Raw genomic sequence first — 72,089 nt, forward strand, 5'->3', positions numbered from 1 at the left:
AAACATTGATAAGTGTGAGATTGTTTATTAAGATCTGACAAGCCACACCTAAGTGAACTAAGTTGTCACCATTTTCAATGTAGGCAAATACAATGAATTTACCTGGGAAAGTTAAGCATGAATGGTTAGAATTGTAAGAAACCAGAGAAATCACCAGGTTTAAAATTCTATTCTTTAGTAAGGAAATCTCCACACCCTTGACACTTCAGTCTTGTATCCTTTCTCTTCTCACCTTGAATATTTTTTCCACTAAATGTAATTGTTCGAGGTCACCATGCAGTTTTCTGACAATTTCATGCTGCTTTATGACTCCATATCTCTAACAAACTAATTCTTTAGAATATAGTAGTAACATGGAGGCAGAGGCTCTCAGGAAAAATCATAAAATTTTACTGGGCATATTTTGAGCATCATACCCATAAATGTCACCCAATGGACTAAATTTGTCACAGAGAGTATGATTGTCTTCCGTAACTTCCTGTTAAATACTGTTCTCACCCATCATGGCAAACCTTTATGAAAAGCGGGGGGAAATTTCTTTTACTGACCACTATATTAAATAGTATAGAGCTTTGTTTATTTTATTTATTTACTTTTTTCCAGGAACCATTCCAGGAAAGTAATGTCCCCTTCTCCTCCCTAGAGAAGATTTGTTTTCCTTCCAGCATAAATATAAGGCCTCTTTTTCTCATTTGCGGGGAGAACAGATAAGTCACCAGGAGGTCTAGGTAAGACCAGCATTGCCTAATTCCTGAGTACTTCTGTGATGCACCCCACTTCATGTGCAGGTACCATCAGTGTGTCATCATGTTTCTGTGTGGAGATCCAGGCTTTAAAAAACAATGTCAGATATTGCTCTGGCTACTGCTTTTATCAGAGTTATAACTGGTCTTTGTCTCTGACACAGGGTTCCCATATTTTTTCAGTACAGTTGACCCTTAAACAACACAGGTTTGAACTGTGCATGTCCACCTATATGCAGATTTTTTTTTCAGTAAATATATTGGAAACTTTTTTAGAGATTTCCTTACTACCGTGAAGCAATCGCATCAATTACACTAGGCAATCATTAAGCAATCATATTGCTGCTTTTTTGTTATCGGTTCATGAATTGCTATACTTGTAAATAAATATGAATTTCTTTTTCACAATTGTTTTTACTTTTCATGTCTAGTGTTTGTAATAGTTATAACATATATAGTGTTTTGTATCATGTAAATAAATATGAATTTCTTTTTCACAATTGTTTTTATTTTTCATATCTAGTGTTTGTAATAGTTATAACATATATAGTGTTTTGTGTCATATAAGACAATATTGATGTAGGTATTGGCAGACAATTCCTCCTCTAAACAGGTGATATAAACCTGTAGTATCAATAAATATATATTATACATAAATGTATTTTCTCTTCCTTATGATTTTCTTAACATTTTCTTTTTTGGAGGGGTCATATTGGGGAACAGAGTGTTTTTCCAGGATGTCAAGTCATTGTTTTGTGTTTGTTTTTTTTCAATCTAGTTGTGGAGGGCACAGCTCACTGGCCCATGTGGGAATCAAACTGGAGAACTTGGTGTTAGGAGCACCGCACTCTAATCACTGAGCCAACCAGCCGCCCAGCATTTTATTTTCTCCAGCTTACTTTATTGTAATACAGTGTATAATACATGTAACAAATAAAATATGTGTTAATTGACTGTTTATGCTATCAGTAAAGCTACTAGTTAACAGGAGGCTATAAGTGGTAAACTTCTAGGAGAGTCAACAGTTATACATGGATTTTTGGCTGCACAGGTGATCGGCACCCCGAATCCCCACATTGGTCGAAAGTCAATTGTATACATATATATCATTCAGACAGGCTCACATGTTAACTTGCAAGTAAGCCAAAATCTCAGACCCTTCAGTGTTTTACTTAGTACCTACCTTCAGGATGGTTTCCAGATCCTTCCAGGTGTGATCTTTAAACCCTCTGGGATTTTCTCTCTTCATTCGCTAATGTATTTTTGTTGCTGTTAGTATACTCACACTGAACCTCTTTCCCAATAGTAAGCTGCTGGAAGACAGAATTATATTGATGATGAGAAATACATCCTTTCTCTTGTCCTGTACACATTTTCTGCCCCTTAGGAAACATTCAATAAATGTTGAGTTTTCTTAATATAAATTGAACTTGACTTCAAAGTGTTTTTAGAAGTCTGAAATTTTCTCCTACTATGTTTTTTCCTTATTTTCACTTTTCTTTGAGTTTTAAGCATTTCAATGTTATATTCAATGTTATATTTCTTTATATCGAGTACTTTTTCCCCAATTAAAAAGTTAAAAACTGGAAGGAGCAAGGAGTTTTGCATTTAGTAACATTTGTTTCGGAAGATTAATGTCTGGCACATGTGTTCTTGTTTTAAATAAAAGTTAATGGTTTTTCATCCTAATCAATGTTTTCTGATGTAGCTGTAATGTGGACCTGACTTTTATCATTTTTTAAATTATCTAAACAGGTTATATTTTCTAATTTTTGTATTGTTTGCATTGTTTACATAGTTTTTAAACAATCTGAATAAAAATCCTCTTATAAAGCAATCTGTTTGTATGAAAGGGATTGAATTCAATCATTTATGACAATTCTTACTGACTTCAAATGCTTTGTCATAACATTTGACCAGAATAATTGGCTTTATGTAAAAGATTACATGATCAAATACATCATTATGCAAAAAGCCTCTGAAAAATAAATAAATGTCCTTAAAAGTATTAAAATTCCCTCTCAAGATACTTTTTATTGTTTAGGTTTTAAAGGAACCATTCTTTATATCATCAAAAATTTAAACCACTATATGTATGCAGGTCTAGCAAATCCAGGTCTGCTGAAGTTGTTTTTTTTTTTATTTTCACTGCCCAAGGATGTTTAATTTGCTTGAAGGTATTTAAGTAGCCCCTCACTTAATGTAACAAGTAAGCATATGTCCCTATTTAAACAATGCCATCATGTTCTAATCCACTTTTGTAATTGTTCTCAAAAACAGAAAAATTTCTAAGTCTCATAAGGTAGTCTCAATTTTGAACTTGTTCCCCAAGATGAGAAAGTAATTCTTTAAAGCCAATTCCAAAAGTTCCTCAAGTTCCTCTGCCATTTTGAACTTGCTCCCAAACAAAAGTTATCTTCTATCTCCCCTTATTCCTGCCTCCCTCCAGTTCAGTTTTTCAGTTTAAGCCATTCGTTTCAGTCTAGTTGTTGCAGTCTAGTTGTTGTAGGACAAGCTCTCCCTGGCCCATTACGAGCCCAGTTGGCCTATTTGCTCTCACAGAGCTGCCCACGCTGCCGCCGCCCAATGGCCGCCCAGGGTAGCACAGCAGCCGCCCAGCACCTGCACAAGATGGCTTACTGGGCCGGCTGCCGGCCGGCCGGCCACTCACACTCAGGGCAGCACACGGCAGCCCCGGAAACACACAGTAGCACAATGATGGCTGCGGCCGCACGGGTTGCCGGCCACTCATGGCTAGCGCACGGTAGCACTCAGCAGCCGCTCAGCTGCATACGCAGCGACACACACTGGCTGCTGGGACTCTCGTGGCAGCACACGCTAGCTCACAGCTCCCCGGCAGCTCACGCAGCTCACTGGCCCTGTGGGAATCGAACCGGCGGCCTCGGCATTAGGAGCCCGAGCTCCAACCACTTGAGCCACAGGCCCGCCCGGATACCTGGGCCCTTTTTTTTTTAACTTTTATCATGAAAGAACAAGTAGATAATGAGTACATAGGGCACATATTTAAATGTACGACCTCTGTTGTCTTTATATCCTCCGCTGTTGTGAATCTAATGATAAAATAGGATCACTGAGACATGATTGTGAAAGCATTCTGTAAACGTAAATTATTATGGAAATATGTTTACTGAGAGCAACAATAAGCTACTCCAAACGGCGTGGGAATCGAACCTGCAACCTCGGTATTAGGAGCAGGAGCTCCAACCACTGAGCCACCGGCCCGCTCAGATACTTGGGCCCTTTTTTTTTTAACTTTTATCATGAAAGAACAAGTAGATAATGAGTACATAGGGCACATATTTAAGTGTGTGATCTCTGTTGTCTTTATATCCTCTACTGTTGTGAATCTAATGATAAAATAGGATCACTGAGACATGATTGTGAAAGCATTCTGTAAATGGTAAATTATGGAAATAATGTTTACTGAGAGCAACAATAATAAATTGGTGCAAACTCACACAGCTTACTGGCCCCTGTGGGAATCGAACCAGCAACCTCAACATTAGGAGCACAGAGCTCCAACCACCTGAGCCACCGGCCAACCCTGACAGTTGGGCTCTTTTTTTTTTAACTTTTATCAGGAAAGAACAAGTAGAAAATGAGTACATAAGGTGCCTATTTAAGTGTGGAACCTCTGCTGTCTTTATATCCTCTACTGTTATGAATCTAATGATAAAATAGGATCACTGAGAAATGATCACTTGGTACGTTTCCAAACAAACAGTCAAGCTGTCCATCAAATTAGGGATGGAAGGCAATTCCCCATAGTCCATGGTCATTCACCAGGGCTGTCCTGGGGGTGAGGGATGACCTTCGCCTCACACCTATCTCCCATGGAGGACTCAGCATGCGTTTCCTCCTGGGACAAGTCCCGCATCCGGGCTGCCTCAGCAAGCACTTCCCAGCCCACAGGGCCGCAAGGACCTTCGCTTTCTCCGGCGTATGCTGATTGGGGAACCGTCCACATCTTTCCACCCCTCCACGGGGTCCAGCTCTCCAGCAGCTGCTCCTCCTGGTCTTCCTGAGACTGAGTGTTCATACGCACAAACTGCTCCACCGTCCTCCGGAGAGCTTTGGCCGGCACCGCACCTGCTCACTACACCATGTGTCACGCGGAGTGTCATACGGTTCTCTAGTCCCGCCCCCCACACAAGAACGCAGGATATGGTGAGGCCAAAAAGGAACACCCACGGAGCCATAGGTAGGGGAGTCACACCACTATATTCTCGCTGGCGGCTGGGTTGGAGGCACAGGAGGCAGGAGCCACACTATCCGCAACCTGCTGTCCACCTCTCTGTAATCCGCAACCCTCACTCTGCCCTGCTAACTGCAGTTGGCGCTTGCCAGCCACCATCTTCTTGCTAGCCCCCATTTTCTGTTAGCGTAGCCACGGCAGTTATATTAGTGGCCAATAGCTCACTGCTTACAGTTGACGGTCAACTAGCCACAGCTGATGGCCATCCAATCACAGCTGATAGCCATTTACTATCTGAGCCAGCACCTTTCCACGTGAGGCCAAGAGCCTGGAAACTGCACTCCTGGCTCTGTCCCCACAGAGGGTCTCTTTCATTTCTCCAGGTTGGAAGGGATGAAGGGTTACATCTGTGGGAGCTGGTAGTACCTGATTTCCATAGGCCATAAAGGCCTTCATGGCCTTTATTTGGAGGACATATTTAACTTGCTCTAGCTCATGGAGGTTGAGTGGTCCCTGTTCCAGGGTCTAGGAAATTGGCAATCTATACATTAACTTGAATGCACTCAATTTTAACTTTTCTTTTGGACCTAGGCATATACACAGTAAGGCTACTGGAAGGAGCCTTACCCAATACTTTTGTGTTTCCTGGCATTAATTGGATAAAGTTCTCTGAAGGGTCTGATTAACCCTTTCCACCTTCCCTGATGGTTGAAATCTCCAAGCTGAGTGCAATACCCATTTGACTCTTGAGGCTTTGGTAACACCTTTTGTAATCTGAGAGAGAAATGCTGGGCCACTGTCACTCTGTAAAGATTTTGGGAGCCCAAACCTAGGAATCATTTCCTTCAATAGGGCCTTTGTCACTTCTATTGGTGTCTCATTCCTGGTGAGGAAGGCTTCTACACAACCAGAGAGGTGTCAACTAGTGCTAGGAGGTATCTGAAGTTACCTGGTGCTCTAGGCATGACAGTGAAGTTCACTTGCCAGTCATCCCCAGGTTCTGTTCCCCTCATTTGATTGTGCCTCATCCCTGAAATTGTGGGGGCCAAGTGTTGGGCTATTGGCATTATAGGTTGGGCAAGCTTTTATAACCTGGTCAATTAGAGCTCATAAACCTGCAATTGCCATGGTGTGTATTAGCCAATTACATAAAGCTTCCTTCCCCTAATGGGGTCTTGGTGGGCCTCCCTGATTGCATATAGAGCTGTAGCTTTAGCAAAGAAGTGTTGCCCATATTGGTTGGTTAGCCACCCACAACTGATAGGGTCCCATTTGAAGCCCCATCTTTCTACCTTATTGAATTCCACCTCTGTATGTATTGGGGAATAATTTGATGGGTTAGGCTTTCCAGCTACAAGGGGCAATTACTGAATAACTTGGTTTTGAGCAGCTCTTTTGACCACCTTATTATTTCCTTTTATTACTTTAGCATTTCTCTTTTGGTGTCCCTTACAGTGGCTAACAGTGACCTGTTGGGGAAGCTGAACAGCTTGTAAGAGTTTGAGTATGATAAGGCCATGTCTAACCTGTCCCACACCTCCCCCCCCCACCCCGCAGTTAACATGCCTTTCTCCTTCCAGATGGTCCCATGGGCATGTGGAATGGAGAAAAGCATACCGGGATGTTCGGGGTCTTTCCTTTTCCCAATTCTAGGGCCTAGTGAGGGCTATTAACTCAGCCTTTTGAGTGGCGGTCCCAGGGGGCAGGGCCTCTACTTCTATCATTTCATTTAGGGTGACAGTTGCTAGTCTTTCATCTGTTTAGTTTGGCAAACCATTCTTCTTCCATATTTGGGAGGGGTTCACTTTCTAGGTCTGCCCAGATGATGTTGTATTTGTATTTTCTATGCAGTTATGTTCCAGATCCCCCAGCTCAATTTGGAATAGAGTGGCTGCGTTTAAAATGTGGCATGTTTTTATGGTGACAACTGGGTTGTTTAGGAGCATGGCCTGGATTGATCTCCCAGGCGACAACCATTCTGTCCCCTTGGAGTTTATCAGAGATTGAACCTGGTGTGAGGTCCAGATGGTTACAGGTTGTCCAAAAGTCAAATTTTCTCTCTCTTCGAAGAGAGTGACTGTAGTAGCAACCACTCTAAGGCTAGGAGGCCATCCTTTGGCTGTCTGATCTAATTGTTTAGAAAAATAAGCAATTACCCAGGTCAGAAGTCTAAGCTTCAGAATTAAGACCCCAAGTGCTATTTCCTGTCTCTCATGTACATACAATAGAAATCAAGTCTTTGTTAAATCCAGGAGACCCAAGGCTGGGACTTGAGTCAGCTGTCACTTGAGTTCCCAAAAAGCCCTTTCACATTCTGAGCTCCATTCAAATGATTCATCATTCTTCCCTTTCAGGCCTTCATCAAGAGACTTGGCTATGAACCCAAAATTAGGGATCCAAATAGAATCTGACCATCCCCACGAACCGTCTAAGTTACCTTCTTGGGGCGGGGGGTAGAATCGCGGCTTGCAGATAGCTTCCCTCCTGTCTTCTCAAGATTCTTTTTATTCTGTTTCATTTTTAAAGGAACCATTCTTTATATGTCATCAAAAATTTAAACCACTATATGTATTTTTTAAACCACTATTTAAAGGGAACTGGACTTTATTGGGGAACAGTATTTCCAGGACTTTTTTATTGGGGAACAGTGGTGTGATTTTCCCAGGACTCATCAGCTCCACCCAAGTCAAGTTGTTGTCCTTTCAATCTTAGTTGTGGAGGGCACAGCTCAGCTACAGGTCCAGTCACTGGGAGTGGAACCCGACAACCTGGTGGCTGAGAGCCCGAGCTCCAACCAACGGAGCCATCCGGGAACTCAGCGGCAACTCAGCTCAAAAATGTAAGTCTTTGGTTTATATATCCATGAAACTTAAAATCTAGCTAAGAAGAGGATACTGACATCTAAGAAACAATTTGCAAACAACAAAAGACATAATTGTATATAAATAAGGGGTAAATGAGAGAAAGTGATGGAAGAATGTACGTACTGTATGTTTGACATTCCTCCTTTGGTGTTTGTCTGTCAAATTATCCCTCCTTTGCCAAGCATAAAGATGTGGGCAGGAAATGATCCAGAATGGACTATCCACGTTCTCATTGTATTCATTTTGAATGATGTCAGCTGAAGCAGTCATTCTCTGGATCTGTGTATTGACGAGCCATAACACCAAGTTTATCTGTTGAGGTTTGGTTCAGAAATAGCTATTGTGCTCTCACTAGAAGAACTGTTCAGTAACATCTCTGATCCCAGTCAATCTCTGTGGAAGCCACTTAGTCATAGAAGGGATCCTCTGTTCCTATATGTATCAGCAAAGCACACTCAAGGTAAAATAATTTAAGGAGGACTCAATAGAGAGACTGTTTTCAAATGGTGTAGGGACATCACAAAGAATAGTGAAATCCCCTGCAGCTGTTATCTGCTCTTGGGCCAACAGGACGAGAGGAAAGTAACGACCAAACACTGAAAGTCACAGAGCAAGAGCCACCTAAGAGGAACTGTGACCTTGAATCAAGAGAGTCAGCCTTCCCTAGAAAACCCTGCTAAAAGAGAACCTGGAAAATAAACATCGTGATTTCACTGTTCTCCCTAATTCCTTGAAGAAGCCTAATGAGAAGCCAGAGAGCAAGAAAGGCTGATGGCATCGTCCATTTCAGATCAGCCTCCAAAGGCAGAGGGCAGGGTAGAGAAAGGTGAGGAATTAATTAGGAGGGGAAAAGAAACATTATCTAGGACACTACAAAACAGTGGTTTTCAAAGTGGAAGAACTTTACCTAAATTAGGGGACACAAGAAGATTTCCGAGAGGTATGTAGAAAGGACAGCTTCAAGACAATCAAGTTCTAGATCCTGGAGTTATGTTTGTGTTCTTCCCTAACATTGATCTGCCTGAGAATGTGCCTTTGGTTGAGGCTACTTCTTTAGGACCTCCCCTTTCACAAATGCCCTATGAACCATTTAAAAAACAGGGAGGAGAGGGACATATCTTACCCATCTTGAAAGATATACCTCTTATCCATATTGATGCATTATCATGAACTATGAAAACCTTTAAAGAGAAAAACAAAGGTATGACTTGAAATGTTGATGTCTGTGAACCCTCATCAAAATTTACAGTGTATTTAATTTATTGTGATCAATTCTGTATTAGTAAATTTGCAATGGTTACTCAATCCAGAGGCTTTTTTTAAAATTAACATTTAGAGCAATAGTTGCCAAGAGTGGCTGCACATCATAACTGCTTGGAGAGATTTTAAAATATCTTAATGCCAATGCTTCACCCAAAACTAATTAAGAAAGACTCTCTAGGGGTAGGACCTATACATAAGCAACCTTTAAAGCTCTCTGGGTGATTCAACATGCAGAAAAAAAGTGAGAACCATTGAATTAGAGACTTACGCATAGAGAACTAGAAACCATTGATCACAGGAAATTAAATTTTTAAAAAGTTATGTGCCCATTTCATTTAAGGAAAATATTGCATGGTGTTCAATAGACACTTAAATCTAAAAGTATATTGCACAGGAATCCTCTATTACATAGGATACCTATAGAGAAAGTAGAATGAAAAAATCTAAATAAACAAGTTCAAGGAACAATGTAAAATTTCCAACATTACAGAACTTTTTAAAAAATGGATAATGGCATTTATGAAACCTTTGTTGTGTTGGGCTAAGGTGGACTTACTTTCAGCAGACTATGCTTCTGATGAAGCCAACAGGAAAGCTGGATAAAACACAAATGAAAATTCTCTTGAGTGTCATCAGAAAACTGAGGTAACACCTAAATGTGCGTGCTAAACCAATAAAGCTCTAGAACAAAATTTGCAAGAATATTTTCATGATGTTGGTGGGCAAAACTTCCTTATGCAAGATACAAAAGGTACTAATCATAAAGGGAAATAATTAGAAGTTGGCTACATTCAAATGAATAACTTTTATATAAAAAGATACCACTAGTAGAGTAAAATGAAAGCCAAAGAGTGAAAGAGGATATTTGGGGTATGCATATCAAACAAAGCACTTAAACAGAGAACATATTAAGAACACCTCCAAATCAGTCAGAAAAAGACAAACTCAATAGAAAAATGGGTAGAAACTTAAATACACACTTCACAAAAAAAGGATATCTAAATGACCAAAATATTTGAAAAAGTGCTCAAACTTCATACCCATCAGAATAGGTAAAATGAAAAAGACAGACTACCAAATGATGTGAAGCAACAAAAATCATCATACACTTCTAGTAATAATATAATTTGATACAAACACCATGGAAAAATGTTTAGCAATACCCAATAAATCTGACTACATGATCCTATGACCCAATGATTCCAGTGTTAGGTATATACCCAACATAAATGTTTACATACTTCACAAAAAGGCATGCACAAAAATAGTTATAGCACCACTGCTCATAGTAGCCAAAAACTGGAAAGAATCCAAACGTTCATCAAGAGCATCATAAATAAATAAATTGTGGTATATTTCTGCCATGGAATAAAATTCAAGAATGAAGTTTTGCTACACCCAACATTAAGTATCACAAAGATAATGCTGAGTGAAAGAAGCCATACTTAGAAAGAATACCTACTGAATAACTCCATTTATATAAAGTTCTAAAATAAGAAAACTAATCTACGATGCTAAAATCCCAGTAATGGTTAACTTTGGGGCGGGGCAATGACTTTGGAAGGAGCAAAGGAGAACTTCTTGATCTGTTTGTCTTTTTGCTCGTTACACGGGTGGCTTAACTCTGAAAACCAGTGAGATGTACACTTAAAATTTGTGTACATTTTTGAATGATGCAGATTCTTCACTAAAAAGTGGCTTTAAAAAAAAATAAGTATGATATTTTGATGTCATTAGTATCTTTAAAAGAGAAAATAATTGCTTTATTTTAAATGTTATTGCAGCTTTGTTTACAGTGGCCAAGAAATGGAAACAACCAAAATGTCCTTTGATAGATGAATGGATAAAGAAGTTGTGGTATATATACACAATGGAATACTATTCGGCTGTAAGAAAAGATGATATAGGAACATTTGTGACAACATGGATGGATCTTGAGAGAGTAATGCTGAGCGAAATAAGTCAGACAGAAAAAGCAGAGAACCATGTAATTTCACTGATATGTGGTATATAAACCAAAAACAACAAAAGAACAAGACAAACAAATGAGAAACAGAAACTCATAGACACAGACAATAGTTTAGTGGTTGCCAGAGGGTAAGGGGGGTGGGGGTGGGGGGTGGGAGATGAGGGTAAGGGAGATCGAATATATGGTGATGGAAGGAGAACTGACTCTGGGTGATGAACACACAATGGGATTTATAGATGATGTAATACAGAATTGTACACCTGAAATCTATGTAATTTTACTAACAATTGTCACCCCAATAAATTTAATAAAAAAAAATTTAAAAAAATATCACTTAATCTTATATTAGCAAAGTCGTAGATTCAGCCGAGAGAGACAGTATTTTTCTGTTCAAAGAAGGCCCCTAAGTTAGTTCCCCATTTCCAAGCATATCATGCATATGGAAACTTTCTGAAGAAATGAAAGGATCCCATATTGGAAAAGGAGATTCTTATCACAAAATTCCTTTTCTATGCCCCAAAACAATGCTTGGAGGCATTCCAGAAACTTCACTTTTAAAAAGTGTTTTGATTGTAACCTCTGTAGCTTCTAACACTTGTGTTATACTAGAACTGTAATCCCAGAGATAGAACAATTTCTGTTCTTCCACAGGGATTAATTGCAAGGTAGTTCATATACAGAGTAGATATTAAGGTCTACAGACTGTTGAGCCAAACTATTTGGTTTCAATTCCCATTTTTACTTATTATCTGTGTGGTTTAAGTTAAAATAATCACTCTGTATCTCAATTCCTAAGGTGTTCTATGGGGATAACAATAATATCTATATCACAGAGTTATTGTTAGTATTAAATGAGTTAACACAGAAGGAAAGACAGGGAATTTAGACCAAACTTCCCTGGGTTGGAACTGGAAGAAACCTAAAAAAGCAACAAAAAATTTTATTTTTTTAAATTAAGAAACGCAACAAAATAATAAAACATTGTAAGACAAAGATCCATAAGAAAATAAGAATCTAGTGTTCAATCCAGCACTTGGGACTGACTTTGCCCTGAGGGGGGGAACATTTGCCTATTCTAAAGTCATGGCTGAGAGGTTTATCTGTAATTTTGTTTATTTCATTGTGTTATGCTGATAAATTTCAGTGTACCAACCACTCACAATGACTGAAACCCATTAACAAGGGTAAATGTGAATGAAACTAGAGCTCTGACAGACTACAGTTCTGCTCCAATTCATTCAGAAAGCCCAGAAAACACTAAGCCTTAATTTAGGTTCAAATAATACCAGATTTCTCATGACCTAAGAAAGCTATAGAAAAAAATGTTCTTTGCAGGAATATACCATCATCTTAGGCCTCACATTTCTATACATAATTTTTCAAGGACAAAGTCTAGCATAAAATGAAGGAAAAAACAGACACACAAGGAAGCAAGAAACTATGAGCAAAAACCAGGAGAGAAAGTTAACAGAAGCAAATCCACAGGGACTGTAAATGCTGAAACTATCAGACACAGGCTGTAAAACAATTATGCTTAGTATTGTGTTTCCCCAAAAATATGACCTAGCCGGACCATCAGCTCTAATGAGTCTTTTGGAGCAAAAATTAATATAAGACCCAGTATCATATCATATAATTATATTATATTATAAAGACCCGGTCTTATATTATAGTAAAATAAGACCAGGTCTTATATTAATTTTTGCTCCAAAAGATGCATTAGAGCTGATTGTCCAGCTAAATCTTATTTTTGGGGAAACATGGTATGTACAACGAAATAAAAGCCAAGCCAGAAATTTTAAGCAGGGAGATTGAAATGATAATAGAGGACAAAACAATTGGGAAAAGTACTAAATTGAATTTCTAGAAATGAAAAGTACAAAAACCAAATTGAGTATATGGGTTTGACAGTTTATTAGATATATCTGAAATAACATTTGTGAACTAGAAGACTGGCAGGAATAAACAATCCAAATGACATTGAAAAGAGATGGAAAATATTGATGATAAGTAAAAAACAGAAGAATGTCTAAAATGATTTTAAATTGGAGTCTCAGAGGGATAGGCAGAAGAAAATGGAGCAAAAGAAATATTTCAAGAGACGGAGGCTGAGTCTTTCCCAGAACTTATTCCCAAAATGGGTTAATATACATAAAGTTCTGAGGACAGTGCTAGACACATATGAACCACTCAATAAATTCAAGATATTATTTATTCTATTCTCATAATACTCTCATGATTCTTCTTTGATATCACATTTCCCCAAGTTCACAAACACTTCACTTCAGTATTTTTAAGCCTTGTATTATGCTTAAAAATTGGTAAGAGATGCTATGCAAAATGTGAACAAAGTGAGAACACTGGCAAGAATGCTGCTGAAGTGAAAGTCATAAGTTTGGGTGGAAAATGAGTTAAACACAGGAGGTTGATAGATTGGGAGATAAGCACAAATTTGGGGAACTAGAAGTCTCCATGAAGTCACAGAATAGTTTTGGATATGAAGAGGAGACAGAAATAAAATGATAGGAGTTTGGGATCAGAAAGTAAGATCTCTAATCATAAAACTTGGAGGTAGAACAGTATTGATGATTACTAGTTTCATGGTATGACCATTGGTGACATTTGCCAAATAAGAATGGACGTAAAATGTTCAGTTAATATACATCCTTATCTACAGTGACATTGACACTACCCAACATGAAAGCAAGAATAGGGTGGAATGGGTAAATATCAGGTAAATGAATAAGCTCTTGACACAGAAGAATAAATTGGCACTCATTAGAGGATAGACTATGGTGGGTAGCAAGTATAAATAAATTGGTAGCTCTGGGGAAAGTAGGGTTTGGGATGTGATAACAATGGCTGACCAGGAAGAGATGGGAGCACAATCTAGGTCTCCAAAGAAGAAATGTGTGCCTATGTAGCTTGGGGAGCCTGAGACCCTGAGTTATAAAATAGTAGCCATGCAATACCAGAGCTTCCAGGTACTGTATCGCCCCCTTTGTTTCTCTTCCTGCCTACCTTCACTGATACCCTTTCCATCAGGCAAATGAGAGACAACACACATAAAAAGAGAGTCAAACTGCATGTTTAATCCCTGAGCAGAAACATATTGCAGTCAGTCTGATTCAGGGATGGAGGAGGCTAGGTGGCACTTAGCCCTTCATAAAGGAAGGAAAGTGCTGAGATTGGTCTTAAGGTTTTGTAGATGAAGTGCTAGGAGCTTGGGAGGAAGGGCATGATGCCAGTCCTTGTGATGACCCCAGGCACATAGTACATCATCACAGTTATCCTCATCCTCCTTTTCACTTTCTGAGGAGCTTTCACCAAAGGCTCAAGGCTTCTCATCAATGCAGCAGCATTTAGATGAATGATGGCCCAAGAACTCATTGTCTACAGTGTCACTTGACCATTCCACTTTCTTGTTTGACTTCCCCTTCTATGGAGTTGTTGGTAGATTTCCATCTTTTTCCTAGTTTTCCATTGTAACTGTGGTCTCTGAGATGAGTTCCATTAGCTTAGATTTTGACTCTTCCATAGCAGAACTGCAAGGGGAGTAAAGGAGGGAAAGTGATGTACCCAAAGAGTCTGGGAAAATATGGATCAGAGTCAGAGTCAGAATTGGGATGCTGTGTCTCTTTCTTTGCCTTAAGTTCCCCAACTGTGAGATATCCAGGTTACCCTTGCTTCTGACTTGCTGTGTGTGATCAAAATCAGATTGTGGAATCACAGAACAGAGTTTAATTACCAGGAAAATTGAACAGGTGGCAGAAAAGCAAGCTGTGCCAGTCTGGTTAATATCCTGTCAGGTAAAAAAGCTAAAGGTATTTTAGAATATGTGACTTTATGAAAAATGTCTTAGGAAAACTCATCAGTGGACCGTCATTTATAGTTTTCTTTGAACAGTGACACCACACACACACACACACACACACACTACTTCCTTCCTGCATAAATCATATTCTATTTGAGTGTGGCTGTTGTCTACTAAACATTATGATGAGTGTTAAAGATAAAGAAAAATAGAAAATAATTCATGTGCCATGTTATAGGGAGAATTTGGATTTCATGCTGGAGGATTCATAGGATCATTGGATTTTTATCAGCCGAAGAGTGAAATTTTCAGGTCTGTGTTTGAGAATTTTCACTATCATAGCAATGTGAAGGCAGGATAACGATAGTTTAGTTAAAAGATCAGCAGTCCACTTTGTGGGTTGGATAGTAATGACAACAATAATAAAGGATGAACTAATGAACTAGCACTGGTGGTAACAGAAATAAGACAGTTGTCAATAACTCTATCTCTCTGTAAAAAGAAAGAAAGAAAGAAAGGAAGGAAGGAAGAAAGAAAAGAAAGAAAGAAAGAAAGAAAGAAAGAAAGAAAGAAAGAAAGAAAGAAAGAAAGAAAGAAAGCCTTTGATATTATGAGTGGTCATCAGTCAGAATATAGGCAGAATTAGATTTCACAAGGGGCAGGGGAAGAAGTATGAACAAGGACAGTTAATAGACGGCAAAACAATAGCCCAGAAAACAGTTATGCCTGGATTCTAGATGGTCTATTTTATGCACATACCCATATAATGGGAAACTCCCTGTGGTCTTTCTGGTCTCATTTGAGTCTTCTATCAGCAGCCATCCTTAGGAAATCAGTCTTGCTTTTGCCTTTTGCTATGCCTATATCCATGACACCTGTTAGACACAGAAAAGAGGGTGTGCTTCCATCTCCTAGGAGACCATACTATGAGTAGTAGGTAGACTTGAAAAACACTGTTCCCCACAGCTCATTGTCCTATGAGGGATCCATATGTCTAATTAACTAACACTGATGCTAGGTCTTTCAAATTCTTGCCAGTGTGTGGCCAGGCTAGGGGATTTCATTTCCCTTTTGAGAGTGTCTACTAGATTTGTGGTTCTCAAACTTTGGTGTACATAAAAATGCCTTAAAAATTGTTTAAAATATAGATCATCAGATCCAATCCAGAAAGATTTGATTGAAACATGGTGGAGACATCTGAACCTTTACAATCTGTAAATATGGTTTTAAAATGGGTTTTGAAACATTCTGTGGCCCAATATTTTTTTTGGCAAACAGAAACATATCTGTGGCCCAAATTTAGTTCATGGGCCAACAAAGTCCTATCCTAGCTTAAAACATTCAAATCTTATTTAAATCTTAAACAAAAAAAATAAGTGGGAACTACCTTTGTTTTTCTTTTATAAATTACGTTAAATAATTTTACAAATATCTTCACCCATTCAGTTGGCTGCCTCTTTGTTTTTTTGATGTTTTATTTTGCTGTGCAGAAGTTTTTTAGTTCAATATAGTCCCATTCATTAACTTTTGCTTTTACTTCCCTTATCTTTGAGGTCAAATTCATAAAATTCTCTCTAAATCCAAGGTACATAAGTTTAGTAACTATTCCTCCTTCTATGCAATTTATCATTTAAAGTTTTATATTTAGTTCTTTGATCCATTTTGAGTTAACTTTAGTATATGGTGACAGATAGCAGTCTAGTTTTGTTCTTTTCTATGTGGCTTTCCAATTTTCCCAGTACCATTTATTGAAGAGGCTTCTTTTTCTCTATTGTATATTTTTGGCTCCTTTGTTGAAAATTGTCTGCCTATATATATCCAAAATATATAAAGAACTCATACAACTCAAAAAATAAAATAAAAGGGTGGACGGTAGGCTCAGTTGGTTAGAGCGCAAGCTCTGGGCTGCTGGGCTGCTGGTTCGACTTCCACGTGGGCCAGCGAGCAGCGCCCTCCGCAACTAGAATGAAGTAAATGAGGTGCTGCTCAGCTCCCGGGAGGCCAGATGTCTCAGTTGGTTGGAGCAATGGTCTCTCAACCACAAGGTTGCTGGTTTGTCTCCCGCAAGGGATGGTGGGCTGCACCCCCTGCAACTAACAACAGCAACTGGACCTGGAGCTGAGCTGCGCCCTCCACAACTAAGACTGAAAGGACAACAAGTTGACTTGGAAAAGTCCCAGAAATACACACTGTTCCCCAATAAAGTCCTATTCCCCTTCCCCAATAAAATCTTGAAGAAGAAGAAGAAGAAGAAGAAGAAGAAGGAGGAGGAGGAGGAGGAGGAGGAGGAGGAGGAGGAGGAGAAGAAACAGAGGGAAAAATCACAGAATACCACCAAAATGAAATAATAGCAACAAAAAGGCAAAGAAAAAAATGTCCTACCAGAAAACCAGAGATAGAATGATAGGAAATCCTTATATATCAATAATTACCCTAAATATACATGGGCTGAATTCACCAATAAAAAGGCACAAAGTAGAAGATTGGATCAAAAAACTAAATCCAACCATATGCTGCCTCCAAGAGACACACCTTGGCTACAAGGATAAACATAGACTCAAAGTAAAATGGTGGAAACTGACACTCCAAGCAAATGGTATTCAGAGAAAAGCAGGCATAGCTATACTGATATCAGATAAAACAGACTTCAGGGAAAAAAAGGCACCAAGAGACAAACATGGACATTTCATAATGATAAAGGGGACTATACAACAAGCAGACATAACAGTCATCAATATTGATGCCCCCAATCAGGGAGCACCGAAATATATGAGAAACTAGTAACAGAACTAAAGGGAGAAATTGACCAAAACACAACTATAGTAGGGGACCTAAATACATCATTGACAGCTATGGATAGCTCATCCAAAGAGAAAATAAATAACGAAATATCAACCCTAAGTGACACATTAGATAAAATGGACATAATTGACATTTATAGAGCACTTCATCATAGAACATCAGACTATGCATTCTTGTCTAGTGTACATGGACGTTTTCAAGCATAGACGATATATTGGGACATAAAACTAGCCTCAGCAAATTTAAGGAGATTGAAATCATACCAAGCATATTCTATGATCACAAGGCTTTGAAATTGGATATCAACTAGAAAAAGAAAGCAGGAAAAACCACAAATATGTGGAGCTTAAACAACATACTTTTAAAGAACAACTAGGTCAAAGAAGAAATAAGAAGAGAGATTAAAAGATACATAGAAAAAATAAGAATGAAAATACATCCTACCAAAATTTTTGGGATGCAGCGAAAGCACTTTTAAGAGGGAAATTTATGTCATTACAGGCCTAACTCAAGAAAGAAGAAAAATCCCAGAAAAATTACCTCATGTTATATCTTAAAGAACTAGAAAAAGAAGAACAAATGGAACCCAAAGTCATCAGAAGGAAGTAATAAAAATCAGAGCAGGGCTAAATGAAATAGAGAACAAAAAGATGATAGAAAAAATTAATGCAACAAAGGAGCTGGTTCTTTGAAAAGATTAATAAAATTGACAAACCCTTGGCTAGACTCACTAAGATAAAAAGAGAAAAGACACAAATCAACAAAATGAAAAATGGAGGAGGACAAATTACCACGGATGTCGCAAAAATATAAAGGATCATCCAAGAATACTATGAAAGATTCATAGTATTCAATAACTTAGAAGAAATGGACAAGTTCTTAGAAATATATAGCCTTCCTAGGCTAAATCATGAAGAACTGGGAAATCTAAATAGACCGATAATCAGTAAGGAAATTAATCAGTCATCCGAAACCTTCCCAAAGCAAAAATCCAGGTCCAGATGGCTTCACTAGTGAATTCTACCAAACATTCAAAGAGGATCTAATACCTGTCCTACTTAAACTATTCCAAAAAATTGAAGAAGAGACAATACTACCTAACCCATTTTATGAGGCCAACCTTACCTTGATACCAAAACCTGGTAAGGATAACACACACACAAACAAAATTACAGACTAATATCTCTGGTGAATACAGAGGCAAAAATCCTAAACAAAATTCTAGAAAATCGAATGCAACAATGCATTAAAAAGATTGTACATCACGGCCAAGTGGGGTTCATCCCAGGGCGAAAGGATTGCTCGACATATGCAAATCGATCAATGTGATACATCACATAAACAAACTAAAGGACAATAATCATACGATTATAGCAATAGATGCAGAAAAAGCATTTGACAAGATACAACATCCCTTTATGGTTAAAACATTTAATACAATGGGTATAGAAGGAAAATACCTTATTGTAATAAAGGCCATATATGACAAACCCTCAGCTAATATACTTAATGGTGAAAAACTGAAGCCCTTTGCTCTACGTTCTGAAACTTGACAGGGCTGTCCCCTATCACCCCTGCTTTTCAATATAGTTTTGGAAGACCTAGCCAGAGCAATCAGGCAAAAGAAAGAAATGAAAGGCATCCAAATTGGGAATGAAGAAGTTAAATTGTCACTTTTTGCAGATGACTTGATGTTATATATAGAAAACCCTAAAGACTCCAACAAAAAGCTATTAGAAACAATAAATGAACACAGGAAAGTTGCCGGCTACAAAATCAATGTACAAAAGTCCATTGCATTCCTATATACTAATAATGAAATCCCAGAAAAAGAAAAAAATATTTTTGCAATTGCAACAAAATGAATAAAATACCTAGGAATAAACTTAACCAAGGATGTGAAAGACCTATATACTGAAAACTGTAAGACATTTTTAAAAGAAACTGAAGAAGACACAAAGAACTGGAAAGACATTCTGCGTTCATGGATTGGAAGAATCAACATAGTTAAAATGGCCATATTACCCTAAGCAATATACAGGTTTAATGCAATCCCCATCAAAATCCAATGGCATTTTTTTAAGAAATAGAACAAAAAATCATCAGATTTGTATGGAACCACAAAAGACCCCCAATTGCCAAAGATGTCCTAAGAAAAAACAATAATGCTGGCAGTATCACATTCCCTGACTTCCGCTTCTACTACAGGGCTACAATAATCAAAACAGCATGGTATTAGCAGAAAAACAGACACACAGACCAATGAAATAGAATTGAGAACCCATAAATAAACCAACATAAATATGGACAGAAAATTTTCGACAGGGAAGCCATAAACATACAATGGAGAAAGGACAGCCTCTTCAATAAATGGTGCTGCGAGAATTGGAAAGCCACGTGCAAAAGAATGAAATTAGACTGCTCTCTGTCACTGTGTACCAAAATTAACTCAAAATGAATCAAAGACCTAAACATAGGACCTGAAAAAATACACTGCATAGATGAAAACATAGGTACTAAACTTATGGACCTTGGGTTCAAAGAGGATTTTATGAATTTGACCTCAAAGGCAAGGGAAGTAAAAGCTAAAATAAAGGAATGAGACTATATCAAACTAAAAAGCTCTCCACAGCAAAAGAAACTGTCAACAAAGTAAAGAGGCAACCAACTGAATGGGAGAAGAATTTGCAAACAATTCTTCCGATAAAGGGCTAATATCCAAAATGTATAAGGAACACATACAACTCAACAACAACAAAAGAAACAATCCAATTAAAAATTGGGCTGAGGACCTGAAGAGACATTTCTCCAAAGAGGACATATAAATGGCCAATAGACATGTGAAAAAAATGTTCAACATCACCAATAATCAGAGAAATGCAAATAAAACCCACAATGACCTCACACCAGTTAGAATGGCTGTCATCAACAAGACAAATAGTAGCAAGTGTTGGAGAAGCTGTGGAGAAAAAGGAACCCTCATACAGGATTTGTGGAAATGCAGATTGGTGCAGCCACTATGGAAGACAGTATGGAGGCACCTCAAAAAATTACGAATAGAATTAGCATATGAGCCAGCAATCCCTCTCCTGGGTATCTACCCCAAAAATCTGAAAACATTTATCTGTAAAGACATATGTACTCCAATGTTCATTGCAGCTTTAGTTATGGTGGCTAAGACATGGAAACAACCAAAATGTCTTTCAATAGATGATTGGATTCCATTGTATATATACACAATGTAATACTATTCTGCCATAAGATGACAGAGTGTCATTTGTGAAAACATGGATGGAACTTGAGATTATTATGCTAAGCAAAATATGTCAGACAGAAAAAGTAGTGAATCACATGATTTCACTGACATGTGGCATATAAAACTAAAAACAACAAAGCAACAAGACAAACAAATGAAGAAACAAAAACTCATAGACACAGACAATAGTTTAGTGGTTACCAGAGGGTAAGGGGGGAGGGGCGTGGTAGATGAGGGTAAAGGGGATTCAATATATGGTAATGGAAGGAGAACTGACTCTGGGTGGTGAACACACAGTGTGAGATATAGATGATGTATTACAGAATGGTACATGGGAAATCTATGTAACTTTACTAACAAATGTTACCTCAGCAAACTTTAAATTAAAAAAAGGCCTGTCTGAACCCTGCTTCCTTTGAACAGCCAATTAATTTAAACCCTGTACTAACTATTAAATCTATGACAAACTTATTTGGGGTACCTGCAGCCCAGTAATTATGATGATAGCACCTTTCAGTTTTAACCTGGTTCCAAAAGAAAAGTAGGGAAGATTCCAAGGGTGTGAAGCTGACAGTAAGAATTCATACAGATTCTTTTTCATCAGTTTCTCATGCCCTAGTAGGTCACTTCATCAGCATTACATACCCCAAACAAAGGCAGAAAGAGCCCAAATCCTTCATCTGTTATTTCCACAGGGAGATTTTGGGGTTCAAGAGTATTAGAAAACGTACCACTGTCATTGACACCCCCTGTATTTTTCTTCTACCAGATAACTTGTCTAAGGTCAAAACACAGCACTATAATTCAAAATATAGCCAGAATTTTAAAAAATCTCATCAGAATCACTGTCACCAGGATGGTTTAATTCACCATTATCTGTTACCTGGATGACTGGATAGTCCCAAGTTGATCGCCCTTTTCCCATCCTTGTACCTCACACAGACTATGCTCTAGACTCTCCAGAGTGATCCTGTTAAAATATGAAACAAATCACATCAGACCTCTGCTGAAAATACTCAAATGGCTCCCCATCACACTTGGTGTAAAAGCCAAATTCCATTCTCAGACCTCCAATGCTCTAAGCTACGTGCTCCTCCCAGATCCCCATCACCTCTGTGACCTCATCTTGTGATATTATCTGCCTTGCTTACTCAGCTCCAGCCATGCCGCCTCCTCAGTGCTCCTTGAACATGCCACGCCGCCAGCGCTTTGGGGCCTCAGCATTCCCTGTCCCTCTACCTAGAACGGTCCTTCCCCACACAGGCACAGGGCCAATTCTCTCATTGCTTTTACATCTTTACTCAAAGCCACGTTCTCAGCGATGCTATCCCTGGCCTTCCTGTCTGTCCAGTTTCGCCCCTACCTAGAATTTCAACTCCCCGTTTCCTGCTTTTCGTTTTTCTTTTTTCCTTTTCCTCCTTAACACTTGTCACTTTGAAAATACATTACACTTACGTATTGTATCTCACCTACTGTCTGGCACAGTAACATGAAAGCTCCATGAGGCTAAGATGGTTTGATTTTTTTCCCTCTTCATTACCACATCCTAAGTACACGTGCCTAGAAAAGTGCCTGGCAGACAGCCCACCTGAAGTTAAGTACTGGTAGGATGAAGACAAAGCAAAGAAAGAAACAAAAAAAGAGAGAGAAACGGAGTCAAAGGAAGCCAAAGGGGGACTAGTGTGTTTTCCGTGACTCTAACCCCAAAGCTACAGAGGCAAATGCCTCCAGGGGACAACTGGGCATTTTATTAGAATGAAGCAGGCCAGCCGGGGGCGTGGCCAGCTTGAGAGCCTTCGGAGTCTAAAATGGGCTGAGCCCTTCCTCAGATCCAGCTGCTTGTGCCCTAGTGGGAATGTGGCCCCTAATCCTCAGTTTACTGTTTTGTTGTTCTTTTCAGGCGGGGCGGAAATAAGAATTTTTATAATGCTAAATCTCCCAAGTGGCTACAGTAGCTACTTAAACATAGAAAACAAAAGCTGGAAGATCAAACGAACTATGACAGCTGGCTGAAATTGGCACATGGGTGGCCTGCAGGTGTTTGCCAGACTAAATTGTGTGATGTGTGAAGACAATGAATCCCTGCTATGGTGAGGTGGGCTTGCCTTGTGTCCTTGTTGAGGCAAACAACTTCAGGTCACGGTGGGTGGAGAATGAACAGGTATGACCACCTTCTTTCAACTCCTGGAAGCTCCCTGTCTCCACCCCACCCCCACCCCTGCTCTGCATGCGTGGAGTTAAGGAAACCTGGGCAGTGGGGAGTCACCAGAAGTCCTCCTTTAAGGGCAAGGGTATGTTTTAGTGAAGTGTTGGGCAGGGAAACCGGAGACAGAGAGAGAGAGAGAGAGAAGGTTTTGAGGGGAACTTCCATGGCAGGACTGGGAAAGGCAAGGAGAGAAGGACGCATACCCATGAGTCGGGACGCCATGTCTCTGAGGGACTTTATTGGGGTTACCGTACCCTCTCTGTACCAACCACCACCCTCTATCTATGCGGCAATATAGAGTCAAAGGAGTTAGCTATGCAGAGCCACAACTCCCAGCCTGACTGCCCCAGGCCATCTATCTCACCTGGAAACAGAGCTGCACAAACTTGCATCACAGCTCCCTGTGGGCTTAGGCGTGGGCAACATTGGCCAGGAGTACCTGTAAGGGGTCAGTAGCCACCCACTTTGAGGGGGTATAGACAGAATGTGGTTTCTGCGGGGAGCAGACCTCAGTTTGGTGGAGCACTTTGTGGAGCCACCTGTGGTTTGGGGAACTACTGAAAGGAGCGTGGACAGTCAAGAACTCGCCGTGCCCTGGAGATAAAGAGAAGGCTCAGTCCTCTGATGCCCCCCCTCTTTAGGGAGACAAGGTACAGTCCAGTGGGAGAAAGAACATGCTGTACTTGGGTTCAGCGAGGTCCCATTTTTCTGGATAAAATACGTTACAAATGCAAGGTGGCACGTCTCTCAAGTTCTGAGCGCCCCACAGGAATTGTTTGTACAAGCGTACGGAAAAGGAACTAAGACCTTAGGTCCAAGATTGGCTGCCCTTTGGTCCTCTGGAAAACGTGAGGAGGCCGCCCACAGCCCCGTGCTTATGGAGCGCCACGGTAGGGTATCTCGGCTGAGAGTGGGGCTTCTGCTTTGTAGGTGTGGCATGAACTCCCTGAAATAAGAGTTTTAGGTATTAACCTGGCTCCTGCTTAACTCTTGAGCCACCCCTGTCAAAACACCCCTCTAGGGAACCTCCAATCCATCTGGCTTCTTTGACACTTGCCACTTCTTTGGTGCCCAGAGCCAGGGACAGCAATGTGGATACTGTCAGAGGGCCAACTTTTTCCTGGGCCTTCCCATCTCTCACGGGGCCCACTCCCCACAGCTCTTAGACTGTACTCCCACTGCCCCAGTCAGTCTTCCTAGAATCCCTCCTCCCTTAGTGTCCTTGCCCTTCTGGCCCCTCACACAGGCACACCCCCTTGAGTATCCTTTAGTCTGTCCCCACATCCCTGCCAGCTTTGTCTTTCTCCCCCTTGCTCTGAACCTCTTCTAAGCTGCATCGTGTCCCTCTCTGCTCAATTTATTCTGTCCCTTTCCCTCTGAGCCCCAAGATCTCACTCTCCCTCTGTTGTTCTTTACCTCCTCCCAGTTGGGTGCCTTCCCCCTGAGGAGCCTCTCCATTTCTGGCCCCTCCCCACCTCTTCCTAAGCAGTCACCTCCCTGCTCCCTTCCCCCACAGCCCCTCTCTAGTTCCTTCTCCTCCCTCCTAGGCCAGACCAGCTAAGTCCTATTCCATTTTAGATGACTGATTATGATACTAGCTGAACTTTATTCACAGCCTGAATTTACAGCTGTCCCTTCTTTCATGCCCCATCCACGAACACACCCAATCTTTTCAGCATGAGAAAGTCCTTACACAAAATGTCATGTCCACATACATTTGTATTTTTCAGAACAGAACAACAATGATGCCGGCAAAGATGTTGAATTAACAGGGGCCCTTAAGCTCCCAATACACTGAAAAGGAACAATATTTTGCATGTCTACAAAGCACACGTTTGTTTTCACAAATGTGGAAAGTGTCCCCTAACAGTTAGGACTTTTTCACCAAATCATAGACATAGATATGGAAATCGTCATCAAACTTGATGAAATACACAGACGGTTTGGCTTCCACTTGGTGAATGACCATGCCGATCCGTTTGGACCCATCTTCTTTGGTATATTCCACATGTTTCCCTATCAGGCCATCTACGACGCCTCCTGGCTCCCTCTCCGCTGGGGGAGACTCAGTGGACTCTGGCATGATACGCAGGTCTCCTTCTTTATAGTCATCTAGAAGCTGGTACATGTACAAGACAGGATCTTTCTCATAGGTAATGTAAAACCAGGCTTTCATGATTGGTGCTTGGGCTAAGACCATTCCCCTCCATTCATCCTTGGAACCATGCTCACCCTCAAACATATGTTCCACGGCTTTACCAATGATGGTGTTTGCAAGGTTTGCATCACTGACTTGAGGTGATGCCACCCTGTCAGAAAGAATCTTAAGGGACAAAACTCTTTCATCTCTGTGAAGTTCCAGTCCATAGACACAGTCAATTCCATCGTATTTCACCAGATAAAGGGAGGGATTTATAGGCACCTGATCCAGAACGGTTCCTTTCCACTGGGTGATGGGTTCATCACCCTCCTTCCACCCGTGTGAAATTCTGCAGCCCACGATGTTCCTGCGGGGCTGGGACGAAGGTCTGCCCCTCTGTTTCTTTTGAAAGGTTTTTTTCTTCGTCATGTTTGCAGTCCCAGGGGCCCGTCCCGCAGGTGCAGGTGCCCTGGTTTGTTGCCCTTCTGCCTCCTGTGCGTGGGGGGTCTTCATTGAGCCTGCAGCGGGAGGAGAGAAGGGGAGAGGACACTCAGTATGCCTTAAGGTGAAGTTCTCCCGACAGCGATGTCTCTAAGTGCTCTGCGCTGGCACCTAAATTGTCCCCATGAGCCTGGCAGCAATACTGGAAGTCCTGGCCGCCTGCCTGCGAGTGCTCTTCCTCCTGGGTTCCTTTAGGCTGCGGGGAAGGGCAGCAGCGGCAGTGGTACTGCCTGGGGTTAGGAACTCTGCAGAAGGGGGCGGGCTACCTCCCTGTTCAGAGCCACTGCCTCCACCGGCTGCCACCCGCGCCCACTCTACTCGTAAATCCGCTGCAAAGCGCCTTTCCCTCCCAGGCGTTGACCCGCATGCACTCACTGTCCTCTGGCTCTGAGAGCCCCAGCCTGCTGCCCGCACGCCCCCTGCCAAGCCCCAATCGCTTTGCTTTCCTGGCACCCAGTGCCCTCGCTTCAGTTTCTTGCCAGCCTCCTAACGCCACCCCGTTTTCCTATAGCCCAGTGCACTTTCCCACCCCAGCCTCACTGGGAGCCCGCCTCCAGCCCTTAATCCTGCAGGAGTCCATCCCATCTCCCTTCTCCATCCTGGTGCCCACCAATGGCCTTGGCCTGCCTGGTGTCCACCGCCCGGGATCGGGCCTCACGTGCCCAAATCGGACACCTCGCTCCTGCCTTCGCTGGGAGCCTGTGGGAAGGAGGGTCAGCAGGCGCTGAGCCGGGTGCTTGCAAGAGCGGGGAGGAGGGGAGGATCCGCAGGCGAGGAGTGTGTCTAGGAGGGCGGCCAGGCTCGCGAAGAGGATGGTGGCTGTGTCTCCAGCACCGGGCTCGCTGGCCCTCTGCCTCCCTGTCGGCGGCGGCAGAAGCCCCTCTGCCACATCGGGCTCCCACCAGCCGCTACTGCAGCAGCAGTCTCCTCCCTCTTTCCGTAGCGCAGCTTCCTGCCAGGAGAGAGGCCTCCCCTTCCTGCCAAACACGGCATGCCCCCCCTCAACTCTCAAAAGCACTACTGCTTTTGGCATGAGAGGTGCTCCTTGTTCCTGACCCTCCTCTTTGCAAAACCAGGAGAAACTGTACCCCAACTCTGCTGCACTTTTCTCCCCATTTCATGACCCTTGGATTCCTGTGCTCACCTCTGCCTTCATCCTCTCATTGCCCCACCCCATCTGCTTTCCATCTTCCAGGAATTTGTCCTTTCCTTTTTTAGTGCCCTTATGTAGATATTCTTTACACATAAATCTGTCTTTCCTGTCATTTGAAAGGACTTGGGATAGGGAAAGAGAAATGTGCTAATTCTGTCTGCCATCTTGACCAAATCTGTATGTAATTTTTCTAGAGTGGTCATTCTTGGATTTTACTTGTTGAGGATTTCCCTGCCTTTCTTTCCCCCACCCCACACCCCCACCCGTCTATTGCAAATGAACTGCTTGCACAATGTTAATACTGTGTACATTTCAGAAGATTGATATGAAGAAAATAATCAACTGCAATTTCAGCTCCCGTTGCCTTGAGCTTACTGCAAAATACTAATAATGATTATTTCTTTTGCCATTTTTTTCAAGGCTTTTACAAAACTGGGATCATTTTGCATATGTAATTTCATGATCTGCTCTTTCTCATATAGAATAAGCATTTTCTTAAGATATGAGATCTTTTTTAAAAACATTTTCTCCTTATCATTTGATAAATACTTCTTGAGCACCTATTACATGTCTGGTCTTTGGTCTGTAAAACTCAATTTTATAGTAACCACAACTTAACTTTTCTCCCATTATTGAACATTTGGGAAAATGTATCCACAATAACTGGTAATATGGTCTATTTATCAGAAAAGAGAGCTTAGGGAAAAAAATCACTTTATAAGAAACAATTAGGTAAAATGATAGTTTTATAACTCAGTGGACGAAGATTGGGTATTCTTTAAAGAATTGTAGAATGATCCCTTAAATATTTACAGGAAATTTTCACAGTATATTTATCCCCAAATCAATGTTTGATGTATTAAAATGTAAAACTCAGCTAAATAAAACAGAAGAAAAAGCAAATGAATAAACCAAATACCCAGTAAACAATATAAATGGTTATTAGTTATGGTATCTGAATCAGGTGATGGGTCAGATGTTAACAGAACAATTAAGCTTAAAACAATAAAATAATTCCAAAAAGGAAAAATAAAAATCAATTAAAAATTTCATTCAATTAAGTATGAAATAGTAGTAAAATATTCATGTCATTGAGCATGAGTGCTGACATTAATATTTTACTTTACATTTAGTGCTGATGCAAATGAAAGAATATACAATTTTTATGGAAAGCAATTTGTAGATACACTTTAGTTCATGTAAGGGTTTATTTAGTTCTGGTTAAACCTTATTTCTGAGATATTACCCTTGGTGTCCCAACCACAAGTTAAAGTGGTTTACCGAGGCTCTGGACTACAACTTCTGTAACCTTAGCTTGAATGGAAGTCATAAGCTCTTCTGAGCATGTAAACCTTATAGCACTTGCCTCCAGGAGGTAAACTTCCCCAAGGGAAAAAACATCCAACAAATTCACTGTTTATCTCTTGTAGCTGTTCTTCCTCACATCTTCACTGGGTAATTATTTCCTGTCTTCTTGGTTTTCAGATGCCTTTAAACAGATTTATTTTTAACTATTTCATCCAGCTTTTATTATTTCTTCAATGATAAAGTTGTTTTGAATTACTTAGCTTCATATCACTAAAATTCTAAATCCTATATTTTATTTAAAAATATATGCGTTCAACTACCAGCATTGCCAAAAGAATGTATACACATGACTTGTATTCATCTTTTGTTATCAGTGTATATTGAGTATTGCAATTTTAATACACCTTTTTCCTTTCTTAAAATATGTATACATTTTTTGGCACCCTCTGTATTTGTAATAGCTCTGAACTGGAAACCACCCAAATTTTTATCAAGGGTAGACTGGATATGTCATGGTATATTCACATAATGGAATATCATGCAAGACTATGAATGAGCACATTACAACTATATATGAGTGAATCTCACAAATATGTTGAAAAAAAGATGACACACTTTTTCTTTCCAATTGATTTAAATTTCAAAAATATTCAAACTAATCTATTGACTTAAATGTTACAATAACAGTTATTTTTGCAATACCATTTTCCAAATAAATGGTAATAATTCACATTCCATTAGGAATTGATGAAAGAACACTTTTGTGGGAGACATTTTTGAATATGTATATATGGCAAGAAGTGTTCATATATGCAAAGTGTGTTAAATTGCAACATCATTTGACATTGCAGCCTAGCATCCAATCACACTTCTGGTAATAGTGTCCCTGTTTTCCTTTTGTGAACAACCTAAGTCTGACCTTTCAAAGCACTGAAATACTGTTTGATCGTTTTAGGACTAGGCACCCCACCTAATCAGAGCCAATGAGGCACAATGATATTTTGCACAAACTGCTGGATATGAGGTAGATGACCTTTTTTCATTGAACATGAGTGAACCTGAGAAGATGTGAGAATCAAGCTGCTCCATTCACCTTACCGTCCTCTGAAGACTTAGGATGAAAGCAGCACAGAGAAGAGATCAGAGCCAAACTAAGCAAAAGGGGGGAGATTAGTGTCCTAGTGACACATTTTGTTACCTGTAGGTGGTCATGGTCACTGACTTCCCAATACTCATCCCACTCTAAAAAGTTACTCTAAGCTAATCATGGTAATAACATTCCCGCGTAAGTGATTCGTTTAGCATTTGGCATATGATCTGATCCTGGACAATTTAACATGACAATATGTTTGCTAGGGGACTTCTGAAAGAAATTCTTTACACTTAAGAAAGAGAAATAGGAAATGATGTTTCCTTTTCTTATATAATGCTTAGATAACGCTTTGTCTGTGTATGACCCTTGGAATCTCTGTAACCAGCCTGAGGGCAAAACCTGCATAATGAGACAGCAGAAGAGGGAATGGGAATACACTGAGCCCCCTGATCATTTCATTTAGTTGGTGATCATATCACTTCTGGAGTACTACATTTGACTCCAAGTAATGAGATAAGAAATTTCTTAATAGTTAAAGCAACTCAAGTCTGGTTTTTTATTACTTGCAATCAAAGATATTTTAAATGGCAAAGTGTCTGTTTAGTAAATGAATGTGTATAGAGGGAATCAACAGTAGATTAGATGAAGGAGAGGACTGAATCAGCTATTTAGAAGTTAAGATAACAGAAAACACCCAACCAGAACAGCAAAAAGAAAAAATAATCCAAAAAAATGAGGAGAGTTTAAGGAGCCTCTGAGACAACATCAAGGGTACCAACATTCGCATCATAGGGGTACCAGAAGAAGAAGAGAGAGAGCTAGGAATTGAAAACCTATCTGAAGAAATAATGACAGAAAATTTCCCTAACCTGGCAAAGGAAAAAGACATACAAGCCCAGGAAGCACAGAGAGTCTCAAATAAGTTGAACCCAGAGGCCAGCACTAAGACACATCATAATTAAAATGCCAAAGGTTAAAGACAAAGACAGAATCTTAAAAGCAGCAAGAGAAAAGCAACTAGTTACCTACAAGGGAGCCCCCATAAGACTGTCAGCTGATTTCTCATCAGAAACTTTGCAGGCCAGGAGGGAGTGGCAGGAAATACTCCAAGTGATGAAAATCAATGACATACAACCAAGATTGCTGTACCCAGCAAGGCTGTCATTTATAATTGAAGGACAGATAAGGAGCTTCCCAGACAAGAAAAAGCTGAAGGAGTTCATCACCACCAAACCAGTATTACAAGGAAACTTAGAGGGACTTCTTGAAAAAGAAGAAGAAGGAGGAGGAGGAGGAAGAGGAGGAGGAGGAGGAGGAGGAGGAGAAGAGGAGAAGGAGGGGGGTCAAAAATATGAGTAATAAAATGGGAATAAGTACATATTTATCAACAATTATTTTGAATGTAAATTGATTAAATGCTCCAATCAAAAGATATAGTGGCTGTCTAATTATTTATGTCATTATTGGATTAACGTTTGTCTCCTGATAGGCAGTAAATTTGGGGTCTTATATAATTTTTTCAATATCATAGCCCCAGCACATTTTGCCAAGTCACACTGTGCTCTCAATAAGTTTCTGGTTGAATAAATGACTGAGTGAATGAATGAATGAATGAATCAATCAATCAATCAATCAATTAATGCCCTAATTTGCAAATTCTGTTGAGCCTAAAAACAATGAGGTGTGTGTGCATGTGAAGTTTACTGAGTACAGCATGTGCAAAGGTCCTACAGTGTAAGGGAACAGTGAGTAAGAAGGAGTGGAAATCACAGAGTACCAAGGATGTGGTGAAGAGACCCAACAGTCAAACAGGTCATGAGCCCCACCTTAGATTTTTTTTGTCTTGATAGTAGAACAATGGGGAGCCACTGAAGGAGTAAAGCCAGGCAGGCCTGTGCTCAGTTGTGCTGTTTTAAAGACAACTCCCCAGAACGGTCTGTGAGGGACTGACTGGCTAGTGGCAGGTCCTATTAGGAAAGAATGGACAGTGTGACTGGTGGCACACATTTTTTCCTCCCCTCTCCTGTCCTGATTCTGCAACTCTGTGGTCTTCATAACTAGGGAAGTAGACAAACTGGTACTTGCTTCTTTGCTTACTTTTGATTTTCATAAATGCAAATTAAGGCACTTATCTGCTTAAAAAATATAGGTTGGCTGAATGGATAAGAAAACAAGACCTTTACATATGCTGACTATAAGAGACTTACTTCAAATCGGAAGATGCACAGACTGAAAGTAAAGAGATGGAGAAACGTATTTTATGAAAATGCAATCAAAACAAACAAAAAAGCTGGAGAAGCAATACATATACCAGACAAAATAGGTTTTAAAACAAAAGCTATAACAAGAGACAAAGAAGGACCCAATAATCCCAATTATGGGTATTTATCTGAAGAAACCCAAAACACTACTTCAAAGAGACATGTGCATTCATATGTTCATTGTAGCTTTATTTACAATAGCCAAGATATGGAGGCAATGTGGGTGTCCATCAATGGATAAATAGACAAAGAGGTAGCACATATTTACAGTGGAATATTATTCAGCCATAAAAAATGAAATATTTCTATCTGCAACAACATGGATGGACCTAGAGGGTATTGTGCTGAATGGAGAATGTCAGACAGAGAAAGACAAGTGCCATATGATTTCACTTATATGTGGAATCTAAAGAACAAAAGAAAAAAGAAACAAACTTATAGATACAGAGAACATTTTGATGGTTGCCAAATGGGACGAGGGTTGAGAGGTGGGGGTTAAAAAGTGGATTAAGAAGCACAAATTAGTTGTTACAATGTAGTAATGGGGATGTAGGGCATAGCATAAGGACTGCAGTCAATAGTACTGTATTAATAATAACTATGTATAGTGTCAGATAGGTACTAGATTTTTCAGGGTGAGCACTTCATAAGTTATAAAAATGTATGATCACTATGTTGTACATGTGAAACTAATATAATATTGTATGCCAACTGCAATTGAAAAATTAAAAAATATTTTTAAAAAGAATAAGTAAAATTTGAAGATAGACCAATTAAAAATTAGGAAAATATTAACATCTAACTTAACTATATGTATTGACTGACTTTCAATGGAATTTATTTACTTATATAAATTATAATGTATACAATTTATATGTGCAAAGTAGCAATTTATATACATGCCAGCAGCATCAAATTTTAAAAAATAATTCAAAACCTATTTTTCCAGAAAATCAAAACAATTGAAAAAATTCAAATCTGTGACATTTTGTCCATTCACCATTTGACATCATAATTGATGGGTTGAATAACTAAATATAGTAGTTTTATTTAATTCTCAAAGCCCAGTCACACACAAAGGCATAGAGGACAAAATATAAAGGTAGTCAATGCCAGCGAATAGGCACACACAAGCCACTTCTCATGATATGACTTCAGGAATGAGCAATGGGTTGAGAGTCCTCCAATCACAGCCATCTATTTGCCATGGTTTTGTAGCACTGACCTTGCATACATTTTGTATATCTTCCACGAACTCAGTGTCAGTGTTGTTCATGTGATATCCGTGAAAACCTAGAGACTAACAAAATTCTAAGGAATATGATTTTGTCAGATACAGTTGAGCTTTGAAGGGTCACAAACCATTGTAATAGGTAAGGGTTTTTGTTTTGTTTATCTCGGGTTTTTTTTTATTTGTTTATTTTTACCTTCCACACAAGGACCAGTTTTCTCTCCCTGTGGGCAATATCATCCTGGTTGAGAATGCATGATCTAGGGCTTCCAGGGTAAAACAAGATTGGATGGCACATGAAGTGTAATAGAAAGCCTTTGGGAAGTTTTAAGCAGGAGGATGATATGATCTCATTTACATTTATATTTTTAAAAGATTATTCTTTCTATTATGTGGAGGATTGAAAGAAAGGCAAAGAGAACTTAGTTCCCAATACCCAATTTAATCATGCTTAAGGCCTTATCTTCTTTTCTAAATTCTTCTTCAAGACAACACCCTTCTTCCTCCATGCTGCCAAAACATCAGGTCATATGCTTACTGCTTTTATTTTCAGTTCTCTCTTCATTGTTAGACCCTGGGGGTTTTACTTACAATCTTTAGCGCTCAGCTATACATTTAAAAGGAAGATTGTCTTATTTTATCTGAGATTTTAAAGTGATTTTAGCGAGTGTTCTTCTACACACATTTTAGACTCTTTTAAGCCAGTGGGTTTATTAGCTACTCCTGTGGTCAACCAGTGGTATTGTTCTCTCCCTTCATGATGGAGACAAGAAGATTATAGGGGAGTCAGAGAAGTTATGCTCACACTTTATGAGGGCCCTCCTTCAATATCTACTGTTGCTTCATTAATGAGTGAACTAGGCAGTTCATGGTTTATCTCAGAAGACTCTCAAGTTGATTTTTGAAAGGACATTAAAACCACACTGAAAATATTAAAACACTAAACTATAACCCATTGCGAATTATGCTCAGGTACATTGTACTAACATTAACTGTGTAAAGTTAAGAAGTGGTGGGTAAAATGGGTGAAGGAATCATGATGTACAAACTTCCAATTATAAAATAAGTAAGTAATGAAGATATAATATACAGCATGGTGACTATAGTTAATAATATTGTATTACATATTTGAAAGTTACTAAGAGAGTAGATCTTAAAAGTTCTCATCATAAAAAAAATTGAAACTATGTATGGTGATAGATTTTAACTAGACTTATGGTAATTATTTCATAATATATACAAATACCAAATCATTATGTTGTATACATGAAACTAATATAATGTTATATGTCAATTATATACCTCAATAAAAATTATTATAAAAAGAGATTTAATTTTGTTTTCCTACAAAGTACTATTTACAGTGGTTGCCAAAAAAGACCCTCATTCCACTGGCTTCATATCTCCTAGTGACTTCGCTAATTGGTGAGTTTGAGAGAAGTTGGATATATGAGAAATATTTTGAGTTGTGTCTTGGATTTCTCTCTCCTAGGCAGAAGATGCAATCTAATTTATTCTCAAAGAGAGAGTAAGCTTTGTAGGCTAGGGGCATCTCTACCCATCCGGGAGGTCTGCAGTTATCTAGCTCTGCCTATGACTGGGTAAAGTATGAGGAAGTCCTTGTAGCCTCATAGCAAAGGATGTCCTCTAAATCCAGCTTTTATGAATTATCAAGGTGATATTTTAACCTCTATTTGTGTGATTAATGTACCTGTCTCTCAAATGGTTACAAAACTTGCAAAAAGAAAACTGGTTTCATTTATTAGTCTCCTGAAATCTCAACTGAAACATTATGTTGAGTTGCAGCACAATTTCAATCTGAGAGAGAAGGTATACCATTACAAGTACACCAGGACCTAGTACTACTTTTCTAAGAAAAATATAAGGCATAGGTTCCTATTTCTAAGATAGAAAAGGAGACTTTTGACATTCTAAAGTAGCACTTTGCAATTGTCCCAACTAATGACCTGGGGGAAAGGGTTGGAAGATACTGACCATATCCCTTTAACAGTAATGCATGCACAAACCAAAACTGATTGATTATGTAATCCCATCACTAATAACTACTCATTAATACTATTTCATGTTCTTAAATTTGCTGAGGCTAGTTTTATGTCCCATTATGTGGTGTATCCTTGAGAATGTGAAATATGTCCATTTTATCTAATGTGTCATTTAGGGCTGATATTTCTTTATTTACTTTCTGTTTGGATAATCTCTCCATAGCTCTCAATGATGTATTTAGTTCCCCTAGTATAATTGTGTTTTGGTCAATTTCTCCCTTTAGTTCCGTTAGTAGTTCCTTGGTATATTTCGGTGCTCCCTGTTTGGGGGCATAAATATTGATGACTGTTATATCTGCTTGTTGTATAGTCCCCTTAATAATTATGAAATGTCTGTAATTGTCTTATGTTATCCTTTTTATGCTGAAATCTGTTTCATCTGATATCAATAGAGCTGCACCTGCTTTTCTCTTGATACCATTTCTTTGGAGTGTGAGTTTTTACCCTTTCACTTTGAGTCTATGTTTGTCCTTGTAGCTGAGATGTGCCTCTTTGAGGTAGTATATGGTTGGGTTTAGTTTTTTTTTTTATGGTTTTTTTAATCCAATCTTCTACTTTGTGCCTTTTTATTGGTGAGTTCAGTCCATTTACATTTAGGGTGATTTTTGATATGTGAGGATTTCCTATCATTCTATCTCTGGTTTTCTGGTAGGACACGTTTTCTTTGCCTTTTTGTTGCTATTATTTCAGTGTGGTGGTATTCTATGATTTTTCCCTCTGTCTCTTGTTTTTTGTTGTTGTTATATATTTCAGTTCTGGATTTTTTTTGAGTGGTTACCACTCAGAGAGGCCTTTAATATGTATCCTGTCTGGATAAAGGACAGATGCCTATACTAATATACAATTGTTCAAAGAATCAATATAGTTAAAATGGCCATATTACCCAAAGCAATATACAGATTCAATGCAATCCCCATCATAATCCAATGGCATTTTTTTAAAGAACTAGAACAAAAGATAATCAGATTTGTATGGAACCACAAAAGACCCCAAATAGCCAAAGCTGTCCTAAGAAAAAAGAACAATGCTGGAGGTATCACACTCCCTGACTTCAGCTTGTACTACAGAGCTACAATAATCAAAACAGCATGGTATTGGCAGAAAAACAGACACACTGACCAATGGAATAGAATTGAGAACCCAGAAATAAAGCCACATAAATATGGGCAGATAATTTTCGACAAAGAAGCAAAAAACATACAATGGAGAAAAGACAGCCTCTTCAATAAATGGTGCTGGGAGAATTGGAAAGCCACATGCAAAAGAATGAAACTAGACTGCTCTCTGTCACCGTGTACCAGAATTAACTCAAAATGGATCAAAGCCCTAAATATAAGACCTGAAACAATAAACTGCATAGAATAAAACATAGGTACTAAACTTATGGACCTTGGGTTCAAAGAGCATTTTATGAATTTGACTCCAAAGGCAAGGGAAGTAAAAGCTAAAATAAAGGAATTGGGACTACATCAAACTAAAAAGCTTCTTTTTAGTTTGAAAAAGAAACCATCAAATTTATTGAGGTGACAATTGTTAGTAAAATTACATAGATTTCAGGTGTACAATTCTGTATTACATCATCTATAAATCCCATTGTGTGTTCATCACCCAGAGTTAGTTCTCCTTCCATCACCTCAATAAATTTAATAAAAAAAAAAAAAAAAAAAAGAAACCATCAACAAAATAAAGAGGCAACCAACCGAATGGAAGAAGATTTTTGCAAACAATGCCTCTGATAAGGGGCTAATATCCAAAATATATAAGAAAGTCATACAACTCAACAACAACAACAACAACAAAAAACAATCCCATTAAAAAATGGTCAGAGGACCTGAAGAGACATTTCTCCAAAGAGGACATACAAATGGCAAATAGATATATGAAAAAAATGTTCAACATCACTAATCATCAGAGAAATGCAAATACAAACCACAATGAAATATCACCTCATACCAGTTAGAATGGTATCATCAACAAGACAAATAATAACAAGTGTTGGAGAGGCTGTGGAAAAAAAGGAACCCTCATACTGTGTTGGTGGGAATGCAGACTGGTGCAGCCGTTATGGAAGGCAGTGTGGAGGTTCCTCAAAATAGTAAGAGTAGAATTACCATATGACCCAACAATCCCTCTCCTAGGTATTTACCCAAAAAATCTGAAAACATTTATCTATAAAGATATATGTGCTCCAATGTTCATTGCAGCTTTGTTTGCGATGGCCAAGACATGGAAGCAACCAGTGTCCTTCAAGAGATGATTAGATAAAGAAGTTGTGGTATACAAAGATGTAAAAGATCTGCACTCAGAAAATTATAAGACACTGAAGAGATAAATTAAAGAAGATACAAATGGAAACACATGTCGTGCTCATGGATAGGAAGAATTAATATAGTTAAAATGTCCATACTGCCTAAGCCAACATATAGATTCAACGCAATTCCTTTCAAACTACCAAGGACATTTTTCACAGAAATAGAATGTACAATTCTAAAATTCATAGAGAACCATAAAAGACCCCCAATAGTCATGGGAATCTTGAGAAATAAGAACAAAGTGGGAGGTATTATGATACTTGACATCAAATCATACTACAAGTCTATAGTAATCAAAACAGCATGGTACTGCCATACAAACAGACACATAGATCAATGGAACAGAATAGAGAGTCCAGAAATAAATCCTTACCTGTGTGGTCATTTAACATACAACAATGGAAGCAAGAATTTACATTGGGGTAAAGACAGTCTATTCAATAAGTGGTGCTAGGAAATCTGGACAGACACATGCATAAAATGAAGTTAGACCACCTCTTTATGCCATATGCAAGAATAAATTCAAAATGGATTAAAGATTTAAATGCAAGATCTGAAACCAGAAAACTCCTAGAAGAAAATATGGGAAGCAAATTTGCAGACATAACTCTTAGCAATATTTTTACTGCTATATCCCTTGGGCAAGGGAAGTAAGAGAAAATATAAACATATGGGATTACATCAAACTAAAAAGTTTTTTCACAGCAAAGGAAACCATTGGTACAACAAAAAGGCATCCTACAGAATGGGAGAAGATATTTGTCAATGATACATCTGATAAGGGGTTAATATCCAAAATTTATTTTTAAAAAACTCATTCAATTCAACACCAAAAAAACAAACAACCCAATTAAAAAATGGGCAGAGGACATGAAGAGACACTTTTCTAAAGAGGACATACAGATGGTCAACAGACATATGAAAAAATGCTCAATCTCACTAATCATTAGAGAAATGCAAATAAAAAACAATGAGATACCACCTCACTCTGATCAGAATGGCTATCATCAATAAATCAACAAACAAGTGCTGGTGAGGATGTGGAGAAAAGGGAACCCTGTGCATTGTTGGTGGAATTGCAGATTGGTACAGCCACTATGGAAATCAGTATGGAGGTACCTCAAAAAACTGGGAATGGAACTACCTTATGACCCAGCAATTCCACTCTTAGGTTTCTATCCAGAAAAATCCAAAACGCTAATTTGAAAAAATTTATGCACCCCCAATGTATATTGCAGCACTATTCACAATAGCCAAGATGTGGAAACAACTGAAATGCCTATTGGTAGATGACTGGATTAAGATACTGTGGTACATTTATACAATGGAGTATTACTTAGCCATAGAGAAGAATGAAATCTTACCATTTGCAATGATGTGGATGGACCTAGAGGACATTATGCTAAGTGATATAAGTCAGGTGAGGAAAGAGAAATACCATATGATCTCACTTATATATGGAATCTAAAGAACAGAATAAATGAACAAACTAATCAGAAACCGTCTCAGAGATACAGAGAAAAACTGATGGTTGCTAGATGGGAGGGGGGTGGGGATGAGGGAGAAGGTGAGGGGATTAGAAAGTACAAACTGGTAACCACAAGATTACCACGGGGATACGAAAGATAGTTTGGGGAATATAATCAATAATGTTGTAAAGATTTTGTAGGATGTCAGATGGGCACTTGTCTTATTAGGGAGACCACTTCATGGACTGTGTAGATGCCTGACCACTGCACTGTACACCTAAAGCTGAATAACAATGAATGTCAACTATAATTTAATATGTATATGGTCACAGGATGTGGGGTACAGCATAGGGAATAGAGTCAATGGAATTATAACAGCTATATACGATGTCAGAGGGGTAGTAGATTTGGGATGGGGGTTATCACTTTGTGAAGGGTGTAAATGTCTAACTATTACATTGTTTTGTACACCTGAAACAAAAAAAGGAAGTTGTGGTATATACACAATGGAATACTATTCTGCAATAAGAAAAGATGAAATAGTGCCATTTGTGACAACATAGATAGATTTTGAGATTATTATGCTAAGTGAAATAAGTCAGACAAAAAAGCAGAGAACCATATGATTTCACTGATATGTGGGATATAAAACTGAAAACAACAAAAGAACAAGATAAGCAAATAAACAAAACTTCATAGATACAAACAATTATTTAGTGGTTACCAGAGGGTAAGAGGGGAAGAGGGTGGAAGATGAGGGTAAATATATATAGCACATATATTTGGTGATGTAAAGAGAACTGACTCTGGGTGGTGAACACAAAATGTGATATATATAGATGATGTATTACAGAATTGTACACCTGAAATCTATGTAACTTTACTAATTGTCACCCCAATAAACTTTAATTTAAAAATATTTTGAATATACTTCAACAAACAATTTAAATTACTTTGAGTAATTATTTATTTTTATATATTTATGTATGTATATGTTTATTTATTTTATTAGTTTTAAGTGCACAAAACAATGTAATAGTTAGACATTTATACCCCTCACAGAGTGATAAACCCCCCTTCCCCAATCTACTACCCTTCTGACATCGTAGATGTAGCTGTCACAATTCCACTGACTCTATGCTGTACTCCACATCATGTGACTATATATATATTAAATTATAGTTGACCTACAATATTATTCAGCTTCAGCTTCAGGTGTACAGTGCAGTGGTTAAGCACCTACACTGTCCATGAAGTGGTCTCCCTAATAAGATGTGCCCATTTGACACCCTAGAAAAACTTTACAACATTATTGATTATATTCCCCAAACTGTCTTTAGTATCCCTGTGGCAATCTTGTGGTTACCAATTTGTACTTTCTAATCTCCTAACCTTCTCCCTCATCCCCACCCCTCTCCCATCTAGCAACCCTCAGTTTTTTCTCTAAATTATTTCTTATTTTGTGAGCTTTTTTCAGTTATTTCAACCAGGATCCCAATGTAGGCAACTATTGTATAAGGACATATTTTAATCAGAAACCTCAATACAAGCAGTTATTATTGCATCCATTCAATGAATTTTTTGTACTGATCATTTAAATTCATTACCCTTGCATATCTTTGAATTCACAATATAACTTATCACTCTTAAAAATTTGCTTTACGATCAGTCCAACTACAATTACCTCCTAAAATATAATCACCAGAGGAAATTGCAAAGATCTTATCTAGGGACAAAGTGATTCTTAAAGGGATTTTCCAGTGGCTTCAGAATACCAAAGAAGATTACGAAACTTTTCTAGTTCTTTGAAATTTTATCTGCATAGATCTCAATCCCCTTTACCTATTTGCCTTTGATTAACGATACTTGTAAAAAGGCTATAGGCAGTCGCTCTCCTAATAGTTGATTGGATATGCTCTCATCATTTTCTTGTAGATTTCTGAGATTACAGCCAAAACTTTTTGAGATGGATCCACCGGTCAAAGGCTTGTGGGAATGCTCCTTTGGCAGAAACTGTGATGCTACCTACTGATCTTGGATTCCTCCCCAGGAACTCCTTCAGAGTCTACAGATATGAATACAGGAGGCCCATTCTGGCCTGTTGGGAAATACTTCTGAGTTTGTTTACCTGAGAAGTTGGTTTCACTGGGCCAAAGAGTGTTTCTTAAAGTAGGTGAATGCCCTCACCTCCATGCAATGCCCAGTATAAATGATGTTTTTTTTACTGCTGGGAATCCAAGAAGCCCTGAGTTCAACTATGAAGTATCCCAAGAATTGAGGCGTGGACACACAAAGCTCACCATCCCAAAATCTTGGGCATGGTAGAATGAATCATGTAGACTCCTAAGGATGAAATGCAATGCTTAGATTCTTATTGGGCTAAAGCCTTTCCCTGCTGAGAAGACAAAAATGAAAGACAACTGGGTTCTCACCACAGAAATTAAGGGATAGCCTCCAATGGAGGGAAAAGAAAGTTTTTTTTTGTTTTGTTTTGTTTTAATTTTATTTTATTACATTTATTGGGGTGACAATTGTTAGTAAGATTACATAGATTTCAGGTGTACTATTCGGCGGTAAGAAAAGATGATATAGGAACATTTGTGACAACATGGATGGATCTTGAGAGAGTAATGCTGAGTGAAATAAGTCATACAGAAAAAGCAGAGAACCATGTGATTTCACTGATATGTGGTATATAAACCATAAACAACAAAAGAAAGTTTTAAGACACTGAGAATCCCACCCTCAATACTTCCAACAGCGGGAGTCATGTATAATTGTGACTTTGGCAAAAAGTTACAATCAGTGCAGGATTTAAATAAACTAGCTGTTTGAAAGAGGATAAGATCCAGGACGGACATATATGCCTAGGAAAGGAGTAGTTTCTGATCTGGAGGGATAATTGGTCATGGCTCATTGCCAAGGTCACAATCTGTATTAGTTGCCTAGGTCTGCCATAACAACAATATCATAGACTGGGTGGTTAAACAACAGAAATTTATTACTCTCAATTCTAGAAGCTGGAAGCCCAAGATCAAGGTGCCAGGCACTGTGGCTGCTGGTGAGAGCTCTCTTCCTGGGTTGCAGATGGCTGTCTTATTGTTGAGTCCTTGCCAAGCAGAGACAGAGCTTCAGTGTCTCTTCCTCTTCTTATAAGGAAACTGATCCTATCATGAAGGCCCTACCCTTGTGACCTCATCTAACTCATATTATCTTCTACAGGCCCCATCTCCAAAACCCACATTGGGAGTTAGGGCCTTAATATATGAATTTGGGGAGACACAATTCAATCTATAGTGCAACCCATTTCTCAAGCCACACTGGGATGTTTCCATGTGAGTTAAAATGGGAAAAGCGGTAATATATAAAGGTGGAATCATGGGCCTAACAAGCCCTATTTTTTTTTCATGCATTACAGTTAAAGAAGTATGGTCAGAAACACCCAATCTTTTCTTCACAGCTTATAACTAGAAATATATATATAAAGCACAGTTCTAGAATGCCCCATACTCATGGCTCTATTACTACTAGATATTGAGTCACTCACTCCAACAATAAGCTGGGGTGTTAGAAATCTATGTAGTGTCTGCGACATGTATAAATAAAAGGGACTTCGATGCTGTCTTATATGGTACTTTTATATCACAGCTTTATGGTGAGAAGTTGCCTTGTAAGGAAATAAACATATGATGAGAAAGTCCACAAACACACATTAAGTGGCTACACATTCTTCCAATGGGAATCTTGAACAGGCTGTATAATTGTCACATCAAGGCCAGTAATCCCAGCTCAAGTCAGTTTTTCAATGGACAACTTCACCAGCTGTCAGTCATGGTGATGAATTTCCCTTATTTCCCAGTGCAGCAAACCAAGGAAAGTGAGGAATTCAACATGGTATGACCAAGCAATGGAAGAAATAGCTGTAGACATCAATAATCTTCCTTTTCTTGGAGACCATTGTAACTGTGTCCCCTAAAAATTTTTTTTTTCTTCAGAAGTGGAGTGCCAGTCCAGTGACCAAAAAACATAGATGCAGAATGGTTCTTGTTTTCTTCCAGGCTGAATTTCTACCACAGAAGCCGGTATTGCTATTGTATACCCTCAGCTTGAGGAACTTAAGTGGGATTTCTTAATATATGTATGAGCCAGTTAACATGTGGAAAATGAACAAACTGCTGTAGAGTTATGAAGATTTCTGGGTGATTCTGAGGTACAATAAGTGCTTTAAATAGGATAGGAAGCCTGAAACTTGCGGGCAATGTGATCTCAAAGGCAAATGGCAAGATGTGGGGGTCAGTTTGAGGAAAAGATAAATAAGGCCAAGAAAAAAGATAAGATAGCATATGAGAAATATATCTAGCCTTAAAATCTTTGTAATTTGGAGAAGTCACAAGGTGGGATGAGTGAAAATAAATGGGATAGGTAGTCCCTCAGTGGTCAGTATTTAAAGGGTCATTCCTACGCTCTGCGTAGTTTGTAGCTGTAGTAGTACCAGGAGAAATCCTTTCTAAGGCAACATCAAAATCCTTCCTGCAGGTAACCAATGGGGCTGTTATCAACTTCTCCTGCATCAGCTTAATTCCCAAGAGGGTACATAGATTAGGACTTGCTAGTTATTCCAGATTCTGGTTGAAGACAGTAACCCTCCACAAAAGGAGGTCAGAAAGCTGTGTTTTAGGAGAAATTTGGGTTGGTTTCTAAGTTCAATGTGAGCTTTGATGCCCTGGAACATATAATGTACTAATCTAATCCTACTGGTTACCCTTATGGGATCAGACAATTCAAAATTATGACTCTAAAAGGACAACCATAAAGGGGGCTGGTTCAATTCTCTGTGAAAGGTTTTCATAAATGAACCCCTAAGACAAGCAATGTCACACAGAATGTAAATATATCAACAAGTTGAAAGAATTTAGAAATAAAAATTTTGAAAGGGGTCAATTGTTGCCCTAGTCAAGGAAATATGAACAAATCTGCAATTAATTGGCAGTGGTATATCTAAGACTAGTATCAGAAAAACACAAATTTTAGAAGAATAATAGAAACTTTTAGATTGTCTTTCAAAATAATAACCTGGATTGCTGTGGACATTGTTGATTACCTCACCAATATCCACTTCGATCTTCCTTGATTGTATAGTACTTATGTCATTTTGGTGGGATTGACCCCATCCCCTACTTCAGGGGTGATACTTGATTAGCATAAGCCAATTAGTCAAGTGGTTCCATTTTGTTAATGTGATTGTTTCTGAAATAAGTATATAAACTGGATCCAAGATAAATGGGCATAGTGTTATCTTTGTCCATATTACAAGGGCAGGCAAACGACTTATTATGGTCACAAAGTAAAGGAGAATTTTGATCAAAAGTTGCTGTAAAGAACGTTTCTCTGTAACAGTGTATGAATAAGGAAGTATATACCTCACAAAGTTGTTGACAGCCAAATTTTAACCTAAACTTCAAGATGAAACTGACATCAGAGAGAAAATAGAAGATAGAACCCAACTAGGTTTTTGGTGACGTCACTGAGCATATTTATTATTAAGGCTGTCATTAAAAATTATCAGACTCAGTGGCTTAAACAACACATTTTTTTTGGTCGCAGTTCTGGAGGCTGTAAGTCCAAGATCAAGGTGTCGATTTTTTTCGATACCTTGATTTTTTTCTGAGGCCTCTCTCCTTGGGTTGTAGATGGCCATCTTCTCCCTTGTATTCACAGGGTCTTTCTTCTATGTTTATCTAGTATGTTCTAATCTCTTATAAAAGGCACCAGTGATTTTAGATTAAGGCCAACCTATGTGCCCCCATTTTACCTTAATTACCTCTTTAAATGCCTTACCTCCAAATATATTCACATTCTGAGGTACTGGGGCTAGAACATCAACACATGAAATTGGAGTGGACCCAATTCAGCACATAACACTGAGCACCTAGATTAAGCCTAAACTAACACCTATTAGATTTTTTTAAAAAGTTGCCAATACATTCCTTTTAAGTCACTTTGAGATGGCTTTCAACTTGTGTGTAACTGATAACATTGCGTGTTATAGCCTGATATAGCACCATAATAATATTAATATTTCACAGGATCATGCAATACTATGGAAAAATACTATAAATGACAAAAAAGGATACCAGCAAGATTCAAAATGGATATCACTTTATGGAAAACTAGATATGGTTTGTAATAAACTGAAATTACATTCTAGAATAACACCCTAAGCTTAAAATAAGCCTTATTCTCCAAAACTAGGTCTCCGAATCTAAAAGAAGCTTACCCCTGCTTTTTTTTTTTTTTTTAATTAAATTTATTGGGGTGACAATTGTTAGTAAAATTACATAGATTTCAGGTGTACAATTCTGTATTACATCATCTATAAATCCCATTGTGTGTTCACCACCCAGAGTCAGTTCTCTTTCCATCACCATATATTCGATCCCCCTTACCCTCATCTCCCACCCCCCACCCCCCGCCCCCGTTACCCTCTGGCAACCACTAAACTATTGTCTGTGTCTATGAGTTTCTGTTTCTCATTTGTTTGTCTTGTTCTTTTGTTGTTCTTGGTTTATATACCACATATCAGGGAAATCACATGGTTCTCTGCTTTTTCTGTCTGACTTGTCACCTGCTTTTAAAAAAACTTTTTCTAAAATTAGCTTCAGGTGTACAAACATCATAGTGATTGTACATTTATATAACTTAAGAAGTGATCACCCCAATAAGTCTATTACCCATCTGACACAGTACACAGTTCTTACAATATTATTGACTATACTCCCTATGTTGTACTTTACATTATGTATATTTCTGTGTATGTGTATACAAGAATCATGCCTTTGTGTTGTGATTGCATACAGGTGTGTATTTGGCATTATGTTTGTGAATATGAATACCTGCGAATACACACAGAAAATACACATATATATGCACATGCATATATTTGTGTATGAATATAAAGGATTTCTCTATCCGTTTGTATTTTGAGTAAGGGTATTCCTGTGTCAATTTGTATGTATGCAAAAGTGTGAGGAATGTGTTAAAAATGAAAAGCCACTCTAATAGGGAAACTGAGGGGTGGAGCTAGAGAGCCTGAGAGAGTGGAGGTGGGGAAGAAAAGACGAGGAAAAGACCACCTACAGGTCACACAGGTATGAATTTTGGAAAGGGGAGGAGAATCCTAGGATTTCTTCCAGGACAAAAAAAAGGATGCTTGAACAGTGTGTGGCAGGAAGGGGAGGCCTCTTCACTGACAGGAAACTAAGCGCTTAGTCCTATACAAAAAGAGGGAGGAGACTGCTGCTGCAGTAGCGGCTGGTGGGAGCCCGATGTGGCAGAGGGGCTTCTGCCGCCGCCGACAGGGAGGCAGAGGGCCAGCGAGCCCGGTGCTGGAGACACAGCCACCATCCTCTTCGCGAGCCTGGCCGCCCTCCTAGACACACTCCTCGCCTGCGGATCCTCCCCTCCTCCCCGCTCTTGCAAGCACCCGGCTCAGCGCCTGCTGACCCTCCTTCCCACAGGCTCCCAGCGAAGGCAGGAGCGAGGTGTCCGATTTGGGCACGTGAGGCCCGCGATCCCGGGCGGTGGACACCAGGCAGGCCAAGGCCATTGGTGGGCACCAGGATGGAGAAGGGAGATGGGATGGACTCCTGCAGGATTAAGGGCTGGAGGCGGGCTCCCAGTGAGGCTGGGGTGGGAAAGTGCACTGGGCTATAGGAAAACGGGGTGGCGTTAGGAGGCTGGCAAGAAACTGAAGCGAGGGCACTGGGTGCCAGGAAAGCAAAGCGATTGGGGCTTGGCAGGGGGCGTGCGGGCAGCAGGCTGGGGCTCTCAGAGCCAGAGGACAGTGAGTGCATGCGGGTCAACGCCTGGGAGGGAAAGGCGCTTTGCAGCGGATTTACGAGTAGAGTGGGCGCGGGTGGCAGCCGGTGGAGGCAGTGGCTCTGAACAGGGAGGTAGCCCGCCCCCTTCTGCAGAGTTCCTAACCCCAGGCAGTACCACTGCCGCTGCTGCCCTTCCCCGCAGCCTAAAGGAACCCAGGAGGAAGAGCACTCGCAGGCAGGCGGCCAGGACTTCCAGTATTGCTGCCAGGCTCATGGGGACAATTTAGGTGCCAGCGCAGAGCACTTAGAGACATCGCTGTCGGGAGAACTTCACCTTAAGGCATACTGAGTGTCCTCTCCCCTTCTCTCCTCCCGCTGCAGGCTCAATGAAGACCCCCCACGCACAGGAGGCAGAAGGGCAACAAACCAGGGCACCTGCACCTGCGGGACGGGCCCCTGGGACTGCAAACATGACGAAGAAAAAAACCTTTCAAAAGAAACAGAGGGGCAGACCTTCGTCCCAGCCCCGCAGGAACATCGTGGGCTGCAGAATTTCACACGGGTGGAAGGAGGGTGATGAACCCATCACCCAGTGGAAAGGAACCGTTCTGGATCAGGTGCCTATAAATCCCTCCCTTTATCTGGTGAAATACGATGGAATTGACTGTGTCTATGGACTGGAACTTCACAGAGATGAAAGAGTTTTGTCCCTTAAGATTCTTTCTGACAGGGTGGCATCACCTCAAGTCAGTGATGCAAACCTTGCAAACACCATCATTGGTAAAGCCGTGGAACATATGTTTGAGGGTGAGCATGGTTCCAAGGATGAATGGAGGGGAATGGTCTTAGCCCAAGCACCAATCATGAAAGCCTGGTTTTACATTACCTATGAGAAAGATCCTGTCTTGTACATGTACCAGCTTCTAGATGACTATAAAGAAGGAGACCTGCGTATCATGCCAGAGTCCACTGAGTCTCCCCCAGCGGAGAGGGAGCCAGGAGGCGTTAGATGGCCTGATAGGGAAACATGTGGAATATACCAAAGAAGATGGGTCCAAACGGATCGGCATGGTCATTCACCAAGTGGAAGCCAAACCGTCTGTGTATTTCATCAAGTTTGATGACGATTTCCATATCTATGTCTATGATTTGGTGAAAAAGTCCTAACTGTTAGGGGACACTTTCCACATTTGTGAAAACAAACGTGTGCTTTGTAGACATGCAAAATATTGTTCCTTTTCAGTGTATTGGGAGCTTAAGGGCCCCTGTTAATTCAACATCTTTGCCGGCATCATTGTTGTTCTGTTCTGAAAAATACAAATGTATGTGGACATGACATTTTGTGTGTAAGGACTTTCTCATGCTGAAAAGATTGGGTGTGTTCGGTGGATGGGGCATGAAAAGAAGGGACAGCTGTAAATTCAGGCTGTGAATAAAGTTCAGCTAGTATCATAATCAGTCATCTAAAAATGGAATAGGACTTAGCTGGTCTGGCCTAGGGAGGGGGGAGGAGAAGGAACTAGAGAGGGGCTGTGGGGGAAGGGAGCAGGGGAGGTGACTGCTTAGGAAGAGGTGGGGAGGGGCCAGAAATGGAGAGGCTCCTCAGGGGGAAGGCACCCAACTGGGAGGAGGTAAAGAACAACAGAGGGAGAGTGAGATCTTGGGGCTCAGAGGGAAAGGGACAGAATAAATTGAGCAGAGAGGGACACGATGCAGCTTAGAAGAGGTTCAGAGCAAGGGGGAGAAAGACAAAGCTGGCAGGGATGTGGGGACAGACTAAAGGATACTCAAGGGGGTGTGCCTGTGTGAGGGGCCAGAAGGGCAAGGACACTAAGGGAGGAGGGATTCTAGGAAGACTGACTGGGGCAGTGGGAGTACAGTCTAAGAGCTGTGGGGAGTGGGCCCCGTGAGAGATGGGAAGGCCCAGGAAAAAGTTGGCCCTCTGACAGTATCCACATTGCTGTCCCTGGCTCTGGGCACCAAAGAAGTGGCAAGTGTCAAAGAAGCCAGATGGATTGGAGGTTCCCTAGAGGGGTGTTTTGACAGGGGTGGCTCAAGAGTTAAGCAGGAGCCAGGTTAATACCTAAAACTCTTATTTCAGGGAGTTCATGCCACACCTACAAAGCAGAAGCCCCACTCTCAGCCGAGATACCCTATCGTGGCGCTCCATAAGCACGGGGCTGTGGGCGGCCTCCTCACGTTTTCCAGAGGACCAAAGGGCAGCCAATCTTGGACCTAAGGTCTTAGTTCCTTTTCCGTACGCTTGTACAAACAATTCCTGTGGGGCGCTCAGAACTTGAGAGACGTGCCACCTTGCATTTGTAACGTATTTTATCCAGAAAAATGGGACCTCGCTGAACCCAAGTACAGCAAGTTCTTTCTCCCACTGGACTGTACCTTGTCTCCCTAAAGAGGGGGGGCATCAGAGGACTGAGCCTTCTCTTTATCTCCAGGGCACGGCGAGTTCTTGACTGTCCACGCTCCTTTCAGTAGTTCCCCAAACCACAGGTGGCTCCACAAAGTGCTCCACCAAACTGAGGTCTGCTCCCCGCAGAAACCACATTCTGTCTATACCCCCTCAAAGTGGGTGGCTACTGACCCCTTACAGGTACTCCTGGCCAATGTTGCCCACGCCTAAGCCCACAGGGAGCTGTGATGCAAGTTTGTGCAGCTCTGTTTCCAGGTGAGATAGATGGCCTGGGGCAGTCAGGCTGGGAGTTGTGGCTCTGCATAGCTAACTCCTTTGACTCTATATTGCCGCATAGATAGAGGGTGGTGGTTGGTACAGAGAGGGTACGGTAACCCCAGTAAAGTCCCTCAGAGACATGGCGTCCCGACTCATGGGTATGCGTCCTTCTCTCCTTGCCTTTCCCAGTCCTGCCATGGAAGTTCCCCTCAAAACCTTCTCTCTCTCTCTCTGTCTCCGGTTTCCCTGCCCAACACTTCACTAAAACATACCCTTGCCCTTAAAGGAGGACTTCTGGTGACTCCCCACTGCCCAGGTTTCCTTAACTCCACGCATGCAGAGCAGGGGTGGGGGTGGGGTGGAGACAGGGAGCTTCCAGGAGTTGAAAGAAGGTGGTCATACCTGTTCATTCTCCACCCACCGTGACCTGAAGTTGTTTGCCTCAACAAGGACACAAGGCAAGCCCACCTCACCATAGCAGGGATTCATTGTCTTCACACATCACACAATTTAGTCTGGCAAACACCTGCAGGCCACCCATGTGCCAATTTCAGCCAGCTGTCATAGTTCGTTTGATCTTCCAGCGTTTGTTTTCTATGTTTAAGTAGCTACTGTAGCCACTTGGGAGATTTAGCATTATAAAAATTCTTATTTCTGCCCCGCCTGAAAGAAACAACAAAACAGTAAACTGAGGATTAGGGGCCACATTCCCACTAGGGCACAAGCAGCTGGATCTGAGGAAGGGCTCAGCCCATTTTAGACTCCGAAGGCTCTCAAGCTGGCCACGCCCCCGGCTGGCCTGCTTCATTCTAATAAAATGCCCAGTTGTCCCCTGGAGGCATTTGCCTCTGTAGCTTTGGGGTTAGAGTCACGGAAAACACACTAGTCCCCCTTTGGCTTCCTTTGACTCCGTTTCTCTCTCTTTTTTTGTTTCTTTCTTTGCTTTGTCTTCATCCTACCAGTACTTAACTTCAGGTGGGCTGTCTGCCAGGCACTTTTCTAGGCACGTGTACTTAGGATGTGGTAATGAAGAGGGAAAAAAATCAAACCATCTTAGCCTCATGGAGCTTTCATGTTACTGTGCCAGACAGTAGGTGAGATACAATACGTAAGTGTAATGTATTTTCAAAGTGACAAGTGTTAAGGAGGAAAAGGAAAAAAGAAAAACGAAAAGCAGGAAACGGGGAGTTGAAATTCTAGGTAGGGGCCGAAACTGGACAGACAGGAAGGCCAGGGATAGCATCGCTGAGAACGTGGCTTTGAGTAAAGATGTAAAAGCAATGAGAGAATTGGCCCTGTGCCTGTGTGGGGAAGGACCGTTCTAGGTAGAGGGACAGGGAATGCTGAGGCCCCAAAGCGCTGGCGGCGTGGCATGTTCAAGGAGCACTGAGGAGGCGGCATGGCTGGAGCTGAGTAAGCAAGGCAGATAATATCACAAGATGAGGTCACAGAGGTGATGGGGATCTGGGAGGAGCACGTAGCTTAGAGCATTGGAGGTCTGAGAATGGAATTTGGCTTTTACACCAAGTGTGATGGGGAGCCATTTGAGTATTTTCAGCAGAGGTCTGATGTGATTTGTTTCATATTTTAACAGGATCACTCTGGAGAGTCTAGAGCATAGTCTGTGTGAGGTACAAGGATGGGAAAGGGTGGTGAAATATATCAGTGGAACAGAGGAGAGGCCTAGACATTTATTTGCATGTAGTAAACTGGAATCATAATAGTGGTGACGTAGGGATATTTCTGTGAGCAAGCGCCAGGATCTTGTCTTGTGAAACTGAAGAATGGAAGCACAGACCAAGGAGAGGGAGGAGTTGTAAAAGAGGATAGTTTATTAAAAAGCAAAAAAAGAAAAAAATGCAGCTCCTGAGCAGGAGGGGGTTCCCAAATGGGATGCCACCTGACTGAGGCAAAAGCTCTTACTTTTATACCTTCCCTTGCCTGTTGGGGGAAGGGGAGCTGGAGCATTTTAATGGAATTCATCTATCAGGTTTGTTCTGTTTGCCCATCCTGAAGGGATTAGCAACTAACCCATTCCTATCTATCAGATCTACTCCGTTTGTCTGGCCAAAAGTGATTTATGAGATAATTTATTAACTTCAAGGCGCCATTACATTTTGTGCTGGAGTGAATGAATTACTTCAGAACCTGGAGTTTTAGGATATGGCTGTCTTTTGTTTATTCCACCAGGGACCTTCCTATCTGCCTAACAACGTGTTAACTAACCTGTCTCAGTGGTGACATTTCACAGTAATGAGAAAGTAATTTTATTCAATAAATGGTGCTAAATTAATCTGTTTTTTTTCAGAAGCCAAATAATAAACAAATACCTTCATCACACCTTAACCACAAAATAAATTCCAAGTGGAAAAAAATTTAGTACTTAAATTTGGAAAGTAACATCTATAATACTTGTAGAGTCAAATAGAAGGCAATATTCATAGTTTTTCTCACGGGAATTGGGAAAATTTTGTTTAAAGGGACAAAATACACAGATATTGATGGAGATTGTTACACAAATTTGCTTACATTAAAATATTCATCCCTCTCATTTAAAAAATCTTCCTATAAAATGTGGGGCAGAAAAGATTTGGCTATACATTTTGATAGTTAAATCAATGTAATAAATAAAATTATATTCAATAAGAATGAAACAAACAGCATAGGGAACTTAGGAAATATATTAACAGACATTTTACAAAATGGATCACCTGGTCAATAAACATGCATTATCTTAATCTGCTCCGCATTCCCTTACTCTATCTTTTCCATAACATATGTCATCTTCTAACATACGGTATAATTTACTTAGTTAATAAGTTTATTGTTTTTACACTTGTAAGAATATAAAGAATGTAAATATGTGATTTTTCCATCTTTTTTGTTTTGTTTTTCACTGATGTATCTCAGATGCTTAAAATTGTATCTGGTGCATAGTAGGTGCTCAGTAATATTTCTAGACTCTATGTGTCTCACCATTAAGCAGAAAAATGAATATTAAAATGACATACAATTTCTATGCATCACTGCAGCAACATGAATTAAGTTCGAAAATGTGTTGTCAACTACATAAACAAATGGGAGAATCTACACACTGTTGGTGGGAGTTCAGATGGAGATAAATTTGCTATGATCTAGTGAATTTGAAGATGGTGTATTTCCAGCAATTTTACATTGTTGGAAGACAAATTTTATATGGATCTTTCATGTTGCTGTATATTTTGTGAAAAAGCACTGAATGTTTTTTGTTTGTTACCTTCTGTTTAAGTATGTTTGAATAAAAAACATCTCTGCAAGATGAGATAGTGGTTCCCTCTGTAGCAATGGGCAGAAATGCTTACTGCAGTGTAATGAATGTGTCTCCTTCCAGAGCAAAAGGAAAGCATGTTTACTGCCTATTTTGAGATGAGGTTAAACTGAGGTTTTCTTTCCTCTAATGCCATCTGCTGTGTCCATATGTGTCAGGTGCCCATTTTGCATCATCCTGTGTGAAGTGGGGCTCAGGGATTTAGGATGAAATTGCTGATTCTCTATGATGTTACTGTGAATAGGAAACTGTAAATGAGGAGGAATTTAGGAAGTGGTTGCAGGGAGTAGATTCAAAGACAGACACTGGAACCACGCATTGTCTGCTGCTAATTAAACTCGGTGAGGCAGCTTTCTCCTCAATGTATTCATTAACCTGAGGCTCACTCCTTTGTAACAAATAGTACTAAGATTGATCCTGAGTAAGTAGAAGTTTTTGTCTCTGTTCAGATAATATGACAGAGACTCACAATGACGCTGTGAGTTAAAGGAAGTTAAATCACAGGCACCATGGGCAGAAACTGGAGAATTCTCAGAACTTTTGCTGGTTGGTGTGGAAATGAGAGGGCTGGGCAAAAAAAGCTTGTAAATGAAGAATGTGCAAGACAGCTGGGTCACCTCATGATTCAGCCCATCCATCACAAGATCATATGAAGCTTAGATACATTCAGAGATAATAGCAAATACCTCAGTTACTTTTTGTTTGGTTGGCTGTTTTTTGTAGTGGCTACTGTCCATTTAAGGAAGTTTTAGCCCTTTTGGGGAGATTTTTTAAGACAACCAACCTCCTGTGTGCATCATAAATGAGCCATTGAATAGTATTTCCGTTCTTACTGCCCAAGATTTTGCTAATAAAGTTAACCACTAAAGAATGAGAATCTGAATCAAAGAAATGTAGATAAATTCTCATTGATCAATTCTACCCCCCCCGAAAACTTCCATAGCTCTTATGTTGAAAATGTGAGAAAATAAGAGATACTATTTCACTAATGAGGCAGCAGACACCCTAAGTTATTTCACATTTCTCATATAAGTTTATTGCTATGTGAGCGAAGTCAGCGACTGTGTGCAAAACGCAGTTTTACTGAAAAATAATGTGACTGTGTCTGCTGAGTCAAAACATTGTCTAAGGTTAAAATAGATGATGTTAGCAATGAGGATTTTGCCACCTGATAAAGAGCATAGAGTCAGCTTAAACACGGAAAGTTTGATTCCATGAGACACAAGTAGCCACTATGCCATAAAGAACTGAAAATAAATATAAAGCCTTTCTAAATATAAAGCCACTCTCTCCTTCCATGCCCCTTGAACCCTCCCTCTTTTCTTTCTCCTTCCTTCCTTCCTTCCTTCCTTCCTTCCTTCCTTCCTTCCTTCCTTCCTTCCTTCTCATTCCTTCTCTCTCTCTCTCTCTCTCTCTCTCTCTCTCTCTCTCTCTCTCTCTCCCCCCCTCCCACCTCCCCCTCCCTCCCTTCCTTCATTTATTATTTTTTTATTTCACCCATCCACCCACCCACCTCTCCTTTGGCAACCATCAACTTATTCTTTACATCTACAGATCTGCTTCTGTTTATTCATTTGTTTTGTTTTTTTTTAGGTCCCACATATAAGTGAAACCATATAGTATTTGTATTCCATATCTTGGTTATTGTAAATAATGCTGCAATGAACATAGGGACACATATATATTTTTAAAAAAGTATTTATTTTTTCAGTTACAGTTGACATTCAATATTATTTTATATTAGTTTCAGATGTACAGCATAGTGGTTAGACATTTATATCATTTATGCAGTGATCCCCCGAGGGGTTGGGGAGCTGGGTGAAAAAAAGTGAAGGGATTAAGAAATGCATATATCTTTTTGACGTAGTGTTTTTGTTTTCTTTGGATAAACACCCAGAAGTGGAATTTCTGGGTCATATGGCAGCTCTATTTTTAATTTTTTGAGGTTACTGTTTTCCATCGTAGCTTCCACCAATTTATTATTCCACAAACAGGGTACTAGGTTTCTCTTTTCTCTACATCCTCACCAACCTTTGTTATCTCTTGACTTTTTGATAATAGCCATCCCAACAGGTGTGAGGTGATAACTCATTGGGATTTTGATTCATATTTCCTTGTTGATTAGTGACGTTGAGCATCTTTTAATATATCTGTTGACCATCTGTATGTCCTCTTTGGAGAAATGTCTATTCAGGTCCTCTACCCATTTTTTAATTGGATTTATTGTTGTTGCTGTTGTTGTTGTTGTTGTTGTTGTGTGCATGTGTTAAGTTGTGTGAGTTCCTTACATACTTTGGATATTAACCCCTTATCAGATGTATCATTTGTGAATATCTCCTCCCATTCGGTAGGATCTGTTTGTTTTCTTAATGGTTTCCTTCACTGTGCAAAAACTTTTCAGTTTGATGTAGTTCCATTTGCTGATTTTTGTTTTTGTTTCCCTTGCCTGAGGAGTCATATCAAAAAAGATACTGCTAAGACCAATGCCAAAGAGTTTACTGACTATTGCTCTAGAAGTCTATGGTTTCATGTCTCACATTTAATGCAAAGCCTTTCTAATACTACAGAGCCACTCTCTATATATATACCCCTGAACCTCCCACTCATTTAACTCAACCACAGTTGCTACGAGGCAAAAATTATTAGAGATGAGGCTAAGTCCTCTCTAATGGAGATCAAATGCCATCCATCTAAACAGGCTGAGGAATTATGATGAGGATAGAGAATCAAAGTTTTATAGCTCTGTTAAATATGGATACCCAAGTCACTATTCTACAGTACCCATGCAAGTCATTAGCATCCAGAATCAGGTAGTGGGTTTGGCTGGGGTTAGAGTAGTGAAAACTCAAGTATGACCTTGTGAGTAAAACCTTTCAAGCCAATTCTATGCAATCTTTGTGTTACATCCACATCTGAATATATGGTAGGGAGCTATGTTTGTATTTCCCTGTCCCATAGTGCTAAATGAAATTTAGCCACATGTAGAGAAGTGTTAGTGAGAAAAATAAATTGCTCCACCACCACCCTCTCTGTCTCATCCTGGGTGGATTAACACAAACAATATAAGAAAGAAAAACAAGAAAATTACAGCCCTGATTAAACACTTAAAGGAAACAGAGGAAGCAGGACATGCAAGATCTCTATAAAGCAGCCATGTATGCTCAGTGTAAAAGTCTAAGAAGAGCTGAAGGCTTCTATAATGGACTACTGTCAAATAAATTCAGTTGTTTCGCCTACAGTCTCAGCTGTTGCATACAATGTGACTCTAACTGAATCTATTACACACTAATTACACATGGTATACTCTTTTGAACATTGACAGCACTTTCTTTTCCATACTACTGGCACCTAAAGATCAAAATCTATTCACATTTATGTGACAAGGCCTCTGATATATGTTTTGTCACACACCTTCAGGGTAACCTGAGCTCCATTGTCATTTGTGAAAATTTAATACATCAGAATTTAGTGCAAGTGCTTATACACTCTGATTTCCAAAATCTTCACTCTATACATGATGTCCTGATGGTCGGTAGTCAGAAGCTTCAGTCTCAAAAGTGTTGGTTGTGGTATTATCACGTATTCCTTAGGAAGAGTGGCTGAAAACCTCCAACAAAATTCAGGAGCCGGCTTGCTAAGCAATGTTTCTTAAGACTGTGTAGGCAGATTTACAATACTGACTCCTCAGGCAGTCAAAGAAAAATTGCCTCCTCAGTGCCCCACCACTAAAAAGGAGGCCTGGCAACAAACTGAATCCTTTGGATACTGGAAACAGTTTGTGACTGCTTAGGCATTCTGTTTGGTCCTTTATATCAACTACCTCACATAGCATCTTTTGAGTGAGGCACCAAACAACATTCTATTATGGAAACTCTCCAGCAAGTTGTGTCATGCTCTCTATCTTTAGTGCCCTACATTTATGATGACCAATTTGAGCTTTAAGTCTCTGTTAAATGATGATTTTCCAATTGGAGTGTCTTTGAAAGGGAAGTAGTCTCTGCCTGGAGGTGTGCCTTGGAGTTTTGGACTTAGCTACTCTTGGACATGAGTGTTAGATACGTCTCTTTTGAAAAGCAGCTATTAATTTGCTATGGGTTTCTTTTCAAAATTGAATATAAGAAGTAAAAATTGGTAGTTATGAAAGAGTCACAGGGTTGTAAAGTACAGTATGAGGAATATAGTCAATACTGTAAAATCTATGTATAGTGTCAGGTGGGTACTAGACTTATTGGGGTGATCACTTCATATATTATATAAATGTCTAATCACTATGCTGTATACCTGAAATTAATATAAAATAATATTGGATGTCAACTTTAATTTTAGAAAAAATAGTCATGGGGATATATAGTACAGCATAGAGACTATAGTCAATAATATTTTAATAACTATGTGCAGTGTCAGATGAGTAATAGACTTATTGGTGTGATCACTTTGTGAGGTATATAAATGTCTAATCACTATGTTGTTTTGTACACCTGAAACTAATATTTAAAAAACCTGAATACCTAAACCATGGAGGCCTTGTGTCTTTCTAGCCTGATGTTCCCTTTTTGCAACGATCAATTCCAAAATAACATGTATAATGGTGGAAAAAAAGATCAAGAAGCCTTGCTTTACAAAGGTAATATAAAAACAGAGGGTTGCTAGAGGGGCGGGGGGGTGGGGATAAGGGGAAGGTGAGAGGTTTTGAAAAATAGTCGGTAACCACAAGATGGTCATGGGGGTTTGAAAATTAATTTGGGGAACGTACAGAGGGATAGTGGATGGGGGGAGGGGGATTCACACAGTGTGAGGGATATAAATGATAAATGTCTAAGTTTTGCTTTGTCTCGTGCACCTGAAACTAATAAATAAAAAAAAAACACAAAAAAACACAAAAAACAAAAAAACTTACTTGTCCTCACCCCAGTGGCATATAGTCTTTAGATGAAAAAGTGGGTTTTACACCTTTCAGGAAAACTCTATTAACCACTCTGCCATCTGAAGTAAAGCTGCTGGCTAAATGAGTCCTTGGCTCATTTAGTTGTTCAACTAAATGGCTGGGCCTGGTTCACCGATGGTTTGGATAAATTAGAACCTGATGGTATTCACGGTGCTATTGCAAATGTTCAATCTACTGCCAGCTAAGCAGAACTGAAAGCAGATGGTGGTCACTGTCCTCCGTGGCCAGAACTCAGTGCCATTTTCATAGGTCTTGGGAATACACCCCTAGATGAAGTTTGTCATATTGTTAGTGCCTCGTAGCATATTGATAATAGTGACTCACAGCATATTGACAATAGCCTAGTTTGTTGTGTCTACCACATGGAAAGCTACAAATTTGCAGGCTAAAAACACCTCTATATGAGTATGAAGCTTCACACTATAGGAAAAGAGGTGACATCACCAAGATGGCAACATAGATTTTTCCTAACTTTACTTCTAGTCACAAGAAGAACAACTAACAATTATTCATGGACAAGACACCACTGAGAAAAATCTCAGAGCATGGAGGTGATATTAAAGCATTGTCCTGTACCACAGAGACCGAGACAGGCCACATTATAAAGTTAAGAGGATTGACCACATGCTAACTATATTGCCCCTCCCCCAAGCCAGTGCAGAAGCACACAGAAAGGTCTATCCTGAGCCTACAGTTCCTCAAGTGGGAAAAGAGAGCCCAGGGAAGACATCCAGCTCTCCCAGCTTTGTGGGTTGCTTCTGGAAAACTCCCACTCTGGTCTTGTCTCACAAAAATCATAGAAAAATGTGCAGGGCTCGATCACTTGGAATCTGGTTATGACAAAGAAGGGGGAAGGGCTTGCAACACCAGCACATGGATCTTGACAGACTGAATTCCTATCAGCAGCTCCCACACAGTAGTCCCAACTAGCAAACTTTTTCATCTGCAGAAAAAAGTGGTGCACTATGACCAGGGAACTCAAGCGGGAACAAGTCTACCTGTTTTGGGTCCTCAAACAAAGAGTCTTGCTGGACCTGGAGCCTGGTCTTCCCATCCTCTGCCCAGGCAGGAGAGATAGTTATTGTCCAGCCCATGATGGAGCGCAGCTTTTGGCCATTTCATGACTAGAAAGCATAACTAGGAACACCTAGGAGTCTTCCTGGAGCCACCGTTCCTGCTTTACCTGGCAAAGGAGCTAATTCAAAGCCCCACACACTGCTGAATGTAGGTCCCAGCCCTACCTAATCAGAAAGCCTGGCCAGAACACCTGGAGAGGTGACTAGCCAAGCAATGCTCAAGCAGAGCCCAGCAGGCAGAACTGACTATTCACAGAGCAAACCAGTGGCCCTGTTTGGTCAGGAAAATAGAGGCATGGGTCAGTTTGAGTCAATACCGCAAAGACAGGGCCTTGCTGCTTTGGAGTTGGTTCTCTCACTCTATTTAGGCAGGAAAACTAATTCATAGCCCCCACCCATTGCTGAATACAACTTTCAGTTCACTCAACAAGGAAAGCTAACCAGAGCACATGGGAAGCTGCCTAGCCCACCCAACAGCCCTGCTTACAGTGGCACTTGAACACAGGACACAAAGCATGGCTTTCCCCACCTTTAGAGCGAAACTGGTGGCTACCTCTGGCCAGATAATTCAGTGTACAGTCTTGCCTGATTTGGGTCCCCAAAGAACAAGTCATTCAGGGCTTAGGCCCATTTAGCTGCCCCATCAGAGCAAGGACTCTAATTCATAGCTCTGCCTACTGCTGAGTATAGTATCTAGTCCCAACCACCTAAGAAGCCTAACCAGAGAACCCAGGCAACCACAGAGTCTATCATCCTACTGCCTCTAAGACAGGGAATCAAACCAGCAGTTCTATCTAACTGTTCTCAACCATCATCACCTCTCCTTGACCCCAGAGTGACCTTGCCACAAATAGACCCTGATAGCAACCCCCCCTTGACCAAGGGTGTTACCAGTGGATATGTACAGAAACCCAAACTGAACTGACTGGAGAAGAACTCGCTGCTAAAGAGAACCTGTAAAGTCTAGAGGCTAAGACTATTTATGTAAATGCCAATATACCAATGAAAGAAATCAAGGATCACAAATATGCAAAAAATATGACATAAGCAAAAAATATGACACCACAAAAATAAACTAATAGTGCTCCAATAACTAACTTAAAAAATGGAAATTTATGAATTGTCAGACAAAGAATTAAGAATAAACCTCTTAAAGAAGCTTAGTGAACTAACTACAAGAATACACAGACAGACAACTAAATAAAATTAGAAACATAATTCATGAACAAAACAAGAAGTTAAACAAAAAATAGGCATTATTAAAAAATCCGAGAACTGAGAAATACAATGACAGAACTGAATAATTCAATAGAGAGCTTCAAAACCAGACACAAACATACAGAAGATAGAAACAATGACCTAGAATACAGAAAAATTAAAATTAATTAGTCAATAAAAAAATTAATTAGTCAAATAAGATAACACAAAACAACACAAAAAAGAATGAAAAAAAGTGGAAAAATTCCACAGGACTTATAAAACACCACAGAAAGAAACAATATCTGCATTATGGGAATTCCAAAGGTGAAAAAAAGGTGAACAGTACAGAGGGTATGTGGCTGAAAACTGCCCAAACCTGGGAAGTGTAATGGACATCCACATCCATGAGGCACAAAGGAGCCCAAATAGGTTTAATCTGTATAGTGCTATACTGAGACATAACTGAATTGTTAAAAGTGAAAGACAAAGAAAGAATTTTGAAAGAAGCAAAGGAAAAGAAGTAAGATACATACAGGTAACCCCCATAAGACTATGGATGGACTTCTCAACAGAAACTTTTCAGGCCAAAAGAGAATGATGTGATATATTCAAAATATTGAAAGAAAAAGAAAACCTATTAATGAAGAATTCTATACCCAGCAAAGCTGATCTTAAGAAATGAAGGAGAGATAAACACTTTTTCAAACAAACAAAAGCTGATAAAATTCATCACCACCGTAATACTTACCTTACACGAAACGCTAAAGGGAGTTCTTTGAGTGGAAGTAAAATGACACTTATAAACATCATAAAAACATAAAGAAAGTAGCAAAAAATGGTAATGGCAAATATATAGTCAAGTTTAAATTCTGTAATGTGGTTATAGTGGTGCATAATTCACTTACAACTCTAGTTTGAAAGTTAAAAACAAACAAACAGTAAAAATAACCATCACTACAATAATCTGTTACTACATACAAAATATTTTTTAAAAAGTAAACTTTAAGATTGATAACTTGAAATGTGAAGGGGAAGAGAAGCAAAAGTTTAAAATTTATGTATGCTATCAAAGTTAATTTGGTGTTAGTTTAAAATTAATTTAAAATTACTTTTAATATATTTTAAGTAAACCTTATTGTAACCACAAAGGAGAAATCTGTAGCAATTATATGAAAGAACATGATACAGAAGTCAAAGCATACTGATGCCTAAAGTCTTCAAATCACAAAAGAAGACAGCGAGGTAAGAATCAAGGAACAATGGATCTAGAAAACAGCTGAAAAACAATTAACAAAATAGCAATAGTAAGTCCATACTTGTCAATAATTGCTTCAAATGTAAATGGATTAAATTTTCCAATCAAAAGACATAGTATGGCTGAATACATTTAAAAAATGATAGGCTGCCTACAGGAAACTCACTTCAGTCTTGAAGATAGATATATACTGAGAGTGAGGGGATGGAAAATATATTTTAATCAAATAAAATATAGGGGTAGCTATATTTATACCAGACAAAATAGAGTTTAAACTGCAAAACGGTAAATGGAGACAGAGAGGTCATTATACAATTATTGTTGGTTTGTAACCTTGGGACGTCCCCCAGCAAAATTCTAAATTCTAAACTGGCCCCTAAAAATGGAGAGCAAGGAGAGGCTGAAGAAAAAGTTAGACCACACCAGATCACTAACTAGCATCTTTAATAAGCAAGGGAACTTACGTACAAGTCTTGTTTGAGTGGCCACAAGATGAGTAGATCTCTGCACTTGCCCACCAATATCTTAAAAGGTTATGTAGAGATCTTAATGGGGTTCAGTAACATACAGTTTAGATGGTCTTAACAACACATTACTCTCTCAAGGCTTCACCTTTGAAATGGCACCTAGTGCAGGAATAGTAGGCAGAATGTACATTTCCAGGATAGAGAAGAGAGGTAAGAAGCCTCCAATTACCCCGGTCCAACTTTTAGGTCAAACGGCAGTCATATACTCTCAATGGCCTCTTCCAACAATGGTAAATGGGTAAATCCAACAAGAAGATACAACAATTGTAAATATTTACACACCCAACATTGGTCACCTAAATATATAAAGCAAAAACTAACAGCTGAAAGGAGAAATAAAAAACTATACAATAATAGCTGGGGACTTTAATACCTCCTCTCAAAAATGGATAATCCTGATAGAAAATCAATAAAAAAGCAGCAGATTTAAACAACACTATAGATCAAATGAGCCTAACATACGTATAAAGAACATTCTGTCTGACAATAGAATACACATTCTTGTCAAGTGCACTGAGATATTTTCTGAGAAAGACCATATATTTGAACACAAGTTTGGCAAATTCAACAAGACTGATATCATACTAGGCATATTCTCTATTTATAATAGTATGAAACTAGAAATCAACAACAGATGAAAAGCCCACAAATACATAGAAATTAAACAGTAATTTTCTGAGTCACCAGTGGATCAAAAAATAAAATAAAGGGGAAATTAAAAAAAAAATGGAACCACACTGTACTCAAATTTGTAGGATGTAGCAAAAGCACTTCAACTGGAAAGTTTATAGCAATAAACACATTCATTAAGAACATGAAAGAGAGTTTTCAGTCATGATGGAGTAGGTAAATGCTGTGCTTGCCTCTTCTCACGACCACATCAAAATTACAACTAAACTACAGAACAACCATTATTGAGAATCACCCGAAGTCTAGCAGAACCTTAGCCCTTCAACTAAAGACATACAGAAGAAGCCACCTCCAGACTGGTAGGAAGGAAAGAGACGTGGAATGAGCTGGTCTTACACCCGCGTGAGACCATTAAAAATTGGGAGGGATATCTCAGCTGTGGAGGCCTACCCGGAGGACCAAAGTGTCCCAGCCCCAGAGTAGGCTCCCCAGTCCAGGGTTCCAGTGCCAGGAAGAGAAGTTCCCACAATTTCTGGCCATGAGAGCCAGTGGACACTGTAGCTGAATGAGACAGAGGGTGGTTGGAGTCCCAGACGCTCCACTTAAAGGACCCACACATGTACTTACTCACTGATGGATTCATTCACTCTGAGCTCCAGCACTGGGGCACTAGCTTGAAAGATGCCAGGAACATTCGGGGAGGAACTGAGTTGTCTGGCTTCAGAGAGAGGGCTGAAAGGGCAGCTTTCTCCTGGATGGAGGAGCTGGCAGAAGCCATTGTTTCTTCATTGAGCCCTCCCCACTCTCTGCATGCAGGCGCAGGTGGCCACCATATCTGAGTCTCCATCAAGCTGGCTAATGCCATTCATTTTCCCAGCTCTGGATATTGTCTGACACTCTGCCCCACCCAGTTTTCAGGCCTACCCAAGCCAATTCCATACAAATGGCTTGTCTTGGCTTATGCTGCAAACTTTCCCCAAATCTCTTGATGGTTCACAAAACCCAAACGAGCAGCACCTGGTTTCAGTTGTCTCATACCTCTTGCTGAGCAAGAGGCACTAGGGGCAGCTGGCCTTGATTCACACTTGGCCTTTTGAGGCACCTCCAAGAACAGCACAGGTGGCAGCCATCTGAAAATTGCTTTGTGGCTCATGCCAGGTGGCCCCAGGCAGCATACAGGCATTGGCTAAAATTGGCCTGTGGCAGGGCACCTCCCAATAGGCCCCAGGGCTGGCATGCTGGGTTGCCAACTTTGAACTGAACCGGAGCATCACCTGGCTACCTGCAAGGACAAGATACACGAAGGGAAAACTGGGCAGGCACAAGAGCTCTGCTAACTCAAATCCTGTTCTGTAGGGTCAGCCCCTGTACAACAGCTCTCTCCACTGGACTTAAGACCAGTCATCACAACAAATCAGCCAGAGGGTCAATAACTCCCAATAATGTGCAAAGAGCAACCAAGGCTCAACTATAACAGGAGTGTATGCACAACCTACACAAGGGACACACCTGAAGCACCAGGCTCAGGTGACCATAGAGACTGCACCACTGTGCCCCACAGGACACCTACTACATAAGGCCACTCTTCAAGACTAGGAGATGTAGCAGCTCTACCTGATATGTAGAAACAAACACAAGGACCATTTGTGACAACATGGATGGATCTTGAGAGTATAATGCTAAGTGAAATAAGTCAGACAGAAAAAGCAGAGAACCATATGATTTCACTGATATGTGGTATATAAACCAAAAACAACAAAAGAACAAGACAAACAAATGAGAAACAAAAACTCATAGATACAGACAATAGTTTAGTGGTTACCAGAGGGTAAAGGGGGTGGGGGGTGGGAGATGAGGGTAAGGGGGATCAAATATATGGTGATGGAAGGAGAACTGACTCTGGGTGGTGAATACACAGTGGGATTTATAGATGATGTAATACAGAATTGTACACCTGAAATCTATGTAATTTTACTAACAATTGTCACCCCAATAAATTAAAAAAAAACCAAATAAACAAAAAAACAAAAAAGCTTCTGCACAGCAAAAGAAACCATCGATCAAATAAAGAGGCAACAAATCGAATGGGAAAAGATTTTTGCAAACAACGCCTCTGATAAGGGGCTAATATCAAAAATATATAAGGAACTTATACAACTCAACAACAAAAAAACAAATTCAATTAAAAAATGGGCAGAGGACCTGAATAGATTTCTCCAAAGAGGATATACAAATGGCCAATAGACACATGAAAAAATGCTCAATGTCACAAATAATCAGAGAAATGCAAATAAAAACCATGATGAGATATCACCTTATGTCAGTTAGAATTGCTATCATCAACAAGACAAATAATAAGTGTTGGAGAGGCTGTAGAGAAAAAGGAAACCTCATACACTGTTGGTGGGAATGCAGACTGGTGCAGTCGCTATGGAAGGCAGTGTGGAAGTTCCTGAAAAAATTAAGAATAGAGTTGCCATATGACCCAGCAATCCCTCTCCTGGGTATTTACCCCAAAAATCTGAAAACGTTTATCCGTAAAGATATATGTTCCCCAATGTTCATTGCAGCTTTATTTATGCTGGCCAACACATGGAAATGGAAACAACCAAAGTGTCCTTCAATAGATGAATGGATAAAGAAGATATGGTATCTATACACAATGGAATACTATTCTGCCATAAGAAAAGATGAAATAGTGCCATTTGAAACAACATGGATGGATCTTGAGATTATTATCCTAAGCAAAATAAGTCAGACAGAAAAAGCAGAGAACAATATGACTTCACTGATATGTGGTATATATAACTAAACACACACACAAAAAAACAAGACGAAAAATGAAGAAACAAAAACTCATAGACACAGACAATAGTTTAGTGGTTACCAGAGGGTAAAGGGGGGTGGGGGGATGGTAGATGATGGTAAAGGGGATCAAGTATATGGTGATGGAAAAAGAACTGACTCTGGGTGGTGAACACACAATGTGAAAAATGGATGATATATTACACAGTTGTACACCTGAAATCTATATAACTTTACTAACAACAACAACAAAATGACAATTTCACTGAGGAGATTAATGGTAAGTTTGAACAGGCAAAATAATCAATATGCTTGAAGACAGATTAATAGAGATTATGCAATATGAGAAAGAGAGAGAAACAATAATGAAGAAAATGAATAGAGCATAAAGAAATGTGAAACACATGAATTAAATTAGAATAAACTTAAAGAAATCCATACCCCAAAATATCATAGTAAAAAATATTGAAAGCCAAAGAAAAAAGAAAATATCTTCAAAGCTTCAAGAGAAAGATAGCTCTTCATGTACAAGGGGACTTTCCAAAAGATTCAGTTAATATCTCATCAGAAACAATGGAAGCCAGAAGCCAAAGAGATAATCTATTCAAAGTGCTGAAACCTGTCAACCAAGATTCTTATATGCAGCAAAACAATATTTCAAAACTGAAGGTGAAATAAAGACATTCTCCTATAAGCAAAAAATTGAAAGGAATCATTGCTAGCAGACTCATTTTACAAGAAATACTAAAGGAAGTTATTCAGGCTGAAAGCAAGTGGCCCAAGGCAGTAATTCAAATACACATAAAAAAAAAAGTAGAACACCAGTAAAAGTAATTATGCAAAAAGACAATATAATTGCATCCTTCTTCTTTTCTTCTGCAATCCAATTTAAAAAGCAATTGTGTGTGTGCATAATTTTGTTGTCTTCCTAACACATATTGATGTAATACTTTATAGCAAAAGTAGGTGGGGAGAAAAAACCCACAATAAACTAAGGAAATGAGAGTAGATAGTGAATCAAAGTCACAGGAATAAATGAAGAGAACCAGAAATGGTAATTAAGAAGGTTAATATAACAACTCTACAAAGTATACTTGCTGAGGGATATAAATGATGAACGTCTAACTATTACATTGTTTTGTACACCTGAAACTAATAAAAAAGTATATTTGCTCTCCTTTCTTTGCTCAGTTTCTTTAAAAGATAGAACATTATATAAAATGATAATTTTAGCAATGTAATCTTGGGTTTGTAACATATGTAGATGTAATATGAATAACAACAATAACAGAAAAAGAGAAAGAGTGAAAAAAGCTATATAGGAGTAAAATTTCTATGTCATTGGAATTAAGTTAGCATAAATCTCAAGTATATTCTTAAATGTTAAGTTGTGTATTGTAAATCCTAATGCAATCTTTAAGAAAATAACTCAAATTACTAAACTCAGAAATGAGAGCGGGATTATGACTACTGACATTTTAGAAGTATAAAAGATGATGAGGGAATACTATGAACTGTATGCAAAAAATTAGGTAAGTTAGATGAAATAGAAAAATTCTTAAAAAGACAGACTACCAAAACTGACTCAAGAAGAAAAGAAAATCAGAAGAAGACACATGACAAGAGATTTGACTCATAAATTTTCTTTCCACAAAGAAAAAAATGAAGCCCAGATCACTTCACTATTGAATTCTACTATTTTAGGGATAATTGAGATCATCTCTTTACAAATTCTTCCAAAAACTGCACAAAGAGGGAAAACTTCTCACATCATTCTCAGGCTAATATTACCCTGATACTAAAACTAGACAAAGACATCACAAGAAACCTACAGACCAAAATTCTTGTGGAATATAGATAGAAAAACTGAACCAAATTCTATCAAACTGATCCAGCAACATATAAAAAGGATTATATACCATGACCAAATGGGATGCATCCCAGGAATGCAAGGTTGATTTAACATGTGAATATTAATATAATATTCCACATCAATAGAATAAAAGACAAATACCATGTGATCATCTCAATAGATGCAGGAATAACATTTGACAAAATCCAACACTCTTTCATAATAAAAACACGTAATAATCTGGGAATACAAGGGAACTTCCTCAAACTAATAAAGGATATCTACAAAAATCCATAGCTAACATCATACTTAATGGAAAAAGGCTGACTCATTTTCCTCTTGATCTGGAACAAGACGCAGATGCCCACTCTCATGATTTCTATTCAACATTATAGTAGAAGTTCTAGGAAGAGCAAATAGTCATGAAAAATAAACAAAAGGCATTTAGATTGGAAAGGAAAAAGTAAAACGCTATTTGCAAATGGCATGATCTTTTACATAAAAAATCCTAATAAATGTGATAAAAATATTAGAAGTAGTAAACAATGTCATCATGGATATAGTTGATAAAAAAGCAGTATACAAAAATCAATTATATTTATATGCACTTGCAATGAGCAATCTGAAAATAAAGTTAAAAATATAATTCCATTTACAATAGCATAAAAAATGAAATACCTATGAATAAGTTTAATAAAATAAGTGCAAAACATGTACTCTAACAACTAAAAAATCATTGTCTAAAATTTAAAGATGATCCAAATAATTGGAAAGACATCCCATTTGTCTTATATTTATGGATTAGAAGATTTAATATTGTTAAGATAGCACTACTCCCCAAATTTATTTACACATTCAACACAACCCCTATCAAAATCTAAGCTAGCTATATTTGAAAAAACAAAATTATGGTGATGGGGGAGAACTGACTCTGGGTGGTGAACACACAAGGTGATATATAGATGATGTATTATAGAATTGTACACTTGAAAGCTATGTAGTTTTGTTGACCATTGTCACCACAATAAATTTTAATAAAAAAAGGAAAGAATTTTTAAAAATGGACAAGCTGATCCTAAATTTCACATGTAAGTGAATGTAGTATTTCAGAATATCTAAAATGTTCTTGAAAAAGAAGAAAAAAATTGGAGGAAGCCAGTGTAGTAATGGCATAAAAAACAGACATATAGATTGACAGGATATAATTGACAGTTCAGAGAAAACCCCTAGTATTTATTGTAAATCGATTTTCAATAAGGGTGCTAAAGACCATTCAATGAAGAAAAAAATAATCATTTCAACAAATGGTGTTGGGACAACTGGATATTCACATACAAAAAGTAAAAATAAATTAGATTTGTACCTCACATCATATACAAAATTAACACAAAAAGGATAAAAAAATCTAAATGTCAGAGTGAAAAACTATGAAATTCTTAGAAGAAGAGATTGGAGTAAATTTCATGACCTTGGATTAGGCAACGGTTTCTTAGACATGACACCAAAAGCACATGCAACAAAAGAAAAATAGATAAATTGGACAACATCAAAATCAGAAACGCTCTTCAAAGGATGTCATCAAGAAAGTCAAAGTACATCACACAGAATGGGATAAATGTTCAGGAAACATATATTTGATGAAGAACTTGTACTCAGAATATATAAAGAACATTTACAACTCAATAATAAAAAGAAAAAAACATCAACTTAAAATGGGCAAAATATTTAAATAGATGCTTTTCCAAAGAAGACATAAAAATGCACAATGAGAACATAAAATGATGCTCAACATTGTTAGCCATCAGGGAAATGCAAATCAAAACCACAATGAGATACCACTTAACAACAACTAGGAGGGCTACAGACAGATAATAACAAGTGTTGATGAGTATGTGGAGAAATGTAATTGGGGCAGCCGCTTTGGAAGACACTTTAGCAGTTCCTCAGAAAAAATTAAACATCAGGGTTACCATTGGATCCAGTAATTGCACTCCTGGTATATAACTAAGATAAAATAAAATATATGTCCACACAAAAACTTGTACATGAATGTTCATAGCATCATTATTCATGAAAGCCAAAAGGTGGAAACAATCCAAATGCCCATAAACTGATGAATAAATAAGCAAAATGTGGTATATCTGTACACATATATGGACTACTAATTGGTAATGAGAAGGAATGAAGAATTCAAACAAAAAACAACATGGATCAACCTTGAAAAACATACTGCATTAATGAAGCCAGTCACAAAAAACCATATGTTGTATGTTTCCATTTATATGAAATGACCAGAGTAGACAAACCCATAGATACAGGGCTGGGAAAGGGGCTGTGAGGGAGTTGAGTATTTGAGAAGAAATAGGAAAGACTGAGAATGGGTACAGAGGTTGTTTAGCTTTATTGAGATGTAATTGACATATAAATCTCTGTAAGTTTAAAGTGTACAATATATTGATTTGATACACTTATATATTGCAAATTATCACGACTAGGCATTAGCTGACACCTCCATCATGTCACATAATTACTATTTTTGTGTGTACTGAGAACATTTAATATCTAATATCTTAGCAACTTTCAGATGTATAATACAGTATGATTAATTTGATCACCATGCTGTACAGTAGATCCCCAGAACTTATTCGTCTTATTACTGTAAGTTTGCGATGCAAAATTTATTTTCCTGGTGATGAAAATGTTCTAAAATTGACTGCAGTGATGGTTGCACAACTCTGTGGATATTGTACAGCCACTGAATTGGACAGTTTAAATATATGAATTGCATGATACATGAATTATGGCTCAACAAAGCTGTTAAGAAAGAAGTCAAGGCACACTTTAACAGGAAGTGGAACTACAGCTGGAAATGGAAAATAGGTAGAACTAGGTGAGAAAATGAGAAACCTGGTTGGGGAGTTATGGGGGCAAATTTCAGGAGTGTCTATAGACAGAAGAGTTTGTGACCTAGGCAATCATTTCAGCTTCTTATGCAATGATCATGACATGGTAAAATTGTAATTTAGATTAATCTGCACTTGGTGAGCCAGCATCATGGACATCTAGGGACATGGGGAAGGGGAGTTGGGTAGATGAGTTAGGAGGCTTCTAAAATCACAGTCTGAAGAGCCAGAGAAGGTGTTAGAGCCTGAGAAGGCCCGCACGACCAGGTGGGCTCTGCCTGAGGGAGGAGGGTGAGGAGATTGAGAAAAGACACAGAGACAGGAAAGCTGGGATCGGGAGGTCCACCGTTCATGGATGGCGGAGCAGTGGCGCAGTTTTTATTATTCACACAGTTTTATATTGTCTTAGAACAATAGTCTACACAAGTAAGTATTAGCAGAACAAGTAAGTATCAGTAGAACATTCCATCCTGTACATTGGCAAGTTTGTATGTCTGTGGCTGCATTAGTGTTATCTTGTTCTTCCTGGGAAGATTGCTGAGGCGAGGCTTCCCATGAGAATGACCTTGCAGGTTGCAAGGACTCTGTCAGCTCACAGCCTGCTCCCCACATATCCCCTTTCTCTTTTTGCTTTAAGCAGTAGCTTATAAGTCTTATATATAAGACCAGAAAAATAGATTTAAACCAAGTCACCCTAGTCTGATAAAAGAGTCATTAATGTAATGGTAATTGTTGTAGGTACCTCTCCAAGGGACAAAACCTTATGTTGAAACTTATAATACATGGAGAACTAATGTGAAACTCAAATCATTGAATATAGCCAATTAGATGACCCCTATGAGACTGTGTCTGTCTTATGTTGTTCCTTTCTTGAGGAATCTTACCCGTCCTTGACTAGCCAGTCATCTTTTGGGGTCGAGTTTTCTAGATGGCCCCTATGTAGTAGTGTCTGGCTTAGGTTATTTTTACCCGTGATTGACTAACCAGCCATCTCTTTGGAGTCGAGTTCCCCAGATGGCTCCTCTGCGGCTGTGTCTGGCTTAGATTGTTCCTCCCTTGAGGAATCTTACCCGTCATTGGCTAACCAGCCATCTTTTGGGGCCCCCCAGGGAGACATAAGGTGTAAGCACAAAGGTGAGGTAAAGTCCCCGAAAGGATCAGTCTCACAGACTCTTTTGTGTTATCTAAATTTTTCTGGGGTGAGATGTTGGGGCGAGGCTTCAGGCCGGAGGCCTCAGGTGCCTGTCAGCCTACAGCCCGCTCTCTACATCTCCCCTTTCTCTTTCTACTTTTAGCCATAGCTGGCGTTGATTAAGAAGGAGGTCTCCGAGTCCGTGTTGAATGACTCGGTAGCCATATTTGTGGAAGAATGGACAGGGTTGGGTGACTGATTAGGCAACAAGAACCAAGCTATTGAATAACTAAAAAGAGATCATGAGGAATGTTGATTTGCCATGTTATATCTTTAGCAAGTTATACTATATTATTTAGTTGGTGACCAAAACACAAGTTACAAAATTGCTTTGAACACAATGCATCTGAGACCCCAAATGCACAATTTTGCATGATTAGCATAATAACAGACTAGATTGGAAAACTGAGTGACAGCTCAAAGTCCTTACAAATGGCACCACGTGGGCGGCAAGGGACAAGGGGATACAGAGCCCAGAACCCAGGACTGTCCTTCCCTTTCTGTACCAGTTGCCTGCAGCACCGGCCTCTCCCTCTCTCTCTGTGGAATACTGTAAATTGGTTACCAGGAGGCTTTGATCAGAAACGCCAAGCCAGTGCTCTCTCGTCCTGGTCCTGATTGGCTGTCTTGAGGTAACTCCGGGAACCCCACTTACAACTGCTGTTGCCCTGGGGCAAGAAGGCGACTGAAAGAATTCTGAGGGATGCAGAAAGCCAAGTCCTAGAGGCAGTAGGAGGATCCAGAGAGGAATCACGGCCTAGGGGCACTCAGAGAGGGCTGTGTGATGGCACTTGCTTCAAAGATATTGTGCTGTAAATGTGTGGACCTCGCTGTGCTTTTCGAAAAGTCTGCATTCTCGGGTATGGAATTGGAATTTTTTGCCCCAGGCGACTCTTAATATAAATTATTTAATTATGCGTGCAGCTACGAAGGATCAGGCAATGTATGGTTGTGCCTTCTTTTTTTTTTTTTTGCAGAGCTAGGCTCTTGCACTGTAAGTTGGGGGACTCCCTGAGTGGTTGGAGGAGCTGTGTGCCAGTGTCTGCTACCGGCTCTCCGAGCTCGGCTGAAGAGGTATGTTTGGATCCAGCATAATGGAGAGACAGTTGGAAATGTCTTCAGAGCTCTTGGCCATCCTTCGGGTCTGGAGCAGACCATCTGGACTCTTTTAAAGAAGAGATTTGGGTTACGAAACGTGGGGAGAGGTAAGGGATCCTCCAACTTTGC

At 39.4% G+C, this 72,089-nt stretch overlaps 2 protein-coding genes and 1 long non-coding RNA gene across 3 annotated transcripts; 2 read left to right on the forward strand and 1 right to left on the reverse strand.

Moving 5' to 3' along the window:
- The first annotated feature begins 607 nt into the window (after positions 1-607).
- Positions 608-2,580, forward strand: LOC141569648 (uncharacterized). The gene is made up of 2 exons (XR_012493361.1): positions 608-728; positions 1,522-2,580. It is a non-coding gene; the product is annotated as an uncharacterized LOC141569648 (long non-coding RNA).
- A 22,254-nt stretch (positions 2,581-24,834) lies between these two features.
- Positions 24,835-26,700, reverse strand: LOC109438827 (spindlin-2). The gene is made up of 2 exons (XM_019718929.2): positions 26,385-26,700; positions 24,835-25,791 (listed from the first exon to the last, which is right to left on the reverse strand). Exon 2 carries the CDS (start codon positions 25,784-25,786, stop codon positions 25,004-25,006), a length of 783 nt encoding a protein of 260 aa, XP_019574488.2. The 5' UTR covers positions 25,787-25,791; positions 26,385-26,700; the 3' UTR covers positions 24,835-25,003.
- A 19,254-nt stretch (positions 26,701-45,954) lies between these two features.
- LOC141569598 (spindlin-2-like) lies at positions 45,955-47,820 on the forward strand. Its single transcript, XM_074323341.1, is given in 3 exon segments — positions 45,955-46,272; positions 46,866-47,490; positions 47,492-47,820. Coding segments are annotated over 2 exon segments (780 nt in total). The 5' UTR covers positions 45,955-46,272; positions 46,866-46,870; the 3' UTR covers positions 47,652-47,820.
- Positions 47,821-72,089: the final 24,269 nt, after the last annotated feature.

The sequence above is a fragment of the Rhinolophus sinicus genome, chromosome X (genome assembly GCF_036562045.2).
Source record: "Rhinolophus sinicus isolate RSC01 chromosome X, ASM3656204v1, whole genome shotgun sequence".
Taxonomy (NCBI): Eukaryota; Metazoa; Chordata; class Mammalia; order Chiroptera; family Rhinolophidae; genus Rhinolophus; species Rhinolophus sinicus.

What these genes read in the sequence shown, in the direction of transcription:
- LOC109438827 (XM_019718929.2), bottom strand. Translation starts at nt 25,786, where the DNA reads ATGAAGACCCCCCACGCACAGGAGGCAGAAGGGCAACAAACCAGGGCA.